Genomic DNA, 72089 nt, shown 5'->3' with positions numbered 1-72089 from the left:
TTAACTAGAGCAGTAACACAAAAGAAAAAAATTAATGGGACACACACAATAATGAAAGTCAAACTATTTATATTTGAAGATGATACGATCCTGCATTTTAAAGACTCTTAGAGCTTTTGATCCTGTTTGCCAAAGTAGCAGGACACAGCATTTTGAACACATGAAAAAAATATCTTTTATATATGCTGATATATATACTACTATTGATACTTTTACTGAATTTGCTGAGAAATAAAGAAAATATTGTACTCCCAATGATTAAAAATACTGCAGTACTCAGGAGTAAAAATGACAAAGAGAATATTTAGCTTTTTGTTGTAAATGGAGACACTAGACAGAAATTTATGAAGACATTAGAAGATGAAGTGAAATAATGTGCTTATGGATTGGCAAACTGATTAATGAGTATGGTAGTGACAGAAGACTGAAGAGTCAATGCAATAACTACTAAAACTACAATGGAATTGTCACTGACAAAAAATAATCCATTAAATTCATAAGAAAACTTCAATTACCCTGAACAGCCATTAAAAAAAACTAAGCAGATAGGGACAAACTATCTCAAATTGCATTAAAAAACTAATAATAATAAAAGAGGTCATGTTACTAGCTAAAAAAAAGACCAATACATTTAAGAATTATAACCAAGAATCTAGAAATAAATCTACAAAATTATATGGGTACATCCATTTAGCTCTTGTGAATGGCCTCAAAAATTACACTTGTGATACATAAACTCCTCAACAAATGTCGTTCAAACCATTTTCCAAATGAAGAAGAATGACAAAGAATGAAAGTAGTTCCATATCTTTTATCCTGAGTAAAATCAATTTAAAATGCATCAATGGCCTCAATTTAAGTACTAGATCTCTGGAACCATTGCAAAACACACAAACAACAGCAAAGAACCATAGCCTTAGGTGAATCAGATCCTTCAGGTACTTAATGGACTCTAAATCAACACCATTATACACTGGCACATATATGTCTCTACAGTGCTATTAAGGGTAGTAACTCCTGACAACACCCAGCCTACCTCAAAGAAAATGATGATCATCAATGAACCTCCTTAAGGAGATGGCTTCAAATATGGCAAACAACCCACTGGGCAAAATGTCCTTGTTTCTACCACAGATCGAATTCTGCCTAAAAATGGACAAGCTTGAATATAGGCAGAGTTGATGGTCAAACTCTGTCAAGACAGGCTAAGCAAGTCCTCAGTAGTTCCTACCTCACAAATATGTCTGTCAGATATATTGGGCCAGAAGGCTGAAGATGATGCTCCAATGTTATAGAGAGAAGTAGGTGACTGATCATGCATCAAACTGTCCTTGTCATTTTCTCATAGTGGAAGCTGCTCACTTGTACGTCCTGTACTCAGATAATTTTACTCCTTCTCAAGTCTCTGATGGGGTTGAAGACAAGATAGTTTAGTGTTAAAATTAAGCTTAATTATTTTGGGATTAGGATGTGTTTAGGTATAGATATTTTAAGTTGATAAAGATGAGCTGTGATAGATATTGATGTACATGCAGAAAGTTAGATGAACCAAGATAGGAAAGATGTTCTCTTCAAGGTTGCCAAATAAAAATAGCTAAAAGATTATGAATGCAACATTTATATAATTCCTGATTGTTTCATGGTTCTTCTTTCTGTAAGTAGTTTATTGCATATATGTATAATAATATAAATGTATGATAAAACAGAAAAATATAAAATTAAAATTAAAAAAGAGCAGTAAAGTTATAGAATCAGCATGGATATGAACAACACAGAAGATTAAAGACTATAAAGTTTAGTGAGCCATAACTAAGATTGTGATTATGGCATTTTTTGGAAAAATGATATGATGCATATAAAGGTAATTGCATTAAATTTAAAAAGATAGAGAAAAGCACCATATATAATATATGTATTCAACATGTATATGTGGTTATATATTTATCACTATGTCCATCATGAAGATATATGTGTGTGTAATGAACGCATAATCAAGGCCATCTTATGTAATGAATTGTAAAGGCAGGAGGAGTTAAGGGAACAAAAGGAAAGCGTGGGAGTGAAAATAGTCAAGGAAAGTTCAATTTTGAGGAGGAGGTGGAATACTAGTGCAACAGAAACTCCATGGAATCTATGAAAGAAATCCTAGCAAAGACTCCCAGTAATGGGGGAGAAGGAGCCTTAACAGGTCATCTTCTATAACAAAGCAATGCAGTGTGTCCCTGTGCCCTCTAGTTCCCCCTATCTTTTCTCTGTAGAATTCCCCTACCTTTGCATAATGTATGGTGTGGTACTCTACATCTGTGCCCCCTCATTTTCTGGATGAAGTATCTCTGGCCAGTTTGATAAACATTCTGCTAGAATCTGGAATCCTCTACAAACAGGACACCGTAAAATTTACAGGAAAATGAATGAAACTAGAAAAAAAAAAAAAAAAGAAGCACCTTAAGTGAGGTAACTCAGATCCAGGAAGAAAAATACGATATATGCTCACTTATAAGTGCATATTTGCTGTAAAGTAAAATACAATCATGCTGCAATCCACAGACTCAGAGAGGCTAAGCAACAAAGAGCTGAAGAGGTGACACCAGGATCTCCCTGGGTCAGGTGGGGCTGGAAACAAGAGGGATCAGGTGGAACAGAGAGAACACTGGGAGAAAGACTGGACATTGGAAGGAGTTTTGGGCAAGGCCTTAAGTGGAGGGTTTGAGACACCACCCTAGCCACAAAACTTTCTACCAACAGTTTGTCTTGCTTGTAAAGTATAAAAATGTGTTATATTTTATGCACTTTTTGGTTGAAGGCCATCTAGGTTTCTTCTGTTTTCTGACTGTTATGAATAAGGCTGCTATGAACATAGCTGAGCATGTTCTTATATAATAATATATATCATGTGAGGATATATTAAATGAGAAAGAAAATCTATTTTCTACAAAAAAATAAAAAGCTGTTTCAGAGATGGGCCTTTTTTCCCACTCAGCTTGCATTACTGTACACATCTGTTGATGTTTTGATGCAGCAGTGGTAATGTTTCTCCTAAGAAGGACAAATGAAATGAGAAATCTTGTGCTCTTTTCAATCTGTCCCACCTGCCATGCAACAGTGTTCCCTGCAGCATTACCAGTCTATATTTTTGAATGAAGATTACTATCTATCATAGCTCATCTCTATTAACTTAAAACATCTATCTTGATGTAAAAACATCTTAATGCCTAGCCTACTAAGCTTAATTGGATTCTTCATCTTTAGTCAGTGAGTTTGACTCTGTCCAAAGACTAATAAAACAAGAAATGGATTGAAGAACAGCCAGTTTTTCCCCCTTATTTTATAAAGAAGTATAGCCCAGAAAAAATATTAAAGAATTTTTTTTAAAAACTGGGTCAATTTCACCAAAATGAAGTAATTTATGAGAATGTTTCATTAGAATTATAGATATTAAAGATCAATGAAGAAGTATCCACAGCAGGCTGTAGGGACAATGCCCTAACCAAAATAGTTCAATAAAAAAGGCTAATTCTTTAAATTACAGCCTCTGCTGTATGGTATGAAAAAGTCATTATTGTCTTTGTGTGTGTGTGTGTGTGTGTGCTAGCTCCTTCAAACAAAAGCAGTGCTAGCTTCACCTCAGCTGCCACTGGCAACAATATACTGAAACACAAATTTGTCTTCCACTCAGCTTAGAGTTCAAAAACTATTACAGCCTCTCCATTAGGTGTCTCGTCATTGTCTATTTAATTTGCCTTCCATGGCTCAGAAAAGTTAAATCCCCAACATTACATTTTCACTTCTTGGCCTGATTCTGTGATGTGATCAGACTGTTGTAAAACAAATGGAATAGCAAAGAGGTACTTTACGAGGGATCCAAAGAAGGATTTCCAAGCTAAATATATATGGTGTCTTTACTAGAAACCTCTCTAGATACTTCATTCTCAACTCCTACTTCTTTTTCCCCTACAAAAATTCCAAAATAGACAGGTTTTCTTTTCATTTCTTTTCACCATGTCTTGTTTTTCTACATGAATTCAGCTAGTCTTTAATACATGAAAGGGTTCCTCTGCCACCTACAGAAGATTCCAAGAGCTGAGTCACTATGGCCCAGTCAAAATCAAAATTAACTTATCTCAAGACAAATGCCTTGCTTTCCATATTTGGATGGGGAACTCACATCATGAAGCTTTTATACTAAGTGTTTCACCTGCATGTCGCATAATTTTATTTCTGAAAATTAACTACATGTTATACTATGTACTTCTTGGAATTCCTTTTGTTACATATTTTTTCACACAGTTGAGCAAAACATTAAAGTATTTTAAACATTTTCCTATTTCTCTGTTAACAGTACAACTAGCCACCCATCTATAAAGTCTTACCTCCTGGGTACTGTCACTGTCCACCACAAGATGGGCTTCTTGCATGAACCATCTGTTCTCTTTATCCCTCACTATCCATCAATAGCACTTCCTGAGTGAACGTAAAATATCTTTGAGAGGTCGAAAAGATGGCTTAGTGGATAAAGGTGTTTTCTGTACAGGCCTGATCTGCAAAAAACATTTAGAAGTAGATCTAAGCTGTTTTCTGATCCCAGCCCGTTCTCTATGACATGTAAGCCCTCCACATGAGCATACAAATAAATAAATATCTTTGAAACTCTAAAATAAAAGTTCGCATTTTTATTTATTTAATTAATTAAGTTTATTTGTTTTCAGATGTAATTACATGACTCATTTTAATGATGTTTAGTACAATTATTTATAGATTCATGATTCAGGAATCTGTTTAATAAACATATATTAGCCTTTAAAAAGTAAATCAGGCAGGATAATATTTTAAAAAAGACTTCTTAAAAGCACTCTCAAAAAACAAATTTAGAACTTGACAAAGGTATCAAAACCACTGTTGAGTGCACTGAAATTGAACCAAAAAACAAAATATACCGAGCATCATTTTTCAGGAAAAATAGTGATCTTCAGATAACAATAGCAAAGGTCCTTTATTGGCTTGAGTTGTTCTCACTGCTCTTTTAGACCTTTAAAAATGGTAAGTCAATGGGAACCACAGGGCAGGTCAGTCAGCTTTGCTCTCTTTGGTGGAGAGACATACTCAATAAACATCATTAGTAAGCCTGGAAATCTCAGTAGTAAACAGTTAGGTAGGGCTACCAACCCTGCTATCTTACTTATATCTCTCTTTGAGAAAACAAGGGGTCTTTGTAGCAGCTGGGTTTCAGAAAGAGTTGCAAGAGATGAGATAAAATTATGACTGATAAATTCTCCAACATTGTCAGGGTGACAAGAAATTATACAGAAATGTGACAGATTACTTCAAAATGAGTTAAGTTACTAAACTATGTGTTCACTCAAAATAGCAGAGGATTTATTACTCTTTAATTTTGTGAAACCTAATAACAATAAGGAACTAATAAAAAGAAGAATAGTAGACCATGAAGCAGTGAACATTTTAAAAAGAAAATGCAATATCATGGGTGAATCTGGAAGGCAGTGTGTAAAATTAAACATTGGCGGTATCGAATGGCTGATGTCACCTGATTCCATCAGCATGAGTTCTCTGATATGGTCAAACTCACGGGAGCAGATGAAAATGCTTTCCAAAAACTGAGAGAAGGAAGAAATGAGGAATTTTTGTTGGTGTGGGTTGAACATTTCTTACATAACCTGAATGTGCTCTAGAGATCTATTGTACAACACAGGGCTTATCGTTAGACAGGCTGCATTGTTTATTGTGTACCTAAAGTTTTCGGTAGATAGATCTCATGCTAAGTTTCAAAATCAGAATAAAAACAAACCTTTGTTTTCCATGAATATTTAAAATTATGTTTATGTGTTAATATATTTGTATGTTTTGTCATTTTCCTAAATAACTTGAAAATTCCTAGGGTTGTGACAGCCACAGTTCATCAATAAGTTTTAGAAAAATCTTTAAGGGCTACTATGATGTGTGATTTCTTTCTTTCTTTTTTTCTTTTAAGCCTTACAATCCCTGTGCAATATCAACCCCTTCAGTCCTGCTTTGCCCTCCTTTGCTGCTCCGTTCACTCCGAGAACTGATTGGATCATCCCCAAGGATGGGCACTCTTACTCTAGGACAAACGTGGGCTTTGTTTGTTGGCATTCCCTCTGTGCTGCTCATTTAAAGATCTTGGATGAGCAGGAAACTCACTGCACCAGCATATTTCCTTTCAGTAGTTTAGGCTTCATACTCCCAGATTCCTTCTCATTTATATCTTAATGAAAATATGTTAGATATCTCTACATCTCATTCATCAATGGTATATGGTTTACATTTTATTTTATATTGGTCTTTTTGCAGTTATTTATTTATTTACTCACAAAGTCACAATTTTTAGCCCAGACTAGCCTGAAACTCACTATGAAGCCTAGCTTAAACTCATTTCAGTCTGCCAGGCTCATAGATAAAAGAACTGGGATCACAGGTATCATTGCAGGCTTAATGCTGGAACCATGAGAACATTTATCATGTTCCATATTTTCTCATACCTACTCACTTTAGGTGAAACCTTAGTGATGTCTGGGCAGATTACTATCTTGATTGTATCAAATGCTAAAACACACACACACACACACACACACACACACATATATATATATATAAGCATATCAATATTAATAGTTGACTGAGAAAAATAGGCTGAGTTATAGGAAGTAAAAGAACAGAAAAACTTTAAATTTATTAGGAGCCAAAAATAAATATGAACCTAGTTATATTTCAATAGGTCATAAAATGCTATCAATAGTAACAGTAAGAAAACAACATCATCCCACATAGAATCTGAAAAATAATGACAATATTTGGGAATATTGTGAGCAAAACAATAATACATTGGGTTCAAATATAAATAAAAATTACTGACATTTAAATACCTGACAAATACACACTTATTTAATGGATTTGCACTTTCAATAGAGTTAAAACCTACCTTCACTTCCTTCCCTATTTGATATGCCTTCCTACGCTCAAGTTTGGTGTACTGCACCTTACTTTCCTTCCTCTAGCTCCATCTTTAAGTTTTTTCTTATCTTATACAATAATAATATTCTTTCTTTTCCTTACCTGGAGGCAGGCACACACACACACACACACACACACACACACACACACACACACACGTACACACGTACACACACACACACATACACACAAACACAAACACATACACACAAACACACACAAAAACTTTTAAGTGTAGTTTTCTCATACAGGAAATAAATGAGTTATTTGTTTTTCCATAGTTTTACTTATTTCAGTTAGCATTGTCATTTTCAATTGTATTCATTTTCCTGCAAATAAAAAATATGGATATGTTCTACATTTTATTGTTTCTTTTTAAATCAATTCATATGATAATATATACTGAGGGTGAGCAAAACTATTTGATCTAAATTCTTGCAATGATACACTCAGCCACTTACTCATCCCAGAAAAATGAAATGTATGTTTATATTGAAACTTAAACTCAGATATTAATGATAATATTATCTGTAATTCCTCTAAACTGAAACACACACACACACACACACACACACACACACACACACACACACCACATACCACACACACACACACACCTTTAAATGGAGGGATTAAAACAGCTTGCACTATGGAATAAGACTCAGCTATAAAATGGAATAAAGTCAGACATATAACTTTGAGAAACTTCAAATAAATCATTTGTAATAAAAAGTTGTTAGCCTTTGTGACAAGAGAGATAGCTTAGCAGTTAAGAATAATGTTGCATTTGCAGAAAATCTGTGTTCACTTTCCAGCAAGCACTTGGTGATTACAAAACCTTTTGGGACCCTCAAGAAAAGCTTATTCCTTTTACACATGCATAGATGCTGTCAAAATACCTATACACATTAAAAAATAAATCTATAAAAAAGCTTCTAAAGGACATATGTTATTAAATTATATTTTGAAAACATTTTAAAATAATTTAAGTCAAGATGTTAATGATGATTTGTAGTTACAAAGTAATAAGAACAAAATTTTGCATCACTAAAATAGGATAATAAAAATTAATTTATGATACTGGCTATGGCAGAGATATGAATTGTGATGGTGATTGTAATTACAGAGGTTTGAATAAAGTCTGTGTACATAGATTTACGCATAGACACACATGCATGTGTTAATAGTGAAGTCTGAAGAATCATGGGAGCAGATACAAAGTCAGTTATAGAGTACTGATATTATCAGCCTTCAACATGTTAATGTGATGACGGTTGAAGATAAAAAGTATTCATAGTACAGCCATTTGCAACATTTTTGGAGGTTTCCCCCATGAACAAATTTAAAATGAAAAAATAAATAAAAAGCATGTATAGCTTATTTGAGTTTCAAATGATGATGTACTATATAAATTCTCATTTGTTTTCATTAATTCTTTTGGAATTTCATATGTTTTGATCTTATTTCCTTTTTGTAATCTCCACCACCCGTCACATTCCGTTTATGCTGCCCACGCACTCTTGGATGTCTGCTCTTCCCCCAAAGCATAGTTTACTCACCAGCAGCTACAGACTCCTAGAAACCCAACTCCACCATTTCATCTATCAATTACCAATAGCTCATTAGCTAGGGGGTGGGGCTTCGTGCCTACTTGCCCTCTCCATGCTAGAATATTTTCGGGTGTGAGCTTGCCGAAGTTTTGTGCAGACTATCACAACTTTGTAGTCCAATTTCTACAGCTGCCTTGTTGTGGGATGCACATCTCTAAGTGGGACATTTCTATCACACTCCTTTCTAATACAGCTGAGGAGTAAATGTAGAAAAAGGAGCAGAAAGATTATAAGATCCAGAGGAGTTAGTTAGATGACGACATGGGATAAGGTTTTCCGAACACGACAGGGAAATTGTTCATATAGGTAGACAAAACTATAGTATGGAGAGGCACAGTGACCAAAAAGTCTTTTAGCTAGATGAAGAGCAATGAGCAACTTACAGCTTCGGTGAGGAGGGGAGCCTGTGTTCTTTCAGGTTACAGCCTCTAGTAGGTAGACCTTGCTCTAGAGGTTGGTCCCAATAGGCAGCACAAGCTGGCATCAATAAGTTTTAAATTTAAACAAGAACAAAATCGGGGCAGATAGGGACTGTTGGTTGGATCTTGGAAGGTTTGGGGAAGGGGATAAATATGAGCAAAGTTCATCATATATTATAATTATAATTCTCACAAATTAATAAAAACAAAGAGACAGATAGATACACATACACAAGTGATAAAATACAGTACCTGAGTCATTACACTAGCTTGCATTTTCATCTGGCAAGAGTAACTGAATGTTATCATCAAAATGTATGTTATAGGTACAATATCTAGTGATCTATGTAAATACATATGTTGGCTTAATTTCAATGTATATAATCCTACAATGTTTAAAACATCAGTAACATTTTCTCTTCATGCTTTTATTAGAAGTTTACTCTTCCAGAACTTATACATAATATTCCTTAGCTACTTTGTGTTTTCCAAACAACATATTTTCTTTTCTTCTCCCAGACAGAACCAAATATAACTTAGAGTGGCTTGGAATTCACTTCATAACCAAAGCTGGTCTTGACCTTTCTTTACTTGTGGTGGTATTAGTACATGCAGCATGTCATACCTAGTATCACTAAGAAAAATTTGACCAAATTAGTTCACAATATTCATGATTATAATTAATAAAGGCAAGTCAGTAACACAAATAATAAACTTAATGTCTTGAAAATAGTGTGTTTCAAAAGTGTGGAAATCTATAAAATCTGTTTCTCTTGGTTCTAGGTTTAGAAAATATCCAATAACAGTGGATTTTACTATAGTAATTTGCAGAGTATTGGAGGAAACAATTATTATTTTCTACATACTGGTACCAAATAAATTGGAGTCAGTTTACAAATAGCAAGTGAATTGATTAAGTGTAAAATAAATATTCAATGCAGCTATTATCATTAAATATGTGATTGACATTATTCCTTGACTTAATTTTTCTGGGAATATCATAATAAAGACTATAAGTCATTTCAATAAAAATGAAGGCAAATAAAGTAGTACTTTTAGTTTTGTGATTGCCATTCTACCATTAATATCTCAGTGAGTGTAAACATAGAGGATTTTTGTATCTGCCGTCAGTAATGGAGACTTCATGTGAAAAGTATTTACCATCTCAGTGCTATGGCTTTACTATCTGTGAAATGTGTTTATTAGGACCATTGTATGATTAGAGAGGTAATTAATATTTCAGTAGTCTACAGTCTCTAAATAAAAAGTTTCTCAAATTGCAAAATCTATGAAATAATAAATAGGTGATTTCTCTTTCTTCTTTATGAATATTGTTTATTTTTACATTGACATGTATATTACTATACATATATACAATAAACTACCTACAGCAAGAACCATGAAAAAAAATCAGGAAATTTATTTAGTATCATTGATATCAGCAAACAAATATCAGTGTTTGAAAACTTGATCACATTTTCATTTGCATATAATTGAATCCAAATGTGGTGACCATCCAAAAAGTAACTTCCCGCAATGTCACTTATTAAATATTATTCATATCTCTTATTCATTTCAGATATGTAAACATCAGTTCTCAAGAACTGTAGGTTGAAAAATGGGTTACTATTATTTTTTGTTGTTTTTAAATATTTTATTAATTTATTCATAGTACATCTCAATGGTTATCCCCTCCCTTGTATCCTCCCATTCCTCCTTCCCTCCCATTTTCTCCTTACTCCCCTCCCCTATGACTGTGACTGAGCGGGACCTCCTCCCCCTGTATATGGTCATAGGGTATCAAGTCTCTTCTTGGTAGCCTGCTATCCTTCCTCTGAGTGCCACCTGGCCTCCCCATTAAGGAGATATGGTAAAAAAAAAATGGGGCACCAGAATTCGTGTGACAATCAGATCCCCCTCTCCACTCAATGGTGGAGAAGTCCTGTCCATCTGCTAGATCTGGGTAGGGGTTCAAAGTTTAGTGCCTATATTGTCCTTAGCTGCTGCCATATTAACCCATTTCGAGGTTATTGTGTGAATTTTCTTCATAGCATCATACAAGAAGACTTCTAAAGGTAAATTAAAATTGTTTCACAATACTGTTTTCTGGTTTTGTGTGTTGTGTTATGGGGGAAGTCATGATAAACTGGGAAAACGCAGAATTATAAGAAGCATCACTGCCTCCTCCTTTACTTTTGAACATTGACCCGATCAGAACGATTCATCTCGGTCTTTGAGTTAGTCCTTTGTTCTGCTAACTCAACTGTTTTCTATGTGCTAATTCGTGCTACTGCTTTGTCAGGTTTCTGTGCATCTCATCATAATATTTTTATGGTTTATTAGCTAGGAAATCTAAAATAAAGACACACTTTCAAAAACTAAGAAGTTTGCGTTTTTTTTTTTTTTTGGTACGTGATTTATTACTTTAAAATGATACTACAAATATATGTATAAATTGGTAATAATAGTGGTTTATAACTTATATTTGATGTGTCTTATCTGTAAGGAGATGAATATGCATGTCTTCTTGATCCCATCCTTTGCTTTGAGATTGTAATATAATTATAATATCCTCCCTTTCCTCCTTACTTGCATGTATCCTTCTCAAACTTCCTTTGGATTTACAGTCACTTTTTTTCAATAATAGTTATTGCGTGCACATATGTATATGCATGTAGGTATGTATTCATAAATATCACATTCTGAATCTATATAATGTTATTTGTGTGTTTTCAGTGCTGATCATTTGGCACTGGACAATCAATTGCTGTGTTGTTCCCTCTATTCTCTTTTGATAACCACCAACAGCTTAGCTCATGCATGAAATTAGAAGGATTGTACAGCCATCGTTCCCCCCCTCATACACATGCACGTACACACACACATACATCTTCTTACTTTCTGTGTTAACAAGTTTTTCCTTATATCCTCACTTATTAAGCAACAAATATTTTTATTATCAAACTGTTAACCAAACCTTGCAATATTCTGTATTTTGACACTTGTACATTGTATCCACATTAAAAGGCTAATTACTTACAGATTATAGATTACCATTACCAGGATGCCACACTCAAGACCAGACATAGCTTAGTTTTACAATGAAGCTTAGTTGTTTAGGGGTTAAGATGTTTTTAGGTCTAGATAGATGTTTTAATTTGATAATGACAAGATATGATGGAGATTGATTTACATTCAGAATTTTAGATGCATCAATATAAGAAAGACGTTTTCTTCAAGGCTGTCAAATACAAATAGCCAAAATACTACAAATGTAACATTTATGTAATTCCTGATTGTGTCATGGTTATTCTTGCTATAGTTAGTTTATTGTATATATGTTTAATAATATAAATATATATGTAATTTAAAAAAAATAAAAAATCTATTTGCTTAGGATGAGCAAGAAGTTAAATAAATATACAATTAGACATATAATATTATTACATATAATATACACCAAAATAGATAAGAAGAAAAGATTTGGTTGGAATTCTATATACATATTATTTTATGTATGATACTTTTGTAACTGAGACAAATTAATTAAAAGATAATTATGACCATAATAATTGATGGCCTGTTATCTACTAATTTATTGAATATTTATTACAAATCCTTATATTGATTTGTTGTATCTTGTAAGTTTGAAATTTTTAACTATTAATTGTATAAATTTTCATTTTAGCAAAATCATTGGAATATTACTTGAGACCCATTTTAGAATCAATAAACTCAGAAGCATAATTTCAAAAAAAGTTTTTACTCAGGGTACTCTTGAAGGCTTTACTTGTTTAAAACTATTTATTTTTGGAGTTGGATATGTGGTTCAGTGGTTAAGAGTGCTTGCTGCCTTTGTAGAGCATATGGATTTGGCTCCCAGTACACATATGGTATTTCACTACCAACTGTAACTCCAGTTACAGTGGATCAGGTGCCTTCTTCTGGCATCCTGAGCTCTGCAGGCATGTATACATCCATACATGCAAGCAAACACTTGTGCACATAAAAAATAACTCTAAAAACATTGGTTGCATATGTTTCTGCATATTATTTATTAACAACCTAATGGCAATATAGGTGGTTTATCCTTTCCTCGTAACTGTTTAGCTTGGCTTATGGCAAGTTGGGTCCTTCAGTAAGTATCAATATGCCTTAAAACAAGTGTGGTCAGGTAATCATATGTGTTAAAAATGTACAATAAAAAGGTAGAAAAAATGTAGAAGGAGTAAAATATTACATAATATTTCTCTTTTTTAAAATTTAAACACATTTTTGTTGAAAAATAAAATAATTCTGGTCTCACAATACATCACGCATTCCAAGGCATAGTTTTTATTTATGTTTTGAACTAACTAAATTATATAGTGTGATTTAAAATAGTGGGGTAATTTGCTATTACTCATTCTAATGACAATAAAATATAAGCTAAATTTAATTTTTCTCTCTTTGAAAGTAGGGTTATAAAATATTCTTTTTTTTTTCTGGGACAGGGTTTCCCTGTGTAGCGTTGGCTGTCATAGACTTACTGCATACACCAGGCTGGCCTTGAACTTACAGCCATCCACTTGCCTCTGCCTCCTGAGTGCTGGGATTAAAGGTATGTGCCACCATGCCCGGACCTAGAATAATCTTAATTGTAGTGTTTATAGAAAAGTCTGCCTCTTAAACATTAAGAAACACACATAGAGTCTGTACATCATTATAAATAACTAGTGCATGAAGAATCCCAACATTCATGTTAAATTACTTTGACAGATGCTAGATATTTTGAGTAATCAAATTGTCACTTTTTAAATCTTGCTGGATTATGCTGTCCTTTCTTGTAAAATAAAATAGATGTCTTAACAAGGAACAGATTAAAATATAATGCAAATGAGTCATGCAATTGTACTTTATGTTAATAATATAGTAATTTACTTTAAATAGCATTATACTTTGATATTAATAACCTACAGTTTACAGGTATGCATCCAATACTTTTTATGCTTAAACTACATGAGAATGTTTTTGGAAAAATATTTAAATTTTCATTTTGTAGTCTCCTTTTCTGGAAAAAGAGTCCTACGACTCTTTCAATTAGCACAGGCATCTATAGGGGAAAAAAACAACTACATTAACAAACAAAAATCCTTTACTGTCTGCCTTACTTAGGCTTTATAACTAAACAAGGAAACTCTTGTAAAGAAAAACATTTAATTGGGGCTGGGTTATAGTTTTAGAGTTTTAATCCATTATCATCTTGGTGGAAAGCATAGTGTGAAAGACAGACTTGGTGCTGGAGAAGGAGCTGAGAGTTCTAAATCCTAGTTGGTAGGCAGCGTGAAGGAAATGAAACACACCTACTCCAACAAAGCCAAACTTAATCATGCCTATGTGGGTCTTTTTCTTCAAACCACTGTGTTGCCTCATCTCCAGCCATTTTTACTTTCTTTACCAAGTTCTAATACCAAGAATTGATAACCACTTGATTCCTTTTCTATGAATCAGTGTATTAAGTGACTCATATATAATAACTCACAACGTCTTTATGAAGTACACTCTAATTTTATAGGTGAGGGTCTTGTGTCTACTTGGGTCTACTATTTCCTGATGCTTACCCTTAAACATAGGATGGTGCAAATGGTCTCGGGCCAAAGATTTGGAACTCAAGATATATCTTTAAAGACCTATGATATAATAATTAACATATAATTACCTTTCATATGGTTTATTTTTATGTGCAAAGAATGGATTTAACACCCATTTACAGATCAACTCACATGATATTCAAAATTGTATTATGGCATAAACATATTTATTATCTATACTTTATTAAACAGTAATCCACAGCTTGTCCATGTACGAAATCTAACAATAGTGAATTGATACCATAGGTACCACTGGTACAATTTCATACATGACTGAAAAATGCATATTTCAGGACACAAGAAAACTGTAGAGTGACTGAAATCATCCCTTTTCACCCTATTGACATTATATGCAGAGGAACTACCAAGGTTTGAATGTAAAGATTATTCTATGATCACTTGGAGAAGCTGAGCTAAGTCACAAAGCAGAGGTGAGAAAATGACCAATGTTCTCTTTCTTTGAACAACTGTTTTAATGAAAAGGCTCTGTACAGATAGAAATTAAATTTGGATCTTTTTGCTGTGTATTTTAATTTAGATATCTAACAACATTACTTTTACAAAGCCCTAAAATAAGATATAGATCAACTTCTACTCGCTGAGATGAAATGTATTTTATTTTAAACAATATTTTAGTATTTACCACATCTAGGTAATGTGTTGACTCTCTGTCTGCCCTTCCTTCTATATTTTCCTCCCCACTTCATGTCCTTTCTTTGTAGTTTTTAATATATTATCCTAACTCCAACTAATGATGTTCTTATGAAATGAGGGATGAAATATCCATTGATGCATTGACAATCAATCAGTGGCCCTATTCCCAAAGTAGTGACTTTGCCACCAATGACTTACTTCCTTATCTAGGAGTGTGGTATTGGAGCTCCAGGCCCAAGCTTGTGGGAATTTGTTTAAATCTCTCTCTCTCTCTCTCTCTCTTTTTTTTGACTTGTCCATGCAATTACATCATGTCCTTCTTCCCTTTCTTTCCTCCCAACTGTTTCTACATCTAAAGTCTACCTTTTCCTTCTTTCTTTTTTTTTCAAATCTCCCATTTCCTTTCCACATAAATCCATATTTAGGGGCATTTTTAAAAATAGAATACCATTTCAATTCTAATGTAATCTATGTTGCCAAACTATCGAATAGGATGCTATTCAACACATAACAGGTACCCTTCAAGTCTTACTGAAACCTGGGATTGAACAATGACAGTTATAATAGAGTGGAAGGAACATAGTACTGGAAGCCGACCAGCCTATTTTACTCCGTAGCCAAATTTTTCTGAGTAGCACATAGAAGTATTTCATCATATTTTTTGTAGAAAATGTTGCATGCGTCTATCAGAATTGTGACAGGGTAAATATGATTTTGTAAACTATCACTTAGCCTAATTTAAAGAGTGATTATCAGGAAAGTATTTTTAGAGCTTGAGGTTATCTACACAAGTTCTGAAGAAGACGGGGCTGCATAAAATTTCAGTATTGACAAGAGAAGGGCTTCTGATTTGCTAATTGATGCTCAGGGAGGGAGAGTCACTTTCTTGGGGGATATGGCCACTGTTAGGTTGCCCATCCTCCATAATGGTCCCACACCCATCTTCACATGGAATGTTCCAATGGACTCAGTGTGTTATATAGAGTAAAAGCAATAAAGACATGAAGTAGGGAGGAAGGTGCGTTCAAGTTGGCTGGTATAGTCAAAGATTAGCAAGTAGTGTCTGGTAGATAAAAATCATGAAACCATATTTATATCCACATTGTACACCTCTACTGTACAAGTTTTAGAATAAGTAGATTTCCTTTATTTTTCTCTTCCTGAAAATAGATCTTGTTTTACATTTCAACTAATAACATTTTGTATAGGGAAGAAAGTGTAAGAAGAATACAAATGGAAGTCAGAATTAATTCAATACATTAAAAATATGCATTGAAGCCTGAGTAAAATCTTTGAAAATTTTATTTCCAAGTGACAATATCTAGAAAGAGGACAAAAGGTATTTAAATGTTTTACTAATTTCCATGATCATTTATCTACATTATTACATTTCTAAGAAGTGTGATCACTGAATGTTCCAAGTACAGAAAAAATTCTCTCTCAGATTTTTTTCAGGGAGAATATTTTGTTTAAATAAATGAAAAAAAAACCGGCATTGAGCAATTTTTTTTTAACTATTTACAATGGTTCTTATCTTATGCTTCACCCATCTGAGGTCAATTCCGTGAAGAGAAGTTCATCAGGGACCAACATTTTATGACCAGCTCTGTGTCTCTCTAAGATCTGCTTTTATTTGTGGAATCTTAAAGATTCCACAAATAGATATGCCATTTTAGGAAAGCTTGTGTTTTGACAGATAGCCAAGCAGTGGTTTCCTGATACAGTCCATAGCGTAGCCAGAGTGCAGACACCATTTTTATAATGGAATAAAGTTTTGTAATTTTCTAGGCAGTTCTATTCCCGGGGGTGAGGATCTGCTTTCTCCAGACAGGCAGTCTGCACTCTCAGGGCAAGTGCATTTACAGTGCTGGAAAGATCCCTGAGTAACTGGAGCAAAGCAAAAGACTTAAACTACAGAAAGCAAAGGAGGAAGGAGGAAGCCCAGGAGCAGGGGAGAAGGCCAGGCTTTTATATAGAGATGGAATCAGATGGACAAAAACAATAGCAAAACAAACAAAAACCCATACTAATTCATAGTCGTTCTATGAATGAATCTGAGCCATTCGCCATATAGTTCTCACTAAGGAATGGAATGTGAACTATTATTATTTTTGTTGTTGTTGTGTTATTTAGTACCCTTTGTGTGTCTGGTTGTGTTCTGTGTGATACCTAAGGTAGGAGGCAGAATAGACACAAATAAAGGAGGTTTTAACCCTGGAAAAATGATTCAGATGCACCTTTGTTTTTTTTTTTTTCCTTTAAAAAAATTTTTAAGGCTGCCAGATCTAGCCAATGGTCAGAACAGTCTCCACACTTGAGTGGAGAGTGGGATATGACTTTCTCACATACTCTGGTGCCTCACCTTTGACCATGTCCCCTGGAGGGGGAGACCTGGTGGCACTCAGAGGAAGGACAGCAGGTTACCAAGAAGAGACTTGATACCCTATGCGCATATACAGGGTGAGGAAATCCCCCTCAGGAACAGTCATAAGGGAGGGGAATAAGGGGAAAATGGGAGGGAGGGAAGAATGGGAGGATACAAGGGATGGGATAACCATTGAAATGTAACAAGAATAAATTAATTAAAAAAAATAAAATGTTAAAAAAAATTTTTAAAGGTACTTTGTATTTCTTAACTTAAGTAGTTATGTTTACTTAAATCCAACATTTCTTCCACTTTGGTGCATATATTTAATACAATAGACTGAAATTAGGTAATACGGCAACTTCTTTTTATGAGACAAACAGTTAATACCATCTAACCTAATAAATGTTAGAATCCTGTCAGACACCACACTTTCCTAGCAGTGGGACTATAGAGATGTGTGGCACGTGCTGCTGGGAGTTAAACAACATGGAAATGTGAAAGGTCAAGCTTGTGTGTTGTTCACACATCCAAAGATATGGGCCTAGGCCTTGTCAGAGATTTGCGGGAAAATCATGAACTAACTGAGAGCAAGTTTTGTGAGGCCTTCCCCCTAAGATTTTAAGGGAACAGACAAAAACAGCCTTGTAGTTGTTTTTATTAGCTTTTATTCTGATTTTTTTTTTAAGTCAAATCATGTTGCTTGGAGATTTTCAGAGCAAGTTGAGACATTCCCAGGATTTTACAGGCTGCTTCTAGAAGAAGACCCATGAGCTGACTGGACTTCAGAACCACGGTTATCTGTTGCCTCATTTTATGCCCTCATGCACACCAGTGTAGTCTTCCATGCCTGAGACTGAGGTAAGGACCTTCACAGAGGAAAGGAACATAATTCTTACTTAGAAAAGGAACATGTAGGTTCAGAATTTACAAAATTGCATCAAATAACTGTGAGTGGCATTTACGATGGTTGATGTATTAAAAATGATATTGTGTGTACATTGATAACTACTCTATAATCTCAAACACACTTTCAGCTTTCCATTTCCATGGTTATTTAACTGGTGAAGAAAGAAAAGCATCTATTTTTAACTCTCTCATTTAAAAACACAGCAAAAAAGAAAAAAAAACCACAGCACTACAAACATTTCCAGTTTGTCATCCAACCATAGAAGGACTCACTCTTATTTTCATATTTTCATGGGAGATCTGTGTTATTTTCAGTACTCTACACATTAGGGTAAATGACAACTGGTCCCTTATTTATCAAATCTTCATTTTGAGAGGTTGGCACTGCCAGCCATGCTTTCAGCTGCTCTTAGCCTCTAGAGCGTGCTCATAATAAATAATACAATCTGCTGGATGCTCCTAACAGCTCTAAATGTTGCTGCTAATGTGCCTATGGCATTTCAGAGGAGGCTTTTAAAACATCCCTAAAAATCTGGGAATTACAAACCCTCTCTGGATTTAAAAGGGCATCAGTTGATGAACTTTTTGACTTTCCTTTGCAATAAGCCTTCCATTCTCAACCCCAGTCACTCAGTTCCGACAGCTGCCTGACACAGCTAGACAGCCACTTTACTACGGAAATGAGTCTGAGCCCTTATCATGTTAGCATTAAACCAGATCTACTTGATTGTGGATTTGAGAAGCAAGATATGAGCAAAGGAAACCCCATATGAAAAACTCTGGAAGAAAAGAAAATCCTTTGGCTGTCCATGCACGTCTGTAAATACGGGCTTCTCATTTTCAAATTATATTCCATCTAGGCAGGTCGCTCAAACATTTGTGGAAATATTAAAGCTTCCATAGTATGTCAAATGCAGATATAGACGGCATAATCAAAATATAGTTTTAAAAAGCCACCTCTATGCCCATACCACCATATTCTCTTGGACAGTTCGTGTTATATGCGTGAGTACTGCCTTAACAATGATTTTAAGACTTTTGAAATAAAACTCGCTTCACTCTGAGAGCTGAATCTTCTGCGGAAGGGATCATTCTATCTGCTATTATTTGAATATATAAAACATAAAACTAGTCCTTACAATTTGGAACACATCTATTTTAAGTGGCTGAGTTTTTCCCCTGGTGCTAAAAACTTAAACCACGTGGAATATTTTTTTAAAAGAAAAAAAATCTCCCAACTCCTCTATTTTAGAGTGGCCAATGATAGCTAACACTCCACATTGCTTTTCATTATAATTTAGGTATTTCTACTGTCCCTGGATTTGTTTTGTTTTGTTTTGTTTTGTTTTTTCATGACTTTAAACTTATAGCATCCTGCAGAATTTGCTAGGGGTTGAAAAGAGGTTCAGAAGAGATCAGTGACATCATTACAGGGAAACCGTCTATTAAAGATAATGAACCCATTCAATGAAGATAAGTTAAATCAGTGCGTGGAAGAGCACCTCTAAAAAGTGCCAGTGACATGTTGAATCCTCTGTGTAGAGTGGCTTGGACTGATTGATGCTGTTCTTGTGTTTTCACAGGAGTCTTTCATGATCCTGTGTTGGCCTGGCCTTCCTGGCATTCCTCTTCTCTAGTATCTGTCTCAATAACTGCAAGACTTGATATATGAAATTGTTTCTCACTCTGTTTCCTTGGACAATTCAGCTCCACTCACAGATGCATGGGACAATCTAGGAAATTCTGTTCTTGATTACAATTTCTGTATTGATGTCTACCCTCTTCATTCAAATTATTCAATATTTACTCCTGCTTCCCTGTGATTTTGTTCAAAAGTGAAGATCTTATAAAATTCTAATTGACCTGGCAACAACTCTGTGTAAGATATTCTAATAATCCTAAAGTTTTTAGTCTTCTCCTTTGAAACTTGTCTTCATTGGGGCTTCTACTGTTGTAAAAGAAAAAAGAAAGAAAGAAACAAAAAAGAAGACACTTGATCAGAGCTAAAGTCCACTGTCATGGCAGAAAAGATGGTGGCAGCAGTCAGAGATGGTGCTAGAGAATTCTACTTCCAAATCAGCAGTTAAAAGGAAGAGTGTGAGACACTGGGCCTGGCTTAAGCATCTGAGAACTCAAAACCCACCACTAGTGACACAGTTCCTCCAACAAAGTCACACCTCCTAATAGTGCCAATCCCTATGAGCTATAGGGCATTGCCATTCAAACCACCACAATGCTCAACTTGAGTTAGTACTCACATTAACAATATTTTTTAATTTTACTGAGGTTTTGAATAAATCTTCTATCCTAAGAAAGTCAGTGATATTTGTTATGTAATTCACTGTTAGTTAAACACTGTCTGTGCTTTTATTATGCTGTTTTGAATCAAACTATTGAATAAGTTATGAAAATTTGTATTTGAGCTGAGCGTGGTGAAGCATGCCTTTAATCCCAGCACTCAGGAGGCAGAGGAATGTGGATCACTGTGAGTTTGAGTCCAGCCTGGTCTACAAAGCAAGGGCAGGACAATCAAGACTACACAGAGAAACTCTTGTCTCAAAAAACAAACAAACAAACAAAAAACAAAAGAAGAAGAAGAAGGAGGAGGAGGAGGAGGAGGAGGAGAAAAGAAAAATTTGTTGATTGATTATGTGAATATTGTGGGGCAGAAATTTTTTGAAGAAAAAAGTAAACCTAAAGTATAATAAACAAAAGAAAAGACATTTTAATATCAAAATATGTTCTGAGATAAAGACCGCTTATATTGTAAAGTGCTTATTGCACAACACAAGCATGAGGATATGCACTCAGATTTTTGCCACCCACATGAAAATCTAGGGTTCTGTGGTGTGTAGGTGTGCACGGTGTTGCCTCGAAGAATGGAGACAGGGCATGACGGGTGGGCAGATCTACGGAATTTGCTGACCTTCCTGTCCAGCAAAAACAACCAGCTCTAGGTTCTGTATGAGTGCCTGTCTCAAAAAAATAAGGTGGGGAATGATTGAGCAAGGCACTCCTCATTAATATCAGTACTCTAAATATACTCATACATGTGTGTGCTTGCATGCAGACACATGAGTGCATGTGTGCACACACACCAGGCACACACATGAGTGCATGTGTGCACACATACCCACACACACAGAGAATATCAACAAATGTCACTTGTGAGTGAGCAAAGAGAAAAGAGGTTGTTATTTGGGGAGATGTAGCATAAATCCACACATACATAATGTTATGTGTCATATATGTTTACATATATATAATATATATATATATAACACATATATATGTACACACACATACATGATATTCCATTAAAGATTAAAAATAAAGTTCTTTGCAAGTTGGAGGGTTAAACAGATGGACTTACAAAGTTACAAAGTTTAAGCTTTGACTGAAATATTTAAAGTCACCAAGGAATGACTTCTGCCTGGTGGTGGTAAGTAAGCACCAAGCTATGTGTCCTATCGAAGTGATCCTTCTGTGTGAAGAGCAGTAAGTGCTGCTCTTAGGATGGACTCCTCCTCCACTAAGTCTTTCCTGAAAGTAACATTTGGGAGCACTGTTGTGGGGTTGTCCTCTCTCAGGTAGAAGTGACAGGCTGCAAAGAACCAGCTGTTGATCAGGCCAATATTTAATAGGGAATTTTCCCAAAAGCCAGATGTTCAGGCAGAAAGAGATGGGAAATGAATAAAGGAATTGAGGAAAAGAGGGAGGGAGGGAAGATCTAATGTACTGTTGTTGCTTCAGGTGATTTACCTATGTTATAAGGGCCCTCCTTGGACCTACAACGCATAAAATTCTTCAGAATGTTGACAGCGTACATACATGACCATAGCTCTGGTCACCAATATTGCACTAGTTCATGGTGGGAACCACATATCACAGGGAAATTTACTAGGCCGAGATTAATCATGGAGTTTCTTTTAAGGCTCTGAAGTCAGCAAGAAGCTGTGTTTTGAAAAGGCAATACTTGTTATTTTGCATTCACAGTCGAATGGTGATCAAACACGGCCTGGTCTGTGCTGTGGTTTACCTATGCAGGCCTCCAACGGTGACATGTAGCATCCTTCACTTCCAATGCCATTGATCCTGAATGGTTGTCTGGCTTAAGGTACATAACAGCTGGGGAAGGGTCATTGTAAGGCAGAGTTGTCCTCACTCAAAACCATCCACTTTCTGTGTTATTAGAAAGTTTATTTACATTTTTAAGTGATAGAAAAATTGAGAATTCTTCAGTAAGTTAAAAAATAAGAAATGTTAGCATTATTTCGATCAAACACCTTAAGATGCAATTATATACTTAAAGACTACTTAAATGTTTATAGTATATATAGAATGAACTCATACAAATAGAATAGAAATAGGAAACAGAACAAGGTTATATGCTTTTTGCATAAAGAATTAGCAATTAATTGTAGACTGTAAGTTGTATATATTTATTTTAACACCTAGAGCCATACTATCTAATATTTCATTCACATTGGCCAGAAACACATGCCTACAGCTGATGACCACTTGAAAATAACATTAATCTTATTACTTTTATTTATTTTAAATATTTTGTGAAACTTATAAAATAAAGCAATGAGAAATATTTTCCATTGTGTTCAGCTGTAAGGCTTTGTTATGAATGACACTGTCTAGCTTTGGGGTATGTGAGTCATATATGTCAACCTCCATTGACATGATTACAGCCCCAGTACAGTTCATCAGGAATAGACTGCATGAATTTCTCTTATATAGTTTACTAAATATCATTTTACTCTAGAATATGTTTTGTTTTAGTCTAAATCTGCCATAAAGGTAACAGTTTATTTATTAAAAAAAGAAAAACACAAAATAATAAATTCAATAATAGAATATATGTTATAGATTCAAACCCCCAAATATTAATAATGCCACTAAAGTAAAATGTTTGAAATTCCCCTTTAGGTGTCATATATTTGTACCTTGGGAAATCACATAAAATATGACTATGCAATACTTCTACAAATATATATGTTTAATTTTCATGATTTATTGTGTGTGTTTTGGTGTGTGTGTGTGTGCGTGCGTGTGTGTGTGTGCGCATGTGCACACTACTCAAATAGAAGTTGAAGGACAGCTTGCATCAATAAATTCACTCATCTCTTCAAATTCCAGAGATGGAATTCAGAACTTCAGGCTTGCAAAAAAATACCTTTACCCACCCAGCCACCTTTAGGGCTCAAATGTACATAGAGACACAAAAGACATACCTTGATAATACTAGTCAGCTTAAATCAGGAGCAACAGCACCCCTGTCACACAATCTTCATACCCATATTAATCATGAAGATAAGAGATACTTTGATGTTTTAAAATTGTGACATCATACTCATAAAATTAAAAAATTTACAGACAAATCATAATGTGTAGCTAGACATTTCATTACTGATTTTTTTTCCAAGATGGGGTTTCTCTGTGCAGCCTTGACTATCCTTGACTGGACAGTCTGGATTAGAATTCACACAGATCTACCTGCCTTTGCATCCATGAGTGCTGGGATTATAGGTGTGTGCCCCTACACCCTACTCAAAATTTCTTTTTAATTAATCATATAATATACAGGCAGAGACAGAAACTAACAAAAGAATAGGTAAGCTGAGGAAAAACAATCAAATTGACTGAATTTGTTTCTAATAACACATCATTCCAAGTTAGTAAAGTACCTACCTAAATAAACTATATCAGAAATCATAAAAGACTACTAAATAGGGGTACACACATGCTAAGTATTGAACTCCATCCTAATACAATGTAGGATGGGGGTTGTTTTTTTCCAAGTAACATAGTGCTAAAGTCTATCATTAAATGGTATGTTCTAGGTATAAAGAGAGAAGAATTCAATATAAAATATATAGGAGCATAGTTTTATAAACAATAAAACTTGGTAATAAAGAAAAGACATAGGATTTTTAAAAACCATCAATAGTTATCAACAATATCCTCCACATGAAAAATACAAAAATTATGTGTAATAACCTGAAACAGATGGCTTAATTTTAATCTGCTTCATTAAATTGTGATTTTCATATATTGTATTAATTAGCTTTAAGGGCATATTTCATTTTTAGATAATTTCTGGAGTCATGCCTCTATCAGCACAATCTAATTTTAGAATGATTTTATACTGCAGATGCAGAAGAGAGGTTCACTTGTAATTCTAATGTAATTCTTCTTCCTACTTCTAGACCCTGACATACAAAACCACATTATTTATCTTTGCAAATTTGTTGTTATGTATAACCTGAAATTATAATCTAATATGTGGTATAGAGCCTGTGCTGTTTCATTTAGTGTGATGATTTTGAGGGTATCTGCTCTAGATGTATGAATACATTACTGTCCCCTTGCTCTTTATCTGTTATATATGATACTGCCATCAATGCCAGTGTATGGAACTTAGACAAACATATACATTCTTTCTTTCCATTATGTACATGGTTTGAGATATTTATCATATATTCAACTTTATAATAAATAGGCAGTTTTACAAAATATACTATTTTATAGGCAGGAACATTTTATGATGTCTTTCATTTCCCCAAATTATATAGCAGTGCTCTATACTTCCTGTGTTTTAAATAATAATTTTATGAATAGAAGTGATATTTTATTTTATATTGTAAAAGACAAAAGCTGTTTATTTGAGCATCTTTCCATGTTACCGTTAGCTCTTAATTTTCTTTATAGCGTTAAATTCTCATTAGTGTGTTCATTGGATTAAATTGAAAATAATTTTAGATAATATATTCTAATCATGATTTCCTCTACCTCCCTCATCTATTATGGTGATTCTGTCATTTGTGTCTCTGTATACACTTATATGATTTATTACATTTGTTCACTTACACATGTTGAAAGTCCATGCATGTCCAGAATATTTGATCATAGTGGATGGTTTTGATATGTGCTTGTTAATAAAGTTTGCAGACATATGATTATTTCATTATTTCTTATTTTTTAAATATACATTTATATTATTTCACATATATACAAAAATTACCTATAGCAAGAAGAACCATGAAACAATATAAATATTACAGTCTTAGTGTTTTGGCTATTTGTATTTGACAGCTTTGAAGATAATATCTTTCCTATCTTGCACATCTAAAATTCTGAGTGTAAATCAATCTCCCTCACATCTTGTCTTTATCAGCTTACAACATCTATCTACACCTAAAAACATCTTAACCCACAAATAACTAAGTTTCACTGTAAAACTAAACTACCTGGTCTTCAACTCCATCAGATACTAGAAGGAATAAACCTGATTTCCTGAGTATGCTGGGAGTGCAGGTTGCTGAATAGTCATCCAAAACTCTATTATGTTGGAGCATCTTCTTCAGCCTTCTGGCCCAATACAATTGACAGACATATTTGTGAGGCAGGAATATTGAGGACTTGCTTACCCTGTCTTGGCAGAGTTTGGCCATCAACTCAGCCTGCATGCAAGCTTACCCTTTTTTTAAAGCAGAATTCTGTCTGTGGTAAAAATGAGGACATTTTCCCCAGTGGCTTGTTTGCCATATTTCAAGCCATCTCCATAAGGTGGTTCTTTGATGGTCATCATCCTCTTTGAGGTAGGCTGGATGTTGCCAGCAGTTAACCTATCTCATTATCAATGAATCTTTAAAATAATAAAAAACATTTTAAATGCCATATTCTGTATGTCTCTGAAGTTTATGAAGACCTTATCTAACTATCCTACCTTATCTTTCTATAGAGCCATATCTTCTGCTGCACCTAAGATGTATATTCTTGTGATAAAAGTAGACTAGTGATCGACATGACCATAATTTGATCAGCTAACAATTAACTCACATAACTTATTTATACAGCCTGCATTAGCACTTTCAAAGTATTATAAATAACCTTGTATTATAATTGAGTTATATGGGTACAATACCTCATATTACAGTAAAAATATTTATATATAATGTGCAAGAAGTATAAACCTAACATTTGAATTCACTACTACTATATCTAGAATTAAACTTATTTTGCATCTATATAAAAAATTCTATACTAGTGAATTAAAAATAACCTTTTGAGTTACAATTGAGGCATTAAGTTGAGAAGTAGATTCACTAATTTACTTTTTGTTCTATCTTCCCCATGTATTCTTATATCCTCCCTTGTTTCTTCTCAATCCCTATCTCCAAATGCAAGAATTTAAGATAAGGAAAAAGAGAGACATCACTGTATCTAACCTTGTTTTCTCTCTATATAATAACTTGTAACCAACTCCCATTGATAATAACCCTCTATATCCCAAGAAAGCAACCAAAAACCTACCCACCTCACTAAAAGGAAATAGAGTGTCATTCTCTTAAGGTTTCTTCTGGATGATTTGGGATCAAAACTACCTAGTAGGTGCACGAATAAAATTGGGGAAATGGTTAAACAAGCTAGGAATACCATTTGTGGTCCATTCATTAAATGTTGAGAAGTTCCAGGCTTAGAGTCCTGTGTGAGACAGTTTGAAATGCTGGACTAATTGGGGTTGGAAGCTTTCTTTGAAAGTGTCCTGGGAGCTGTCTCGTTCTGATGAAGAACAGCAACTGAAGCCCTTGGTACTGGAACATGAAGGATACAGGATGTCAGTGTCCAGCATGCTGAGAGGAATGCATCCTGTCAGGTCTGATCCAAGGTCAGTGTCCAGTTCTTTTGTTCTTAAAGCATATAATTTCTCACAAGCATTATACAGTCCTAAAATTATAAAGTATAAGGTGTATGTCATGTACAGAACAATTAATGCTGGTTTTCTGCTCTTTGTATGAGCAGGAAAAAAAAGACATCTGTAAATCTTCATTCATGCCATATGAAGAATGCCATCTAACAGTAATTCATAGGGGTTCTGTAGCCAACAAGAAGCACTGTCTATGTCTAGACATTCATGTTTCAGCCAGTCTCGGAGCTATTCCCATATAGTGGGATTAGCAATTTAAGTTACCTGCTTGTTCTGAAATTTAAATTCTTCAAATCCTGATTGTATCCCCCTCACTCATTCCCTCCTGATCCACCTTCCCTCCCTCATCCCCTTTCCCTCCCTCACATAGTACTCAGAAAGAGGAGCCCTCTTCCCTTAACATCTAAGCTCAGCCTATCAAGTCTCATCTGTACTATCCCTGCAACCTTTCTCTGCAGCCTAGCAAGGTCATCTTGCCAGGAGGAAGTGATCTAAGTTCAATGGCGAGAGTGCATGTCCAAAGTAGTCCCTATTCTCCACAAGTGGGATCCACAAGGAGACTAATCGAAGTTACCGATACATCAGTCAACGTAAACATTAAAACTAAAATGTTCTTGACACAAAACACCCAAGAAATCTGGGACACTATTAAAAGGCCAAATCTAAGAATAATAGTAGTAGAGGAAGAAGACTTCAAGCTCCAAGGCCCAGAAAACATTTTCAACAAAATCAGAGAAGAAAACTTCCTCATCCTAAAGAAAGAAATGTCTATAAACATACAAGAAGCCTACAGAACTCCAAATAGATTCAACCAGAAAAGAAAATTCATTATTTTCTTTTTTAAATTTTATTATTCCTTACTAACTTTTAAACTGGGTTTTGTTTATTCTTGTTTTTTATGTTTTATTCTTTTCTCTGATGTACTTTTTTCTTGTTACATAGTAGAATTTCCTTAAACGTTTAAATGTGAGTCCTTTGTAGTCTTATATCTTCTCCCTTTTAAAGTTGACTCATATTTTCAATGCTGATGATTACCACATTCATACCAGGCATATACTCTGCCATTTACCTATAATCAGAGGCCCTGAATGATGTATTTGAATTCATGGACAACTTTGTATATTCATAAGTTACCTGTCCTTAGACACTATTGTCTGCTTCAAGGTCTTCAGAACACTGCACTACGTTCTGCATGGTTTATTGTCTCTGGAAAGATTTTTAGCCTACTCCACAATCTTCATAGTGTTTTATTGTTCCTTTCCACCTTCAAATCTATACGTATAGTTAATATACTTCTGTTTTCTATTTAAAGTTCTCCAGTTAGGCTCAATTATTTCCAGTTTCATTTACTTACAGTGTTTCCATACAATTGTTCTACATTAAATGTTAAACTATATGGTTCTTATTCACAGCCTGGAGTAGATCCTTGTGAACAGAAAAATGTGAGAATCCAATTGATATTTTTACTTTATGGATGTTGAGTATCCTTAACTAAATCTGCAAATACTGCTGTGATTCATGGAGCAGAGCTCTCTTTTGCTAAGTAACAATAAGAAACTCACAGACTGTTTATACTGTGGTTTGGTCTTCCTGTCTGTACAAAATATAATGTCTCATTAATTACAATTAATTAGTACATTTGCAAAACACTGAGTGCATTTTGACAGTATGAATTTTCTTCTTATTTCCAATAATATCTTAAATATTTTTGCCCTAATACACTTTGATATAAAATGGAAATTTAGCCTTCTGATTTCCACAGAAGCTAAGATGAAATAGTTCTTTAATTTCTTTGAATAAATACATCAATTAGCAAAAATTTCATTATCATAGCATTGACTCTTCTAAGTCATGAATATAGTTTAGTCTTCTACTCTCTGTGTAAAATTTATCTTCTCCAATGAACTTTTATTGGATATATACTACTTTAAATCTATAGTACTTTATATAGTACTAATATATAGTACTTTAAAGTTAGTTTTTAAATTCTTATTTTAATTTTTTCATTTGTTAATTATCCTTAATATTACATTTTGGTGACTAGGCAAGGTGGATCAACAGGAAAACATCTTAGCAATAAGTCTGATGATCTCACTTTAATCCTGATAACAAACACAGTGCTGGAAATTAAGTCCTACAAGTTGTCCACCATCCTTCCTTTGCATGCTGTAACACATATATGTGAAGAAACATGCAAAAAACATCCTTACCAGCATGTGCTGTCACTTGAGTTTATAATTAATTAATTTTTAAATTTTTTACATATATAGTTATATTATTATACATATATACAATAAACTTCCTATAGCAAGAAGAATCATGACAAAAACAGGAATTATATAAGAGTTACATTCATAGTGTTTTCATTATTTATATTTGACAGCCTTGAAGAAAACACCTTTCTTATCTTAGTGCATGTAAAATTCTTAATGTAAATCAGTCTCCCTCACATCTTGTCATTATCAACTTAAAACATCTATCTAGACCTAAAAAAAAAATTAATCCAAAAGCAACTAAGCTTCATTGTAAGTCTAAGCTATTTGGTTTTCAACCCCATCAGAGACTTGAGAAGGAATAAACTTGATTACCTGAGTATGCCAGGAGTGCAGATTAGTAGTTTTCCAAATGAGAATATAGAGAAAGTTTTCTACCTGAATAGGCATTCCTTGGTAGAATTCTAGGGGTCATTTATGTATACGATCATATCATTTGTAAATAGTGATATTTTGATTTTTCCTTTTGAATTTATACTCCTTTGATCTCCTTTTGTTGCCTTATAGCTCCAGGTAGGATATCAAGTACAATACTGAGATATGGAGAGAGTGGCAGCCTTGTCATGTCACTGATTTCAGTGGAAATGATTTTAGTATCTCTCCATTTAGTTTGATGTTGGCTATAAGCTTGCTGTATATTTCCTTTACTATGTTTATGTACTTGCTTATATCCCTGATCTCTGCAAAACTTTTTAACAAGAATGGGTAGTAGATTTTTATAAATATTTTTTCTGCATCTAGGGAGATGGTCATGAGGGTTTTTTTTTCTTTCAGTTTTATTATGTGATGGATTACATTGATGGGTTTCTGAATATTGAACCACCCTTGCATACCCAGGATGAAGCCCACTTAGTCATGGGGGAGGAATTTTTATGTGTTTTTGGATGTGATTTGATAGAACTTTACTGAGTATTTTTCACCAACGTTCTTAAAGGAAATTGATCTGACTGTCTCTTTTTTTGTTGGGTCTTAGTGTGGTTTAGGATGAATTTGGTAATATTCCTTCCTGTTCTATTTTGTGAAATAGTTTGAAGGACATTGGTATTAGTTCTTCTATGCACATCAAGAGGAACTCTGTGTGGAATCCATCAGGCCCTGACCTTTTTTTTTGGTTGGGAGACTTTTGATGACTGCTTATTTTTCCTTAGGAGATATAAGACTATTTAATTTGTTTACCTGATCTTGATTCAATTTTGGTAATTGCTACCTATCAAGAAAAATGTCCATTTTACTTGGCGGTTCAAATTTTGTGGCATATAGGCTTTTGAAGTAGGAGCTAAAGAGTCTTTGGATTTCCTCAGTATCTATCATTATGTCTCCTTTTTCATTTCTGATTTTGTTGAGTTGAGTACTCTCCCTCTGCCTTTTAGTCAGATTGGTTCAGGGCTTGTCTATTTTGTTGAATTTTCTTATAGAACCAACCAGCTTGTAGTTTCATATTTTTGAACTTGTAGGGAGCCATGATAAATTCAGCCATGTTAGAAATCCCATGGTTAGGCTGCATGTTGTGATTTTCAAGTTGTTGACCCTTGCTGAGGGAGTCTTGTGTTCTAGGCTAACTTTGGATTGTCTACCCAGAGAAATGAGGAAGTTCTTACAGGGGACTGTTCTGAGATTAAGGAAGTTCTTACAGGGACCGATTCAGAGGATTGTATTCTTGTCTGGGAGCTAGGGGAACTGAGATTACAATAGAACTTCTGGTGACCTTGCTATAAAAAGTCTACTCACCTGTATTAAAGTGAGTCTTGATCAGAAATCTCCAGACATGGCTCAGTTTTTCTCATGTCTCTGTGCCCCACTTTCAATCCCCACTCTCTCCTCCAGGGAACCCTGTTTGATTTGTCCCGCAAGCCAGACATGAATTGTTCTCCTTGTTTCTAACTTATTTATTTCATACATGAGTTTGATGATTTCCAGCCATCTACACTTCCTGAGTATATCTGCTTCTTTCTGTACTAGAGCTTTGAGGTGTTATGTTAAGTTGCTAGCCTGGGATTTCTTTAAATCCTCTATGAAGGCACTTAGTGCTACAAACTTTCTTCATCACACTGCTTTCATTGTGTCCCATTAGTTTTGGTAAATTGTGCCTTTATTTTCATTGAATTCTGTGAAGTCTTTACTTTTTTAAAAATTTTATTCCTGACCAAGAAGTCATTGAGCAGAGAGTTGTTCAATTTCTATAAGTTTGTAGGCTTTCTGTTGTTTCTTTTGTTGTTGAGTGCCAGTTTTAACCCATGATACTATGATAAAATGCAAGAGATTATATCTATGTTCTTGTAACTATAGAGGTATGTTTTGTGGCCTAATTTGTCATAATTTTGGAGAAGGTTCCATGAGGTACTTAGAAGAAGATATATGCTTTTGCATTTGGGTGAAATTTTCTGTAAATATCAAATGTTTATTTGATTCAAACATCTATTAGTTCCATTATTTCTCCATTGAGTTTCTTTCTTGGTGATTTATCTATAAGTGAGAGTTGGATGTTGATGCTTCCCACTTTTATAGTGTGGGTTGAATGTGTGATTTAAGCTTTAGTAATGTTTCTTTGATGAATGTGAGTACATCTGCATTTAGGGCATAAATATTAAGGATTGAGATGTCCTCTTGGTGTATCTTTTCTTTGAAGAATATGAGGTGTCCTTCCCCACCTCTTTTGATTAGTTTTGGTTGAAAGTCTATTTTATTAGATAGTAGAATGGCTATTCCAGCTTGCTTCTTGGGTCCATATGCTTGGAATACCTTTTTCCAGCCTTTCACTCTGAGGTAAATTTTTCTATCTTTATTACTGAGGTGTATTTCTTGTATGCAGCAGAATGATGGGTCCTGTGTTCATATTCATCTTGTTAGCCTGTGTCTTTTTATTGAGGAGCTGAGGCCATTGATGTTGAGAGATATTAATCACCAGTGGTTGTTTTTATTTTTAATGTTGTTGGTTATGGAGTATGTTAGTGTGTGTGTGTGTGTGTGTGTGTGTGTGTGTGTGTGTGTGTGTGTGTGTGTGTTTCCTTTGCTTTGTTTTCTTAGGTGTGAGGTTATTAATTTTCTGTGTTTCCTGTGTGTAGTGACCCTCTTAGGTTGTAGTTTTCCTTCTAGTATCTAGTAAGGCTGGATTTGTGCCTAGGTAATGATTATACTTGGTTTTGCGTTGGAATATCTTTTTTTCTCCATCTATTTTGATTGAAATTTTTTTTTTTTTTTTTTTTTTTTTGGTTTTTTGAGACAGGGTTTCTCTGTGTAGCCTTGGCTGTCCTGGACTCGCTTTGTAGACCAGGCTGGCCTCGAACTCACAGCGATCCGCCTGCCTCTGCCTCCCGAGTGCTGGGATTAAAGGCGTGCGCCACCACGCCCGGCTTTTGATTGAAATTTTTGCTGGGTGTGGTACTCTGGGTTTGCATCTGTAGTATCCTAGTGTCTTTATGACATCTGTGTAGGCCCTTCTGGCTTTCACAGTCTCTGTTGAGAAGTCAAGTGATATTCTGATGTGTTTACATTTATATTTGACCTGATTTTTTCTCTTTAATCTTTTAATATTCTTTCTTTGTTCTGTAAATTTAATGTCTTGATTATTATGCAGCAAGAGGATATTCTTTTCTTGTCTAATCTATTTAGAATTCTGTAGGATTCTTGTATGTTTATGGGCATTTCTTTCTTTACATTGGGGAAGTTTTCTTCTATATTCTTGTTGAAAATATTTTTGTGCAGTAGAACTTAGAGTCTTCTCATTCCTCTATTCTAATTATTCTTAGGTTTAGTCTTTTTTATAGTCTCACAGATTTCTTGGGTGTTTTGTGTTAGGAAGTTTTTAGTGTTAAAGTTTTCTTTAAGTTATGTATCAGTAATTTCAAACATATCTTCTATATTTGAGATTCTCTCTTCCATCTCTTGTATTCTATGATTATGACTTATGTCTGAAGTTCCTGTCCTCTTCCCTAGGTTTTCCATCTCTAAGATTGCCTCAGATTTTGTTTTCTTTGTTGTTTCTAATTCCCTCTTTAGGTCTTAAATAGTTTTATTCATTTCTTTCTCCACTTTAATTATATATTATTGTAACTCTTTATAAGATTTATTCAATTCCTTTATCTGTTTGAATGTATTTTCCCATGTTTGTTTGAGTGATTTATTTTCCTTCTTCAAGGCTTCTATCATTTTATGAAACTCAGATTTAAAATCTTCTTCTTATGCTTCATGAACATTCATATCTCCGGGATTTTCTGTGGTAGGATCACTGGTTTCTGGTGGTATCATATGGCTCTGAGTTTTGTTGCTTTTGTTCTTGTGCTGCCTCTAAGTCATCTGGCTGTCTCTGGTGTTAGCAAACATAGCAGTACCTCCAATGGGGTCGCTCTGTGCGTGTGTCCCATGTATGCCAGGTAGGTAGGGAGCCTGCAGAGAGAGAGAGCTAAAAGCTGAAGACTATTGGCTAGAGCTTCCCTAAGGCCTTCTCTGGATGATAGACAATGGATGTGGGAGCTGGCACCTGGCTCAACTCTACTGAGTTCTTTGTCCCAGTTGTGTCAGGTAGGAGAGAAGCAGACTGAAAGACCTTCAAGCCAGAAGCTTCTCAAGTGCCCCTCAGTACTCCTGGGTTGGTAGATAATGTGTGTTGTGGCCAAAGCCCAACTCACCTCTGTTGGTTCATTTTCTGTGACCCAGTTGGGATAGGCTGGTAAGTAGCGGTTGGGCAGAGAGAGGTTCAAGCCCAAAGCTGCTCTGGAGACCCACAGGCCTTCTCAAGTTAGTAGCTACTGTGTTTTCTGGACAGTGCCTGACTGACCTTTGCTCCTTAGTTCTCTATGTCCCATATAGGCCAGGTCAGTAAGCACTGGGCAGGCAAAGAGACACTCAGTCCCAAAGCTGCTCGAGTGTTACACAGGCTTTATCCAGATAGCAGCTAATGTGGGTTGTGGCCTCAGGTCAACTCAGCTCTGCCTGTTTGCTCTCTGTGGTGCCGATGGGCCGGGCTAGTAAAGAGCTGGCAAGAGAGATCCAAGCCCAGAGCCCCTTGTTCAGGGATTCCACAGGCCTCTTCGGGATATCAGCTGATATGGAGTTGGCAAGCACCCAACTCAATTTTGCTTGTTAGTGCTGTGACCCAGATGGGTCAGGCCAGTAAGTAATGGGGGGGGGGCAGAGAGAAAGAGACAAAGTCCAAAGCTGCCTGGATGTAGCACAGATTTCTAATGTGGATTGTGGCCGGTGCTAGACTCAGCTCTCCAGACTGGTTTTCTTTGTGCCAATCCCTCTGTTCCCCAGGGATCCTGCTGTCCGCTGGGGTATTCAGAGGGTTGTGGGGTACTTGAAGCTTGTGACTGGAAGACATCTGGCCACGATGGAAGGTGAGGAGGGAGCTGGTTAAGATCTTCCCCAACTCCTACCCTTCAGCCAGGTTCACAACATCCAATCCTCTGCTTCCTAGACATGGTACACACTGGCGCTGCCATTTTGGAATCCTCAAGAAATGGAAATCATGCTGTGACTTGGGAGTTTATCGGAGTTCTCCCTAACAGCACCCAGCAGCAGTGCTCACAGCACATCAAAGGAATGATTCATGCATGCTCAGCAACGTAGCTGAACCTTGTAATGTCTATATTTGTAACAGGCTATATTGTAAATTCCCTAATTGCTGTATTAATGTTTTCTACTTTCTGTGGATTCTGTTTGTTGATCCTTTGTACCTTCTTGCAAAACCCACCTAGGTTATTTGTTGCCTTTTCACCCTTCTGTCATATGAATAAATCTTTATCTCTCTCCATGCAATGTTTTGTATCACAAGCCTTAATGCCAGTCACTTTAGTTATAGTTCAGACAAAAATATTTCCCACTGATCAACTTTCCCTGACAGTCCCCAAGTTATTAAAAGTTAGATATTCTATTTTCTAAAAATGGAGCAAATTTTTTTTCATGAGACTTAGATTTCAGTTATTTTAGCAATGTGGTCAGAGCACAGACACTACCCTCTAAAATGTCTTCAGATTTCTTTATATCTCAGCATATGGCTTATTTTGGTTAAAGTACTAAATGTACATGAAAATGTGAAAATGCATTCATAGTTTAAGTGTTGTGTTCCATATCTGCCCAGCTTAATTTAGTTAAACATAATGCTTCTTATTTTTAAAAGCATTTCATGGGAAAAAATCAGTTAAGAAAACCTTAGTTATTCCCAAATTATTTTTTATCTCTAACTGTTCGTTCTCTCAGCTCTCATGCATCTGAACTCTGGTCTTCACAGGTATATCACAAATGCTGTGCTTTTTATTTTCCCTGGTGAAAGAACGTTTTTCATTTTCTGATATGAGTATCACCTATCTATGTCTTTAACTAGTGGAGTAGACATGCGTGTGTATGTAATTCAGCTATTGGATTACAGTTTCCAGGAGCTCTGAAGTGGGAAGAATTTGTGTTTAATTCCCAGAAATCCTTTCTGAGCATGCTTCAAAAAGCTTTTTATGGTTGAATGGATGAACATAATTGCAAGGACTCAAGGTCTAAAATGGAAATCAATAATTCTACTTACAACTTTTAGTCCATTTTTGTAGAATATTCTTTCCTTCTCCTTCTTGTCTGTAGGAGATGAAACAAATTAACACATTCCTACAGTTGAGTTTTGTGAATGCAATACAGATCAGTGAAGAAGAGAAATGACATTTTCCCATAATTAGAAGGGATCTAAGAAAATCTTTTTGATCGAAAGTGTCCCCATCTACATTTAGATAAAGTTGATGCTTGAAGAATAGAATATATTACTAAAAGTGCTAACATTAATACCTACCCTTTTCAAATATGCTGACTCATTAGGGAATACAAAATGAACATGGCTTTCTATGTGCATAAAGTTCACATTCGCTCAGCAATTCACTTCATACATAACTCGCTGAAATGGTTTGGGTTATTTAAGTCCTTAATTTAGTTCATTATCCACTTGTATTGTCCATAATTTGAATAGGAACCATGAGATTTTTAAGTTTCATTGAATCAGAATGGAAAGGCCTCAGTATATTGCTTCACACTGCCTATTTTCACAAATTATGTAGCAAAAAAAAATTACGAATTGGTGTGCTTTTTAATATTAAAAAGCAATTATGAGCAGCGTTGTAACAGATCTTTTTATCTTAGTCTTAACCAAAATTCAGTTGAATTTCAGTGGAACAGAGGAAAATTTCAGTCATGGTAGAAATTTCAATGTCTCAAGCCTAATAATCCACATCAGAAAATATGTATACTGAAGTTAACAAAACAAAAAATCAAAATGAGAGGAAGGAGCTCAAGAACCCATATAAAGACATGGGGACAGACTGCCTTGCAAAGACCAAATCAAAGGCATTTCATAGGTATTACTGCTACCAAAGGAAGCAAGAAAGGAAGGAATATAATGTCAGGTAGTCAATGATGCAATTACTGGGGAAAAAAGTGAAAATAAAACATAATATGAGTAGTAGCATGTTTGCAAAGTTTGAGACCATATGCATAAGATTATCTGCTGCAAACGGGCTGATACCCATAAGAAATCTCAGAGGTTGTAAAAGCATAAACAAGACTTGCAGACGTTCAAGCCTGATAAAAGCACAGTACAAAGAAGTGGGCGTCGACACAGAGTGCTATCTCTAACCAAGAATATTTGTAACTGCCATCTGCTGGAAAAAGAAACATAAGTTTTCTCTCATGGAGTGATGCTGGGTGTATCAACCACACTCTAGGGAGGGCCCCACACCAGGAGTAGTTGGCCAGCACAATACAGATTCCATGTCTTTGTATATGCATTTTGTTTTGTTTTGGTTCCCTAATTTTTGCATTATTGATTTTTGTTTGCTTTGATTTTCCTTTTCCTTTTATGAGAGAGAAAGGGGAGCAGAGAAAGGATAAAATGGATTGGTTGAGAGGTGAGGATGATCTGCGAGAGTTGAGAGAGGGGAAAATATAACAAAATATACTTCATGAAAAAACTAAATTATTAAAATAAAAAAATAGATCATATGTTAATATGGGCAAGTCAAAGAGGGCCTGTTTTCTTATGAAGCTTTTATGTACACTTCATCCTTACAGAATACAGTGTTTTGTAACCACATCTGGAAATGGCTCAAAAAATCAAAATAAATTTATATATTTTTGCTGGGCAGAATTTAAATCTTTAAAAAGTTAGCCTTATACATTCATCTCAGTGTAAAATCCTATAAAATCCCATACTACATTTGATCTGTGAGTTTTTAAAAATAGACTGCATAGAACAAATGATTCATTGTAATTATTATGTCTTATTTCAAAATTCTTCAAAGCTATTGTTGACATTACTACCTATATAATCATTTTTTGTGCTTATATTCTCATTATTTTCATGTAAGTGGAAACTGAGCTCAGAGACATCCTTCAGTTCCTCTGATGGGATTTAATTTTTTAGGGTATCTTTCTTTCATCAGTTATAATTACTTCATGTCTTCTAAGTAGACATGGTTACATTTAGGAAACATCCACTGTGCTGTACAGGTGCCGTAACTGCATGTGAACAGAGTACTTTGAGAGCCAGTGGTTAAGAATGATTCCTGTTTCCCCCTGGACCACTGGGAAGATGCCGCAGGAGGTAGTTTCAGCACGGTCATATACATTTAAAAATATGAATATTCTTTAAAACAAGGTAAGCAATAGAGTGGGTGATTTCTTCAAATATGTGGCTCAACAAAATAGAGATTTGCCACCTGCTCAGCTAAGGTCTGGGGGATTGTTAATGATCAGTGTCTGACTTTTTCCAAAACAAGACCAATGGACTCAGACTCTGTCCATTTTATGATTATGCCATTGTCCTAGTTTGTTTTCTGTTGCTGTGCTTAGACACTGACCAAAATCCATGTGAGGAGGAACCTTACAGGTTAAGTCTTTCATCCAGGGAAGCAAGCACAGGATCTTAGGCAGGAACTGAAGCAGACATCATGGAGAAATGATGCAGACAGGCTCACTATCTTTGGTTTATTCAGCTTGCTTTCTTAGACAGTCCAGGACCATCTTTCAGGAGCAACACCATCCACAGTCGTTAAGCATTCACCAAGAATGTGTGCACACAGAGCCTACAGGCCAAGCTGATAGAAGCAATCTCTCAATTAACACTCTTGTCCCAGTTCCTTCTACTTTGTGTCAAGATCACAAAGACAAGCCAGCACCAACTGAGGCATTTTGAAAGAAAAAGATACCATATTCAGAAGACCATAAAACTGGGTGCTTTAGTTCATCCCTTGAATAGAAAAAAAAACCCATAATCTCATTTCAAACTCAATGAAATCCAAAAACTAAAGGAATTAATGCAGTACATATCAAAAGTAAAATGAGCTTCTCTGTCCTCTCTCTCTCTCTCTCTCTCTCTCTCTCTCTCTCTCTTTCTCTCTCTCTCTCTCTCTCTTCCTTTCCCCTCAGCCTGCAACCTCCACTTAATATGCACACATATAATTACCTAAAATATGTGCTTATATTGCTACCTGTTGTTCACAATTCAGAAATAAGAGAAGATAAATCTATTCCACATTAGAGGTAGAATTGTTTAGGAAGTATACCAAACATGATAGTTTTCACCAATATCAACTTATTGATGTATAGAATTTGTTCAAGAGCACCTGAAAAGGAATCCACTGTAAAAGGAACTATTGATTTGTGTTCATAGGTAATATCTTTATAACTAGATAAATAGCTAGAGGGCATTTCAGGCATTTATTGATTGAAAATTATAGTGCTTTTAGAGCCTAACTTTAGAACTAAAGTCATACCAACTTTCCCAAGATAATAACAATGCCTAAAGAGTGAGGGACATCAAAATGTAAACAACAGTCCACATGCCATGAGAGAGGAGGGAAATCTCACGCAGACACATCACTATCACTAGAGTTTAGTTATAGTTAATTAATTGCTGCTAAGAGAAGGAGAACTAACCTTTTATAGGGACAGGCCATCAAATAGATTATCAAATCCTCACTGCTCAGCCACTAACACAAGCATTCTAACTGGCATTTATAAGCTATACTAATAACACCCAGGAGTGAGTAATCACTAATGAAAAAAGAGTTGAGGAAATTAAAATGGCAGGAAGTTGGGGTAAAAGGAATGAAGAGGGAGCTGGAGGGAGAAAAATGAGAGATGGGTATGGTCAAAATTCACTACATAAATGCACAAAATCGTAAAACAATTTTTAAAAAATGAAATAGAAAAAATAAAAGAGTTTATGCTTACTATGGCTATGTGACTGAGTATACTTTATCATATGTATAACAGAGATGAATTTTAGAGAATGGCACATATGAACACAAAGGAAGGCATACAAAGTTGTCATCACCAGAGTTTACTCTCACTACATCCTAAAACTGTGTGGCTGACAGTGGGACTAAGTCAGAGGGAGAATCCTCGTGTCAGGAAACTGTTAAAATCAACTTACTTTTGTTAGAATAAAAAACTCTCACATACAATTAGCATTTGACCATATTAGATAATTGGATAAAGGTACTATTTATATATAAAAATATTTCATTTTGAATATTGTCAAATCTTTTCAAGTCACTAAAAGAAAAAAAGAAATAAAAGTAACACACAGTTTATGTGTGGTTGAAATGAAGGACAGTATCCTGTTATCAGGTTGTGGTTTGCTGGTGTCAGTTTATTCTATGACTTTACTAATCAGGTTGAAATCCACAAAAGGCCCTTAGGAAAAGGCAGATATGTAGAGCCAGGCTCCAGGTTGTGAGGGCAACAGGACCAGACATGAGCTAGGTCCTTAAAGGAGTTTCTATAAAACCTCTAGTTTATATAAAATTGTCTGAGAGTTTTTAAACAGGTGTCTGAAGGAGAAATTCAGAGAACTCTTTTTAAAATTTAAAGTATGCATTGTTTATCCAGTTGTTCCTGGGCATTACATCTTCACTTCTCTCTTTTTTGTTTATGTATATGATATTTATGCACAAAATGAGTTTGTTTAATTATGAATTGTCCTTGAGGGTTATGGAGAATGTCATGAAAGACATGGATTTTTCAAACTTTCAGAAAGAGATACATAGGCAGACCCAACCATTGTCTGTTTTTATTTTTGTTGAGATCTCATAACAAAGAGAATAGTGTAATAAGTATCTGTAAACAGCTTAAGAAAACTCATGAATTTGATCAATAGCAAAAATAAAGCCTGAAAGTTATCAAGTTACCAGCACAGACACACACACAATTAAGACTAAGAAGGGTTTGGTGTTCTCTAACACTATTGCATCTATGTTTTTGATTGCTGTTCTTCTGATCACCTGGAGAAAGCATCCCAGAAAATAAAATTGCTTTATGATTTATGAAAGTAAAAGAATACAACTGCAATACTAAGCTATACCTATCCATGGCCATGCCTTTTATAAATGAAACTGTCACTGGGTCTTTACTCAGAGTTTCCCCAAACTTAAAATACTTTGGAGACATGGTAATTATTATGATACTCCACACTGACAATTTACATAGTTTAATTCAAAGCACCTGTGTGAGTGATCTTAGTAGCAGACTTGATCATGGAAACTCATAGGCGTCTGCCAAGTGTTCCTCACTTTGACAGTAGTCCCTTGCCTCAACACTCAAGCATCCATTCATCAACAAGTAAAGATTTATATCCTTAGCTCTGTTCTGTCTTGTCTGTTCCATTTCACGAAAAGTATCTTCAGATTTAATACATTTGTTTTAACCTACGACCTCTATTTCTGGTTTGGTTTTCTCCTACTGTGCATTGTTAATACCACATCCCACACTAGGCTCCCTTATTAGTTTTCTGGATAGTAAATACAATTCTCGAAAGCACTGAGTAAACTTTGTGAATATCAAGCATGACTTTGTTCTATTTTATTCTTGATTAGCAGAAACCAATCTGAATGCTGAGGAAGAGAAAAATACACTTTCTATCACATCATAGCTCTGGGAGCTATTAATATTCAAGGATAAGATATTCCTTTCTTTGGTTTCTGGGATATTTTAGAAAGTGCTAATTCTTCACAAGAGGACTATTATGCTTTGCATATTGTGAAAATGCTAAGAATCTCAGCATCCTAAAAAGGACCGAAGCTGGGAATAAATAGACATTTTAAAATGAGAATGCTTATTATACTGCCATGTAGCCACTGGGCACTCATTAAATATTAGCTGGCATTCAAATAATTAAGTGGAATGTAATTAATTTCATGCAAAGATACCGCAGAGTAGAAGATTTGTCATGTCTGAAACTAAAATAGATCACAAAATTGAAAAATAAGTGACCATCCACATAATATTAAAACTTTACCATGAACAACATAAATTGCAATAGAGTGTCACTGTAACTTTGACACAAAACAAACTGAAATATTACCTATGGAAAATTTTGACAAATTTTTATCTTTACATAATACAAGATACTTTTCTTGGCTGAAAAGAGCACTCTGTAGTTAAAGCACTGAATGTACAAGAATGGCAAGTAGGATCTGTATCCTGAGGACACAGGAGAAAGCTAGTTGGTGTTGGGGCACAGATGTAGTCCCCATATGGGAGAAGGATATGAGAAACCCTGAATAAGAAGGGTAACTTGTAACCTGACTTGCCAAAACAGTGATCTCAAGAGTCCATTAAGTACCCAGCTTTCATACACACACACACACACACACACACACACACACACACACACACTTTTTATGATATTTGATATCTTTATTTTTATTTGTTTGAAGTTAGAGAAAATTATTTCAATAATTGTCTATTTTTAGAACTATAGAATCATCTTAGCAAGTTTTGTTTTAATTGAGACTTAACTACAAAGAGTAGAAAGGTTCATATTACAAGGATTTATTGAAATTATAGATTAAAACCCTAAGTTATCTTCTTTTTTCTTTTGCCATGGTAAATCACTTACAAAAGCAAGTTATGTGAGGAAAAAGTTTATTGTGATTATACACACACACACACATATATATATGGAGAGAGAGAATGTATGATGCACATATGCTCACTAATACACACAAAATTTATTAGGTTGGCTTAAAGGATGTAGTCTAACTAGTTGAACAATGACTGTCTTCTGATGGAAAGTCCAAAATTCCAATAATTGTTCAGACCACAAAACTGTTTCAGTTGGTCTTCACTGTATACCAGAATCCACTAGAAGAAAAAGAAAAAGGAGAAGAAGAAGAAGAAGAAGAAGAAGAAGAAGAAGAAGAAGAAGAAGAAGAAGAAGAAGAAGAAGAAGAAGAAGAAGAAGAAGAAGAAGAAGAAGAAGAAGAAGAAGAAGAAGAAGAAGAAGAAGAAGAAGAAGAAGAAGGTTCTATGAGAGCAGAAAATGAGGTGGCATTTGAATGAGGCTCAGCACAGAATCTTGTTGAAGAATTGGGAGCAGAATAGAAGACCCAAAGAGTACAGGAGCTCCACAAGAAGTTCAATAATGCCAACTAACCTGGGCCAGAGTGACTTGTGGAGCCAGAAGTGCCCACCAAGAACCATGCATGTACTTGACCTAGGCTCTCTACAAATTCATAGGTGATGGGCAGCTATTCTTCATGTATGTCCCATAGAAAGTGGTGAAGAAACTGTTTCTGACATGGATTCCATTGCCTTTATTTTCATCAATGAACACTTAACCCTGGTGGGGCTGCCTTGCTAGGCCACAGAAGAAAATGCACTCAGTCCTGATGTGACTTGATGAGCTGATGCTGGTTGGTAGGGGGAATTCTCTTTATCTGAGAAATAGAAAAGTAGAGAATGGGGAAGAGGGCCAGAGAGTAAGACTTGGAAGAGAGGAGGGAGGGAGCTAAGATCATGATATAAAGATCATGATATGATCTTTCATAAAGATTCATGAAAAAGATTCATGAATGAATATATAAATAAAATTAAAATATATAAGAAAATAAAGCTAAAACAACAACAAAGAGTCAAAGAATAGTTTGGACTGAGAGTTAAACAAAAACAAAAAATAGTCACTTGGCAGTTTACTCATGGAAAATGGTAATGTCATAGTATATTCCCCCCCTCCATGTAGTCTCAGGAATGAGTTGGGGAGGGGAAACTAAAAGCAAAATATATTATTGGAGAGGCCATGTGTTCTGAGGGTGCAGTTTGACAAAGTTCCAGTGCCCAGACAACCAAGCATCTTCCCCATGAGTCATAGGGGCATTGCTTGACAATGTTGAAGTGCCCTGACAAGCAGATTTCCTGAAGGCACTCTTTGACAAAGTTCTAGTGCCTGGATATCTTGAATTGACTCTTTACCCCACTTGATGGAAATTTCTTACTGTTAAAGGCCTCTCTCCATAAGACAGAGTGGGAATAAAGTGACAAAAGCTGGTGTTAATAAAAATTAATAAAACTAATGGTGGTTGCCTGGAAAAAACTACACAAAAAGATGAATCCATTTTATAGAATCCATTTAATTTTACTCCTAGATTATTAATGATATTAGTAAGCATAAAATGGAGGATCTGAGGAATTGTTTAAAGAGAAAAACTTGGAGAAAATTTGGAAGCTGAGAAGCTGTAACTAAATTACTACTCTTTGGGCACAGCCATATCTAATGGGAACAGCGAAGGTCATAGAGCCAACACAACTCAGCAAAGCTGAGCTGAGTGATGGAATTACGGTGGTTACATACCCTCCTTTTTGGCCTTCATCTCTATATTTGCATGCTTGGAGGACCTTTATTATTTGTATAACTTGGTGATATTGGATTGATGGAAATTTTCTTATGAGTCCTCTATGCCCTCCACTCAGGATACCTCTCCTAAACTTCCCCAGTAATACCCTGACCATAGTAGCCCTCTTACTTTTAAGGAGATATTGTTATCTAGCCCTACTTGAAGGTCTTTCTTATAGCCTGGAGGCTGTGATGCAAATATGTTAATGCCCCGCTGGTGCTCTGGTGAGGGTCCAGGGTAGATTCTCTCTTGGGTTGGATTGCGGGTGCCCTTCTTGTTCACTTTATCTCTTGGGTGGCCAGAGTTGATGGCTCAGGCAACCGATCAGGATTGAAAGAAGAAAAAGGAAGGAAAGGGAAAAAGAGCCTAAGGTTTCTTCTCTAGGGACTGGCTGTATCGCGGCTGAGGAGAACTTAAACTGACCACCTTTTTTCCTATGGCTGAGGCTGTAAAAGCGGCTTCTGGCTAGAAACTGCACGGGGTCGTAAAAGGAGGCTCTTTGATCTGTAGATAGGCCTCTTTGCGGAGATCTCCAATAAGTTGGTGTAAACTTAGGCTTATTAGCTATAGAAGGCTGATGGCCCTGAGTCTGCTAACTTATTTGTGAATCTACAGAGAAATAAGAAGTAAGATAGAGATAGAAAATAAACCACTCACACACATACATTCAAGAGAAGAGGATCAGGAGAAAAGGTGGATGAAGTCAGGCGTCTTAACTTCAACTGAGGTTGAGCTGCTCCATTTTTTCTCCTCAACTTTTTTCTCACTCTCTCCTTTCTCTCTCCTTCTCGTTTATTGTAGAAGACCATACTTATACTTCTGAGAACAGGGAATTACCTCATAGTCAAAACAGTACAATTAATCACAAAACAGATGCATTCTAAAAATACAACAGGTTACATGTTTTAAATCTAAACATTTCTTATCTATGTATCCATTACATAAGTTCATGGCGAGTTCAGAATGACAAAGATTGACAGGATCTAAGGTTAATAGGGTCAGAAACTTACAAGAGTATACAACTTATCAGTTAGGACGGACCTGACTATACATTATCCAGCTATCTCTTAGTTTGTTATGAGCGCAGGACAATAATTTTGTCTGTCTTTCATTCTAAGAAACAGAGTAAATTCGGACATCTCTAGGTAACTTCATTCCACATAGGTTCACATGGAGTTTAAACAAAGTTGGCTATATTTATGGTCAAATACCAGGATTCGTGGTGCCATCTGCGGTAGAGGCTTATCTGAAGCCACAAATCTGCTGGTAGGCTATCATAGTGAGGCATCTGGAGGTCCACAAAGGTATTTATTGCAGCCATAAACTAACTTTAACTTTTAAAACTATTTGAGCCAAATCAGGAATTCCATAATCAGGGATTAATTCATCTGGATAACTAAAAGTACATCTTCAATAAGATCCTCTAGGAAGTTTGCTCAATCAGAGCTGGTCAGTACCCAGAAAATAACAATTCACACCAATGCCAGATGTATTTATTTTTAGTTTTTCAAGACAGGGTTTCTCTGTGTAATCTTGGCTATCCTGGACTTGCTTTGTAGACCGGGCTGGCCATGAATGTAGTCCAAGCTGGCCTTAGACTCACAGTGATTCACCTGCCTCTGCCTCCCTGGGTGCTGGGATTAAAGGCATGCGCCACCATGCCTGGCTATAATGCCAGATTTCAGAGAGATGCAGCAGTGCACAATTGACAGGGTAGTCAGAGGTTGAAAGCAATTCTGGGGCACATCACGATACAGACCTTGCAAATATCGGATCACCTCCAGAGATCTCTCATGCCTCCTGGACTTTCTCAAATCAATGACTCCTGACAGCATGTTAGAAGCTGGAAGCAGTTTTGGGGTACATCATGGTATAAGACCTTGCAAACACCAGATCACCTCCTAGACAGCCCACATGCCTAGTGAGCCCCCTCAACAGGGCGGCTCTTGGCACAAATAATTATGCCAGAGACCTCCTCATAGGGCTTTGACTCAAAGATACTCTTTGGCATTTCTGCCCCAGATGTTCCTTACTCAGGAGGAAGATAATCAAAACAAAGTAAACCTATACAGGTAAACAGTATCCGGTGGTAGGAAAGAAAAGATGGCATCAGATAAAATTAAAAGACTCTTCCTTACAATGATGGACAAAATATGGTATTCATAAATGATAAAAGAATAAAATATTAAGACCTCCTTTTCTTAGAAAAAGTTAACTCATACAGGGCCACTATGGTGTTATGTGACCAAGGACCAAAAATACCAAGTTTAGATATATAAATAAATTCTGCAAATATGAAAAAAGAAATATTGTATTATGGAAGAATTGAACAACAACTGCAGCAACTTTGGCCTGAAGATTTTTCTTGGGCCTAGTGACAATTTGCACTCAAATTATTAAAAATTGATAATACAGTATTTGAAACATAACAATCTGCCCAGGCTAATTTTCTTTCTGTCAGGTGCCCGCCCTTGAAACTACAAGAGTTACCAGCCTGAGACAGGCTGTCATGTACTGAAAAAATATGCCCTTGAAACTTCAATAGCGTTAAAACTTCAGTTATGAGGCTGATGAGGAAAAATGATTGTAAAAGACACTTCTTGTTCTGTCACAGTTTATAAATGCTCACAAAATGTATGACCAAAGTAATTTAAAACATGATTGGGCACAAAAACTATACAATCTATGTTTTGGAACAACATGCATCTATCCCTGCTTACTGAGTTCTGAATAATAAAGAATTACTCTGACTGCAAGTCAGTCTGGCTGTAAACTCATTCTGATGCCCCAGCCTGACTCACTCCTACTTTTCTTCCCTCATTGCTCTGGCATCCACCCTTCTTCAAGCTCTTCCTTCATCCCACGATAGGACCCTGGCATAGTATATGAAAAAAAAAATCTAGGTAGGGGTTCGAAGTTTACTGTGTGCATTGTCCAATGGACAGGACGTTCTCCACAGTTGAGTGGAGAGTGGGGACTGACTTTCCCACAAACTCTGGTGCCTCATATTTGACCTTGTCCCCTGGATGGGGAGGCCTGGTGGCACTCAGAGGAAGGACAGCAGGCTACCAAGAAGAAACTTGATACCCTATGAGCATATACAGGGGGAGGAGGTCCCCCTCAGTCACAGTCATAGGGGAGGGGAGTAGGGGGAAGGAAGGATGGAGGGAGGAATGGTAGGATAAAAGGGATGGGATAATAATTGAGATGTAATATTAATAAATTAATTAAAATATATATGTAAAAGAAAAATATGTTTTCAAAATAAATTAAAGTGGTAAAGGCACAAAGGTTCTTCTAAATTTGAAAATGATCATGATTCTGTAAATTCTTGACTTCATCTAACAAGTTTTATAGAGTTGGCTATTATTATAGCTACTTAATATCATTCCTAGACTGAGCTAACTAAAAAAAAAAATCTATCTGGAATGTTCTTAGCAAAATATGAAAGAATTTGGATTTTTTGTTTTTGTATAATTGGGTTAGAACCATGAGTACATTTTGCTTCTCACTCAGATTTATACAGTCTACTTTTGCTGCCAAGGTACATCTACAATTAAGAAGGGGCTTATCATACCAAACAATATAATTAAGACAATTGTGCATAAATATGTCCCCAAAGCCTATATTCAAGATGGCTTTCAAACTGGCAATATATACTTCCCATCACACTGATTTACTATGAAACCAATTCCTGTTTTACCAGAAGCATAGTAACTACTACACATACATTCATTATACCTACATACACATTACTGATACTTATGAAATTATCAACCTGATATAAATCTCATGGAATGGAGGACTTTCTGATTTTGTTTAGAAAACAGAAGCATGGAAACAACCAGAGTGTTAGCTATACTCCTTGTGCTTATATGTTCAAGGCTGGTTATAATTGTAATAAATGGATCTTACTGCATTATTCACTATAATCTTCAGGAAAGACTCTTCAAAAAGTTATTTTTCTTTTTTTATTGTTTATTTATTTATTTATTTTTTATCTTTTCTTCTCCTTTATTAATTTATTCTTGTTACATCTCAATGGTTATCCCATCCCTTGTACCCTCCCATTCTTCCCTCTCTCCCATTTTCCCGTTATTCCCCTCCCCTATGACTGTTCCCGATGGACAGAACACTCTCCACAGTAGAATGGAGAGTGGGATATTACTTTCTCACATACTCTGGTGCCTCACCTTTGACCATGTCCCCTGGAGGGGGAGACCTGGTGGCACTCAGAGGAAGGACAGCAGGTTACCAAGAAGAGACTTGATACCCTATGAAAAAGTTATTTTTCTTAATTTAAATTTTATGTGCAAGTATGTGTGTCTGCATATATATATATATATATATATATATATATATATATATATATGTGCACATGAATTCTCTGCAAATGATGTCCAGAGGCCTTGGAATCTCTTGTAACTGGAGTTGCGAACTTGTGAGCCACCTGACATTGGTACTAGGAACTGAACACATATTCTGAGGGAGAAATACAAGTGCTCTTAGCTACTGAGTCATCTTCCATAACTTAAAATTAATCTTTCAATTAAATATAAAAAGTAGACATGTAATATCTTTTATATTTTTCCAATTGTTCAAATACCTATGACACTATTTTTGTCATTCTAGAAACTTACTCTCTGATAGTTTCAGTATTTTTGATATCCTAAGGATTGTGCCAATTTCCAAGTCTACTGCTTAGAGAGACCATGAGTTTTCTCTCCTGATTGCTAATGAAATAATTTCTTTTGCTTACAAGAACTCTGTCTGATTCAGTCTTTGTACCCAGGAATGTTGAAGACAAGAGACTCAGTGATGTAAAATGGAGGAATAGCCAATTTGATTATCTGATTTGTCTGCTAAGGACAATGAAAATCCTATTATCATTAGTGAATGGATTTCTGGTTCCCCATGGCACTCGGGTATGAAACAAAATTAAATTATCCCTTACAATAGTGGAGATTAAGTATATGATAGAAAGCAAGTTGGAAAAAAGGTCCTTGCTATTACTTTAGTAGAAGTGCACAATGAGCAACAGTCATTTCAGAAATGCGGTCTGGAGTCTCTCTTCTTAAGCTTTTGGACAAATGAAAGAAAAAAAATGTGATTATATAAGTTATCAAAAATATCTTATGTCCATACCCTGGAATTGGGACAGCCACTGCATGAACTCACAAAACAGTTATTTATAGAAACACCAAAAGTAAGGAACTAATAATCCCACTAAGGTTTGGTCTTTCTGTTGATGTATTATGGTAATAATTGAATTTGTCAGTTCTCCTCATTTTTTTTATATAAAAGTCAGAAAAATTATTTTTAAATGTGTGTGCTTAATACATTAAATGCAGATAAGTTGGGAATTCCAAATCTAGTGGTGGATAGAAACATCAGTCTTCTCATCAGGTGCGCACACCACACTGTCAGTCCTCCTTGCAGTTCCCGACCGTAACCAGTAGGCTTCACTATCTTCAAAATTTTCCTTGTCTTATGCACACTCCAAAATCAACTGAACTCTAATACTCTCCCACTAAAACATGTAGGCCTCCCTTACAGTCCTCTACCTGAAAACGACAGCCTGCTCCTCACCTTCCCACCTGAGTTTTCAGACTCTCTGAAATGCCTCGCGGCATTCTGAAATGAAGCACTCACCTTTCAAGATAAAGCTACTTTCCTACTCAGTGACAAAATTAGGACTGTAAGGGATAGCCCACCTTGTAAAATGCTCTCCATCATAGTAAAGTACAAACATCAAATTTTCATAACAACTTAATGAGGAAAAATGTGTGAGATGTGTGGAAATGGACCCTAAGGGTGATTTTCAGATACTTGAAAAAATATAATTTTGAGTCCCACTGAATAAGTCCATAGTCAGCAAACCAGCCCCCTGGATATATTTTGTGTCCATGATATACTTACTCCTTTGGGTAGTTTAGATCAGCGTGGTGTTTTGATTTATAAAATTAGCATCAGTAAGATTTGCATTAGTCAGTATATCTTATTCTACGTGTCAAATCCTACTTCAATATTGTAAATGCTTTGAAAACTTAAATTCAGGCATGGCTCTGATACAGTATTGCTGACTTGGGTGCCTGAACAAAGCACAGCAGTGTCTCCATAATGGATCCTCATGGCTGTTCAGTTCAGGTCAATCATTTTGACTCGAGACATTGAATTTGTATCAAGAGAAGTATATGTTAAGTTAGCCTTTGTGCTTTAAAAGCACAAAAAGAAAATTATCGTAGGTTTGTCTAATACATCAGGGTAAATAGTTCATTTACCAGAAGACTTGGTTCTCATAAATTACTTTTTTTTTACTGAGTATTGTTAGCACAAAACTTTTAGGAGTAAATACACTGTCTTGACTTATCCCACTACTCTAAGACCTGAATTAATTATTAGAGCTACACTCCTTGAACAAAACAGAAACTGGATATACAAAAGGAGAAAACACTGACACATCCATATGTTCTGTGTATATTTGTCTTGCTGTTTATTCAGGTCACTTACAGTCATTGGAAATCGTAAAAATTATACTATGCATCTGAGGACTTACTATTGATTACTTGTGTGCCTGTGAGTTTGGGGGCATCCGTCCCTGAACAGATTCCTGACATAAGTACAGGTACATACAGGTCTAATGTATTTTGAAACACTCTGGGATTATCATTTTTAGCATATTCTGCATTAAAATTGTTTAAATTAACAGGGATTACAAATATTTATTATCTTGCCTCTGGAGTATATAATTTCTATCTTTCCATTGTATCGTATGCTTTTAATATCTTAGCTTCCAAAGTGAGCTAGGTTTTAAGATTCATTCCAGAAAACTGCACCCTTCACATTAGCCACAAGCAATATAAAGTACTTAGGAGTTACTCTCACTAAGCAAGTGAAGGACCTGTTTGAAAAAAATTTCAAAACCCTAAAGAAAGAGATTGAAGATGACATGAGAAGATGGAAGGATCTACCTTGCTCATGGATCGGGAGAATTAACATAATAAAAATGGCCATCCTACCAAAAGCAATCTACAGATTCAATGCAATCCCTATCAAAGTACCTACACAATTTTTTAAAGACATTGAAAGTTCAATTCTGAACTTCATATGGAAAAACAAAAAACCCAGAATAGCTAAAACAATCTTGTACAATAAAAGGTGCTCTGGAGGAGTTTCCATACCAGATCTCAAACTGTACTATAAAGCAATAGTAATTAAAACAGCATGTACTGGCACAGCAACAGGCTGGTTGATCAGTGGAATTGAATCGAAGACCCAGATATGAATCCACACACATATGGTCACTTGCTTTTCAACAAAGAAGCCAAATCCATTCGATGGAAAAGGGATAGCATCTTCAAAAAATGGTGCTGGTCTAACTGGATGTCTATGTGTAAAAAAAAATGCGACTGGACCCATATTTGTCACCTTGTACAAAACTCAAATCCAAGTGGATTAAAGACCTCAACATAAAACCAGAGACACTAAGTCACTTAGAAGAAAAAGTGGGGAAGAGCCTGGAATATATTGGCACAGGAGACAACTTCCTGAACAGAACACCAACAGCCCAGGCATTAATGTCAACAATTAATAAATGGGACCTCATGAGGCTGAGAAGCTTCTGTAAGGCAGGAGACACTGTCAAGAGAACAAAGCGACAGCCTATAGACTGGGAAAAGATCTTCACCAACCCCACATCTGACAAAGGTCTAATATCCAAAATATATAAAGAGCTCAAGAAATTAAACACCACAAAACCAAATAACCCAATTGAGAAGTGGGGCTTGGAACTAAACAGAGAATTCTCAACAGAGGAATATCAAATGGCTGAGAAACACTTAAAGAAATGCTCAACCTCCTTAATCATCAGGGAAATGCAAATCAAAACAACTCTGAGATTCCATCTTACACCCATCAGAATGGCTAAGATCAAAAACTCAAGCGACACCACATGCTGGTGAGTGTGTGGGGAGAGAGGAACACTCCTTCATTGTTGGTGGGAATGCAAACTAGTACAACCACTTTGGAAATCTATCTGGTGCTATCTCAGAAAAATGGGAATAGGGCTTCCTCAAGACCCAGCTATTCCACTCCTTGGAATATACCCAGAAGATGCTCCAGCACACAGCAAGAAAATTTGCTCAACCATGTTCATAGCAGCCTTATTCATAATAGCCAGAACATGGAAACAGCCTAAGTGTCCCTCAATAGAAGAATGGATAAAGAAACTATGGTACATATACACTATGGAATACTATTCAGCTATAAAAAACAAGAAATTCCCGAAATTTGTGGATAAATGGATTGAGCTAGAAATGATCATAATGAGTGAGTTAACCCAGAAGCAGAAAGACTCAAATGGTATATACTCACTTATATCTGCATAGTAGCCCAAGGGGCATGTCCCACGAAAGCCTTCACTTACCAGGAAACTGAGACAGAGGAGAGGACATTCTAGTGGGACTCTAGATGAGAGAATCATGGGAGAAAGGCAAAGTAGAAGGACCCAGAGGGTCCTAGAAGCCTACAAGTAGAACATTATGATAGGCAGATTTGGGCACAGGGGTCCTGCTCAAACTAAGGCACCAGCCAAGGACAATACAGGCGGTAAACCTTAAGCCCCTATCCAGATCTAGCCAATGGACAGAACATTCTCCACAGTAGAGTGGAGAGTGGGATGTTACTTTCTCACATACTCTGGTGCCTCACCTTTGACCATGTCCCCTGGACGGGGAGACCTGGTGGCACTCAGAGGAAGGACAGCAGGTTACCAAGAAGAGACTTGATACCCTATGATCATATAAAGGGGGAGGAAATCCCCCTCAGGAACAGTCATAGAGGAGGGGAATAAGGGGAAATTGGGAGGAAGGGAAGAATGGGAGGATACAAGGGATGGGATAACCATTGAGATGTAACAAGAATAAATTAATAAAGGAGGAAAATAAAATAAAATAAAATGATCAGGAAAAAAAAAAGATTCATTCCAACAGGACTTCAAAACACTACCTGCCTTTGTGACATACGTGTATAGTGAAGATTGGAAGAGGAAAAGAAAAGCAGTGATGTATGTGAGGAAGAAAGGAGAGCAGCAGATTATAAGTATTCCAACAAACACAAATCCACTTTCAGGGAGATATACAGAGAGAGGAACAGGGAAACTTATTCCCTACTCCAAACCAGAAATTTTGGGAGAAATAATGAATTTAGAAAATTAACAGTGAACATCCACTTTACAATAAATAATTTATGACCTAAAATATTAATCAAAGATACAAAGAGGAACAAATTTATATGACATTCTTATATGATACTAAATTTTACCACCAAAAATATAAAGCTGATCCTGTTATAATAAAATTAGTAAGAATTAATATCAATTACCAGATGCAATGAATTCGACAAAAGTCTAAGTATCTTATATAATCATATATATACTCATCACCATACATAAGCAGAAAACGTGTTAAGAAATCTGAAAAATTAAAATCCAGAATAAAAATGACAAGAGAAATAAAGATATAAGAATAGTTGTATTATTATGTAGCAATTGACAAATGTAATTTTAATAATATTAATGTATCAAGTTAGTATTTCTCTATTGATACTTTTGTTTTGATTACATAATAATGTATACTTGTTTATGTTCATATTAGGTAAATACTAAGCAAAAAAGTATCACATAAATACATTTCTTTAAACTTTTAAATGAAATATTTAAATACATATATTTATAAATTGGTTTCATATACACATGCATTCATGTAAGTATAAGAATGAGTGCATAGAATATCTATAAATATACTATGTAGACTACAGAAGGAATATCTTGTGTATTATATGTATACAACACGTGTCACTTATAAACACCAGGCCTATGGCTGAGGCAGGAAATAGGTGGGACATCCAGCAGGCAGAAGGAATTCTGGGATAAAACAAGGTGCATGAGATTTAGCCTACAAAATGTGAGGAGGATGGAAGTATGGCACCTCAGCCCATGTCACCAGCCACATGACAGAAGGTAGATTAACAGAATGGGTTACACTTAGTTGTGAGACAGTCAGAGAAGACCCTAGCTATATGGCCTAGGTATCGATATAATAATTAGGCTCATGAGTTGTTATTCCAGGAGCTTAGGGATGGGAGGAAGAAACCTTTATACAAGAATAGACATATGCACAAAGAGAAAAATAAAAATAAATAATACGTCAAAAGTGTTAATGTTTAGTTAAGGTGAAGGCTCAGTGAATGAAGCAGAGCCAGACAAGTATGAGGACCAGTAATTCTCTAGTAAGATGGGAGGTGGAGATGGAAGAATTTCCAAAAGCTCACAAGCCAGCAGGGGTGGCCTACACAGCATAACACAAAAGAAATGTTGCCTCAAACAAGGCTGAAGGAAATGGCCAGTGCCAGAATTTGATTACTATCTCAACAGAAGTGTCATGGCAAACATGCATATGAATGAATTCACAATCATAAATGTAAACATACGCATCATACAGCAAATAAATTAACTACTTAAAATTAAAATGGAAAATTGACTATAAATTAAAGAGGACTCACGTGTTAACTTTTCACCTTTTATAATGACCAAAATCACTTCAGGACAAAATGTTGATAAAAAGCCAGAAGAGCTTCAGGTCTGAGGAAAGTTGCAGAATGTGATGCTCAATTTAACAGAGTTTATTCTTAAGAGAAAGACAATTTGCTGCACACAATCACTCACATAGAAAAGAGCCCTTGTTTCTGATTGTTGCAAATTAAGAATAGCAAGTGATACATTCATCTACAGGGAACAACAAAAGAACAGATGAAACCAGAAAAAAATAAATAATGAAGGAAAACAGGCTGTAATATCCAAACAAAAGTGTGTTCTCCTGAATACTTCCTCTCTGTTAGCTTACAAAATGTCCAAAAATGGCAATTATTTACAGCCCATCAAATCTCAAAATTATTTACCACCCTTCACACAACAGTGAAATATTTCTTTCATTTGTAATTCTTTACCAATGTTGGCACTATGCCTTGAAATATCCATGAATAATAAAGAAATGCTTTGCTCTAGAAATATATATCTTTATAGAGAATACCAATAAAAAGTAAATATTACAAAAATGACATGCAGATTAGGTAGAGAAAAAAGGATGATCAGAAAGTTCCATTGAGGAAGATGTTACAACAACCACAGATATAGTGCCTGTGGTAAAAGTCAGTTGATTTAATTTGTGATTCATTAAATGAAAGCTACTCCTTATGTAGACTCTTCTCACATTCAATGTTACTCTTTTTCTCCACCCCACAGCCTCTTGATTGTTACAGCTTTATAAACTAATGTAAGCCTTGGTCAATCCTTACAAATTCTTCCACTTTGTTCACCAAGAAAGGATTTAGTGAGTTTGAAATTTCATATATTTAAAAAGAATTAAGATCAGATTTTGAATTCTTTCCCTAAATAGAATTAGTGGAATTTTAAATAGGGTTGCATTTGGATCTCCAGGAAGTCAAACTTGAAAAGTTGGGATGTTCTTCTTCTAGGTTTCTAGGACCCTCTGGATCCTTCTATTTCCCCATTCTCCCATGCTTCTCTCACCTAGAGTCCCAATAGGATGTCCTCCACTCTGTCCCACTTTCCTGGTTAGTGAAGACTTTCATGGGACATATCCCTTGGGCTAATGTCCAGATGTAAGTGAACATATACCATTTGAGTCTTTCTGCATAGATCTGGGCCCAGGGATCCTGCTCAAATTATGGCACTAGCCAAGGACAATACGTGCAGGAAACTTCGAACCCCTACCCAGATCTAGCCAATGGGCAGGACATTTCCACAGTTGAGTGGAGAGTGGGGTCTGACTTTCACATGAACTCTGGTGCCCCATATTTGACCATATCCCCTGGGTGGGGAGACCTGGTAGCATTCAGAGGAAAGATAGCAGGCTACGAAGAAGAGACTTGATACCCTATGAGCATATACAGGGGAGGAGGTCCCCCTCAATCACAGTCATAGGAGAAGGGAGTAAGGGGAAAATGGGAGGGAGAATGGGAGGATAGAAGGGATGGGATAACAATTGAGTTGTAATATGAATAAATTAATAAAATATATTTTTAAAATTTGGGATGTAGGAGCAAAGAAAATAAACATTAACCTTTACAAAGAGATCTGGTACACCTTCTTTTCATATGTGTAACCTTTAGTCTTTAGTTATTCTCAGGAGTATTTCATTATTTGTGATGAAAACATCCTGGTATGGTTAGAAAGGCTCATAAAATGATACATTAAGCTAATATCAGGTTTTGTTTAAAAAAAACAACTTTTATGGATTAGAAGTTCAGAGAAATACAATCTCACTAATTTCAAAGAACACTTATCTGTGTATTATTTAGTCAAAATCTAAAGACTGACAAAATCTGAATGTAGCCAGAGAAATCAGAAATACAACAGAAGAGTGAACAGTGATATTGAATGAAGTTTCTCAAGAACAATACTGAGACCCCAACAAAATTGCCGGACATACTGGAAGCATTTAATGACAACACAGAGAGTTCTCAGATTACAGGGGTTACACATTCTACTAAATCAACAAATTGCTAATGATAGATTAGGAATGCACTCAGATTAATTTAGGTGAGCACAATAGGGACTTTGCAGCATTGTCTAACACTAGGACACCCTGCAAGTTGGTATCAGGTTCATGTGGCTGTAAAGTGAGGAGGCTCTGGAGTGCTACTGCCCTGCAGGGTGAGTATTACATAATATTTTGCTAAACTGAGAAAGGACAAAAATTTAATCTCTCAAATATATGTTCCATTAAATGAGTATTACATAATACTATCATGAAGCCCAGAAATCATATGCATGGATCATCGGTGCATACTTTCAGAATATGTGTAATAATGAAAGTAATCAGGATGTTGTGGCTCACACATTTCCTCCCAGTACTTCTCACAGAGGCAAAGGCAGGCAGATCTCTGAGAGTTCAAAGCCAGACTGGTCTACAAACTGAATCCAGGACAGCAAAGGCTACACAGAGAAACTCAGTCTCAAAAATGCATCCTTTTCCCCGAAAAACCTAACCAACCAAAACAACAAAACCCAAACCAAGTTGTACAACATATCCTGATTACGCTTTGCCCACCATCTACTCCTCTCAGGTCCTCCCAACCTCCCAACATCCCTTTCCATTGGCATCAACTCCATTTCTGTCTATCATATAAAAGAAGAGGCTTCTAATAAATAAAAACAAAGCATAACAAAATAAAATATAATAAGATAAAATAAAACTCATCTCATTGAAGTTGGGCTAGGCAAAAATCACAGAAAAAAAGGGGACCCAACAGCAGGCACAAGAATCAGAGACCCACCCATGCAAAAACACTAAACTGAAAGCCATATCATACTCGGAGGACCTGGGGCAGACCCACGTAGGCCCTGTGTATGCTGCTTCCCTCTCTGTGCACTCATAGGAACTTTGCAGTTGATTAGAGAACCTTGTTCTTCTCTTGTTCTTCATACCCTCTTATCCCATTTCCACTTCAGTTCACTGAGCTCCGTGGGAAAGGATTTGATGGAAGCATCCTATTTTGACCTAAGTGTTCCAAGATCTTTCTGTGTGCATAGCATCTAGATGTGCATCTGTATTTACTCTCGGATCCACAAGAGGACTCTTCTTTTGATGATGGCTGAACAATAGACTGACTATGATTATAGCAGGATAGCATTAGGAGTCATTTTTTAAAAAGACTATTAGTATTTCATTTTACTCTAGGTGTCTGAGATATCTGGTTTCGGGTTATTTGTCACCTAACCAGTGTCAGGTATGGGTTTCATTCCATGGAGTGTGCTTTAAGGCAAGTAAGATATTGGTTGGTTCCTCCCATAAGCTTTGTGTTACCATATTCCTAACATATTTTTAATAACAGAAAATAAGATAAAATAAAAATTCCAGCACCTTAGATTTCAAAATTGTTGGAGGGTGTGAGGATAGACTTGTAGGGTAATTGGGCACTGTTCTTTGTGGCTCACAGTCTCTTTGTCCTTTGACAGTAGTTCTCAGCCTATGGGTCATGACCCCTTTGGTGGGCTAATCTATTTACTGAGGTCACCTCAGACCACAGAAAAGCACAGGTATTTGCATTACAATTCACAATAGTACAATTAGAGTTATGAAGTAACAATGAAAATAAACAAAATATATCACCAGTTGTTTGGGCTGCACTAGTAAATTATTGACATAGTTAAATAACAAATCTCCTTCTTGACATATTCACCGTTTCCCACCATCACCTACTTCGGAAATTCTGGAACAGAAATTTCATTACTGGAACTTAACAATTTTCTTCTGAGACATTAGAAGTTCCGTAAATAACTCAGTTTTTAAAATATGCAATGAATGTTAATTTGGAAACTTGACTTACACTTTAAAGGTTACTTGAAGTTTTACAGTTGGTTTGCAAACTGTGGAGAGAAACAGATGTGTTTGCTATTTAAAATCTGGGTATAGCAACACAGGAAGCCATGCTATCTGATGCTCAATTGGAGGCCTGATTCAATCCACTGACCTCTCTACTAACAAGTCATGCCTCTAAAGGAATTTCATATTTAAAAATGTTTGGCATTTCAGATTATTTTAAAGAAGTATTTACAACATTTAAGTTAATTGTGTTCATAAAAGTAAATGATAATATGCTATTCGTTCTCTTTTTAGTTTTAAGCAACTGTCCAAAAATTACCTCTTTTAAAGTCTTACTGTGAAATATGACCAAACTTAGAGATGATAGTTTATATTTGATTACCAGGGAGAAAAACAAGTCCCATTAGCTCTATTATACATGGTACTGAAGAAACAAATATTGAGGTACCCTGTTGTTTCCTGTTATTGGCAGTATTCTATGTATTTTAGGGTGCTTTTCAAATTCCTCCCATAGAAACATATCTATATGAATTTTAATTTTATTGTTTCTCTGAATCATCCATGAAATTTTGTGATCATGTCATTTAATAAGACTTAAAAAAATTTAAGGAATATATCACCATTTTTATTCCTTACTATTTAATCTATTTGAATTTTATGATTTAAAATAATCTCACAGACCATATAGTTATTGTTTGCAACTCAACATGCTTTACGTAGATGTTCTCTTTGATGTGCTTTCACTTCTTCATTTTTGTTATTAGAACATTAGTTATCAAATAGTAGTGCACAGAGGAGGAAAATGGACCCAGTTTGTCTTATTCAACAAAGTTCCTCCATATCTGTCCTATAGTTTACCTCCCCATGGATCCTATATCTTACAAGGCTTCAGGCACACTCAGCTAGAATTAGCTGAGCCTTGGTTCAGCCTGTGCTTTATATACCACAACTCTATCTTACTTTGACACCTCTGTCAGTGTTCTATCCTGGCCCTGTCGAAGAAAACCAGTCTATCTAGTCAACACCATGATGAAAATATATTACTGAGTCCACAGTACCCAAGTGTTCCTGTTCTTAAGGCAACTTGAAGAATAACATAAAAACTATTTCATACTTTATAAAACTCTATCTCACTCCAACCTAAGGGATTGAAAACATAGACAAAGCATTTTTAAAACATATTGCACCAAGAAAATGAAAAGTAGATTAGATGTGGCAATGACAGATGAATTATCTGTCTGTCTGTCTGTCTGTCTGTCTCTATCTATCTATCTATATAGCTAGATAGATCAATAGTTACAAATACGGACGTATAGATATATGTGTATATATAAATATAGAGATATAAGATATATGTGGTAAAATTATATACCATTTATATTAAAATACAACTAAATATATTTAAGTAACTATTAAGCTTAAAAAAGAAAAAGATAACTGAGTATCTATCAACTTAGGTGTTTCTAGAAGAATATATATACAATAAGTAAGGAAAAATTAATGAGGGAAATTAATGGACAAATATAAAAATGAGAAGAGAAGGGAGAAGCAGAAAGTGGCAAGGAGAGGAGAAGAATAGGCAAAAGGAGAGGGGAGGGAGCAGGGAAAAAAGAAAAGAAAACAGGGCTGAAAGGGGTAAGTAAGGGAAGGGAAAGGAAAGGGATGGAAGGGAAGGGAAAAGAAGGCAAATGAAAGGGAAGGGAAGCGAAAGGAAGCGAAGGGAAAGACGGGAAAGGAAAGGAAAGAAGGAAAGGAAGGGAAGGAAAGTGAATGGAAAGGGAATTGAAAAGAAAGGAAAAGAAGGGAAAGGAAAGGAATGGAAAGACAGATAAAGGAGAGCATATGAGCTCTTTTTGGGAAACAAAATCATAAGCTTCTATGTTCAACCAAAAATGGCTAAAATATTATCAATTTTATCTGATGATACAATTCATTGACTAAATTCTCTGAGCCTTCAATCATAAGAACATTTTTAAATCTCATGAAAAGAAAACACCAAAATTCTCAGAGAAAATAACTTTTATCTATTTTCCAGAATTTTTTTCTGTGGTCAAAATTGTCTCAGATACATTCACTAAAAAGGTTCTTGCATGAGTTGAATCACACAGTACTTCATCACCAAAGATCCTTGAGTGACATATATCCAGAAAGGTGAATAAAAATGAGAAAATCAGGGAAAGGGTCGTGGACTAGAATGAATATCCCCCTCATATGTGTAAAGATAAGCTGTAAATAATGGTAATAAGTATATTATATGGCAAACAAGGATGATATATATATTCATACAATATCATATAAAAAGTATATATAGAAAGAGAAATGACAGATATGAATGAGGTCAAATTATATATCATTTATGACATTTAATATATATTTATCTATATATGTATATAAACAGTATATATACATATATATATATATATTCGATTGTATATATATATGTGTGTGTGTGTATATATATATATATATGTGTGTGTGTATATATATATATATATATATATATATATATATATATATATATATATATTCAAGTTGTCATTTTCTGAGAAGATGTGAGCTATTCTAAATAGGAAGAATACACTGAGAATAGAGCAGATGTGTTCTCACCAACAAGCTAAGCCTCAATAATCACCCAAAGTCCAGTCTGAACATGTGAGGGGTGTAAATGATTCCTCTCCCTGACTCCCATTGTTGGTAATGATCCTTCTATGTCATTGATTACTACATGATAAAGTCCCAAAACCCAAGAGAATGTCATCTAATTGTGTCCATTTCTTTGTGTGTGTGTGTGTTTTAAATGTATATTTAATTTATTAGAATTTATTTGCATTATATCTTGATTGTTAGCCCCTCCCTTTTATCTTCCCATTCTCATCCTCCTTCCCTCTTTTGCCTATTCCCCTCCAGTTGGGGTAGAAGTCCCCCACACACACGTATTAAGTCCATTTCTAATTCCCAACCCTACAGAAATTTGCTAACTCGAATGACAGTCCATGGCTTAGGAGAGTTAGATTTAGGGATTTGTAGTAGAGTCATAGCAACATTTTCCTGTCAGTCTCTCTACCTCATCTTCAAGTGCTTGTGTTTCTGCACATCTAGCACCACCAGGGAGAGTAAGATCTGGAGCAATTTTGCTACTGCTGCTATTAGTACTAGTGGTGATAGCACATGTGGTATCTGCCTTTCACTAAGCGCTACTTTGTTATCTGTTTCTTATATACTATTTCCTTTAATCCTTATTACAAATCTTCAAGGTACATCACATAAAACATACTTTATATATCAGAAACTGCTGCTTAGTTAATCATTATTTTTAAGAACTCCAAATTTACAAAATAACTTCAAAAGATAACAAGTGCTATGAAAGCCTATATAGGTAATGTGTTAGACTGAGGGAATCAGAAAGAAATGTGGGGCTTAACAATAACAAAAGACAAGATGTCTGACATTCTTAAGAGAAAGTGATTTTTGATCTGAGAACCGAGTAGGAAAAGGACCTAGCCATGTGCACAGCAATGAAAAGGGTGAAGTAGAAGATTCACTGAAGCACGGAACTCAGCATGTCTAGATAGAGAAATCGGGCTTTGGGATTAGAGTTTAGTGGCCGTAGGAACAGACACCAAGTGCAATGGCAGCCAAGAGGGCAGCGCATGTAAAATCTTGTACTAAGTGGTTTAGATTTCATCCCAAATGAACTGAGTCATTTTGCTTTTCTTTAGGCCAGGGCTTCCGTAGCCGTGATTGACATGTCACATTCAATCAGCCTCTTGTTTATTAATATGACTTGATCACAGCACTGCTGCACACAGTAAGTTGCATATGATCTGTGTCTCTTTTCCAGTACAATGACTGATGAGATGTTATGAAAATCATATGATCTGCATATCTAACTAAACAGTTTCTTACATGAAATCCCCTAAGTGTCTGATATGTGGCCTGCTGAACCCAAGGAGTCAACTTTACCCTGGACTTCCTCTGTGACAACAATGAATTTTTACTAAAAGGATCTCACATGAAAGCCTCAGGCAACCTACCACATTTCCCCCAAACACTTTATACCTCTGAGTTCTCTTATTTTATATACATTTTCTTAGGAAAAAATGGTTCACTAATAACTCATAGACTTTTATTAATAGTCACCTCAAACACTCTGCATTACCCAAAAGCTTAGATCAATGACTCTTAACATTCCTAATACTGTGGGCATTTAAGACAGTTCCTGTTGTTGGGGTAACCACAATCATTATTTTCATTTCTTCCTCATGACTGTGATTTTGATACTGTTATAAACTGTAATGTAAATATGAGCCTCCCTTTTCCTACAGTATTTGGTGACCTCTATGAAAGCACCATTCTAGATTCAAAGGGGCTGTGACGCACATACATTGACAACCTCTGCCTTAAAGGATTAGGCAAATACTAAAATATTTGCCTTGTATATTGTCCATTGGTACATATCATATGTATAAAATCATAAAATATGCATTATTTGAAACTACCTTCTTGTCCCATAGTGTAATATTCTCATCTCGCTTTCTTTGTTTGTAGAGCTCCATTCATAGATTAGGAAATACTTTTGCTGTTTTATTTACTTAGGTATTATAAATGATGTAGCTACGAGATTGTGTACAAGCTTTTATGTGAACATATTTTTTTATTTCTCTTTGGCATATACCTAAAAATGGATATTTAACATTTTAGATACTCCCAGGTTTTTCTCTAGGTTTTATGGTATGTTACATTATTTCTATAATGTAGACAGGTTCCAGTCCCTTTCTATCTTTAGAATGCTTTGGCTTCTTATTGTTTTTATCCAAGTCCCTCTAGTGGTGCAAGATACCATTTCACTGTGTTTTAATTGCATCTCCTTAAGGACTGTTAGTATTCCACATCTTTCCTGCTATGTTGTTGGTCAAATGTTTATTAACTGTGCTATTTTTGTTTGACGTATACATACTGAAATATTCCATCCTTTTTAGTAGGGTTATTTGCTTCTAATATAATCTTACAAGGGAGGTTTTTCATGTTATAAATATAAATACCCTCTATGGTCTAGAACTCATTATAGCATTTTCCACAGCCCCATACCTGTACATCCCCACTCTGGGAATTAGCACATCATTGGTATCTTTCCAGGATCTCTCATGGGTATTCTTTCTTCTTTAATCACCTTGGTACCTGCATTTTAGAGTTCACATCCTCAAACAGCTGCATACTGGGCACCTTCCAGAGCCCTGTAAGTACAAGTTCCTTGCCTTTCTTTAACTTCATACTCTTATGCTTATTTATAGTTTCTCTCAACCATGCCAGCTTCTCTCCTGGAAAAGGCTGAACAGGAAAAGATTACAATTATTTTTCTTATTCTTTTACTGTTCATAGAAATTTTGTTCTATGGCCTGATCTCTCATTGAATATGATCATCCTGAGTGAGTTAACGCAGACCCAGAAAGAGGCACCTGGCACATACTCACATATAATTAGACACTAGGCCAACAGAGCTGTTCCATGAAAGTCTTCACTTAGCCAGAGATTAAGATAGATACTGGGACTTCCTATTGGGACTCTAGGTAAGAGAAGTAAGGAAGAATGGGGAAATAGAAGGCTCCACATGGTCCTAGAAACTTGCAAGAAGACCATTAAGGCTGACGGATCTGGACCCAGGCAGGTCAGCCCAAACTACAGTACCATCCAAGGACAATGCATGCAGTAAACCTAGAACCCCTATCCAGATCTAGCCAATGAACAGCACATTCTCCACAATTGTGTGGAGAGAATGGACTGACTCGGACATGAACTCCTGTGCCCCATATTAGACCATTTCCCCTTGGTGGGGAGACCTGGTGACACTCAGAGGAAGAGTAGTCCAGCTACCAGGATGAGATCTGATAGTCTGTAATCTGATAGTGGTGGACAAGGTCCCCTTATATCACAGACCTAGGGGAGGAGAATAGGATGAAAGAGGGAGGACAGCAGAATGGGAAGATAGAAGTGAGAAGATATCAAATAAAATGTAATCTGAATAAGTTACTGAAATAAAAGAAAAGAAAATGGCAATAAGTTGGTCCTCTATCTTGAGAATGTGGCTTAGGGTAATCCTTTCCACAGAGAACATAGGCAGAGTCCCTTCTAGTGGCTACTTCAGTCCTAAAGGGATTAGACCCTGAGTTAGTTCCTGCCCTCTATACCACCTGATGGAAACACTAGCCCAGAAATTAGCCTTGGTAGCTGCCGTCATGAGGGTAGCTCAAACTTCCCTTTATCTGTGTATCTGATAAATCCCATCAAAGTCACATTTGCCACAAATCATGAGATGTTTGACTGACTATTTCACTTCTATTTCTTTGCACACACACAAAAATACATGTATATAAAGTGAGATTCAGTTTTCTAGAAATGGCAAAGAAGGCACATCCATGATATCTTAACAATATGGCTGCCCAACCAAGACCACTACACAGAAAACGCCAATAGACATGCCAATGTAGAAGGGTGCAATGCCACTGAAGTTGTAATCATAGACAAGGAACTGCTGACATCTAAGGAATTCTAAGAGCAAAGAATTAGCATTTATTTGGGATGTGCCTTTTAACTGATTATCCACTTCCAAGTGGTCAGCCCTGAAATCATATCCATTCAAGCTATATACTTGGCTTGTTGTATTACATATAGAGAGATGTAATAATAGCAGTTATAGAAACAGAGGCCATGAGTTTGAGAGGGAGCAGGGTGGAAGGCCATGAGGGGATTTGCAGGGAGTAAAACAGAAATATGAAAGGATGTGATTATGTTTTCCTCTTATAAAACCATAGTGGTCAAATTAGCAAATTGTTTCACAAATATATTCCCAACATTAAAATTGAATGTCACTCTTTACTTCTTTGCATGACTTTTGTTTCTACAGATGAATTCTCCCTTATCTATATATGCTTAGGTTGTGATAGCAAATCCATTCTTCTATGACAGAAAGAATAGGACAAGTCACATATTTTTCTCATCTTGACCCTCGTGTAGACTTTTTAAAATGTCCATTGAAACTTCTTTTCTCATAGGGTACAGAAGAGCACTGCTATAATTCTCACCTACAGGGTATGGGATAGCTCACTTGTTCCCAGTGTACAGGGAGAGCACAAACTATAACCCAAGTCTCCCAGAGGCTGAAGAAGGAGGTTCTCAAGTTCCAGGATATGTTGGACAATGCTCCCAAGGCTATGTATCACAAATATGACAAAAGATAACAATTGGTATTGCTCTTAGCATAGGCAAGTGAATATTTGTGAGCTCAGAGTTCAGGACCAATCAGAACTATATATTGAGACTAATGCTCAAAAATGTAAATAAATAAATATATGAATAAAACAGAAGAGCTAGAGAGGTCTCTATAGTCACCTGCCACTCTGGCACTGAATTCCAGGCATCAACCCCACTGATAAACTTCACATCCATTTGATTTACAAGTGAGCACTGCATATAAGTTCAACTTAGAGAGGCAGGGTGTGTAATTTTCATGGGTGGAAAAAAATCAATACTCTAAACTCAGGATGAAAAGGAGAAGACTTTGTAGTTGTGTTTTCCCTATCATGGCTCCAGGGTTAAGAACATTCAGAGAAAGGAAGCACTGTTCTTTCTACAAAATTACATCTCTGTGGACATTTTCAATAATTTTCAATTACCAGTTCTACCTGTTGACTGTTTTCTTCCTTTTAAGCAAAATTTTGACAGATATCATTTGGAAATTTTTTCACAGTAAAGTATAAAATTGACAATTTGAAAGTGACTTCTAAAAGTTTTTTTGAAGAAAATAAAGTTTTGTTTCTTTGTCTGCTCTTGTTTTTCCTTTGTTGTTTATACTGCAAATCAAACTTCTCAATTGCTAGACAACCACTCTACCACCATACCACACTTAATGAGAATCCATGAAGAAAAATCTCTGTACACAAGTTGCTGTCTTTTTCTCAGTCCTTGTTCTTCCTCTCAAGGCCATGCTGGCTGACATAGCTCATTCCTGATCAACACCTCATCACAGCCACATCTGTGCAAATGGCCAGGAAGGGATGTCGGAGTTGTAGGATTTCTTAGTTCCCAACAAGCCTTGTCCCCCCTCACACATTCTAGAATATCTTGAATTATCCTTATAGGAGACAGTAAGATTCTCATACATAAAAGATGTAATGAACAACAAAAAAAAGAATCAAAATATTATCAAGGAAAAAAGAATGAGTGAAAAAGAGATAGAACAACTTCAGAAGGATGAAGGGCATGAACACACTACCAGAAAGTGATACCATCATGGGGAAGCTACATGGCCAAAATAGTAAGTGACCTGCCCTGGATACAAGTTGGAAATAGTCTCTTCTGATGCTTTAGGCAGCAGTGGGTAGTGTATCCCAGTGTGCCTAGTCCTGAAAGAGTCTCATGTTGGTTGCTGTTCATCAGTGACTTTTCATGTGCACCTCATCCCATCTACTAATGGCCATATTTCTCAGTGTATACTGTTGAGGAGGAGAACCATGGGCTCTTAGTAACCCTAACTTTCTTCCAGTAAACTGTCTGAAAACTTGGCCTTGGAATAGGCTTCTAAGATACTGGTAGAATTCCTATTTGTTCAATTAGTTTAATTATAAAAAGTATGCACTGATAGTCTTATTTAGCACAGCATGTAAATAATCATGTCTGTTACATATTAGGCTTTGTGGTGGCTATTCTTGTTTGTTAATGACTGCATCTGGAATGAACTACACTCAAGAAACGGAGAGCATTTCTGTGAGATATTTTTTACCAGTCTTAAATAGGTGGATCCATTTCTAGTTTGGACTTTTGAGGAAGAAAGACACATGTCTTTGATTTGTATCTTTAGGCAGGAATATTAACTTTTAATCTGGGCCACACCTTCTTCTAGAAACCTATATAAAACATAGAGAGTGGATACTTTTTCTCTTTGCCTGCCTACTTTCGCCCTGCTACCAACTCAAATGCTTCTGTGTCATTACAGTGGACTTCTTTGAGATTCTAGCATTCCTCAAGACTAGCTGAGTCTTCCAGCCTCGTAGACTGAGCAACTTCTAGATTCTTTGACTTTCCATTCATTGACCAGAGCCTGTAAGTCATTCTTATGAATCAGGTGTGTGTTTGTGTGTGTGTGTGTGTGTGTGTGTGTGTGTGTGTGTGTGTGTGTGTGTGTGTAATGAATCTCTCTCAGATTCATTATTATATAATTCTGTACCCCCAGAGAACCTAACTGATACAAGTTTCAATATTTCATTTCTTTTTTTTCTGTTTCTTTCTTTCTTTATTTATTTTAATATATTTTATTAATTTATTCATATTACTTCTCAATTCTTATCCCATTCCTTGTATCCTCCCATTCCTCTCTTCCTCTTATTTTCTTCTTACTCCCTTCCCCTATGACTGTGACTGAGGGGGACCTCTTCCCCCTGTATATGCTCTTAATTTTCAATACACAAATATATTCATGGAAATATTTATGACTTTCATATTTTGGCCACACATAGGAATCCCTTTATAATCTTTCCAGAGTTTATATTCTATTATGAGGAATAATGAAAATAATATTAGCTGTATCTCTTGAGCACATGCTGAGTGCTAGACACTCTCAGGAGTTTAGAAAGTGGTATGTCATTCAATCTAAAAAGCAGCTATATAAAAATGATAATAGAGTTTATAAACTAAAAAATTAAACTAAATCTTAATATTTTCAATAATCAACATCAGAAAATATGGAATTTTTCTCAGATGTTTTCTACTCATATACTTGTTACCTTCTTAAATATCAGTTTCCTAACCTTATATTTTGTTTTTATAGAATGTTCAAGCTATGAGATAAATTTAAGTGTATTTTCCAAATATTAAAGCTTTAATGGGTATGTTGGTGTTCTCCCTCCACTAGGAATCTTGTTTAGTTAAGAGAGTGTCCTCTGCAGGCTCCATGGTCCCTGTTTCTAGAAGCCTCCAATATAGTTCCCCTCATATGCTCCCATAAGCCTATTCTGACTTAGGTCTCCAGCTGATCCCAGAGATACCCCCACTCACAGTTTCTTCTCTTTGCAGGTCTTCTGTCCTCCCACTTTATCTCTCCACAGTATAGATCTACCCTCATTTTTTTCTGTGCTCCCTCTCCTGTCTTGTTACCTCTCTTTAACCACTGCATCTGTCTATTTTATTCCCCTTCTGAGGGAGATTTAAGCATCTTCCCTTGGGTCCTCCTTGTTGCTTATCTTCTGTGGGTCTGTGCATTGCGCTATGTTTATTGAACACTAAATGGCTAAAGTCCATCTATGAGTACATACCATTTGTGTCTAGGTTACCTCACTCAGGATGATCTTTTCTAGTTCCATCAATTTACCTGAAATTTTCCACAATTTCCTTGTTTCAATAACTGAGAAGTATCCCATGTGTGAATGTTCACATTTTATCCATTCTTCAGTTGAGGGACATCTAGGTTGTTTTTGTTTCCATATTCTGGCTATTAGGAATAAGTCTGCTATCAACCTACTTGAGCAAACATCCTTGTATGGTGGAGCATCATTTGAGTGTATGCCCAGGAGTAGTATAGCTGGCTCTGGAGGTAGGGCTGCTCCCAGTTTTCTGAGAAAGACTCAGTCAGATTGATTTTCAAAGTGGTTGTTCAAGTTTGCACTCCCACCAACAGTAAAGGATATTAGCCCTTTGTCAGATAGAGGATTAGTGAGGGTATTTTCCCAATCTGTAGACCTTTATTTCATTCTGTAGATAATGTCCTTAGTCTTACAAAAGCTTTTCAGGTTCAAGAGGTCCAATTTATTAATTATTGATGTTAGGCCCTGAACTATTAGTATTCAGGAAGTTGTCTCCTGTCCCAATGAGTTCAAGGCTCTTCCCCACTTTCTCTTCTAATAGATTTAGAGTCTCTGGTTTTATATTGAGTTCTTTGTCCACTTGGACTTGATTTTTGTGTAGAATGATAAGTGTGTATCTTTTTAAATTATTTCTACATATAGACATCCAGTTACACCAGTACTATTTGTTGATGCTATCTTTTCTTATTGTATTATTTGACTTCTTAGGCAAAAATCAAGTGTCCACGGCTGTATGGGTTTACTTCTGGGTCTTCAATTCTATTCCATTTAATGTTATATAACTCACATAAATTTTCACAGAAGCATATTTATTTCAAATGCAAAACTCTTAAGCTTAAATAGAAGTCTTTCAGGAACAGTCACAGGGGAGGGGAATAAGGGGAAAATGGGAGGGAGGGAAGAATGGGAGGATACAAGGGATGGGATAACCATTGAGATGTAACAAGAATAAATTAATAAAGGAGAAAAAATTAAAAAAATAAAAAAGAAATAGAAGTCTTTAAAATATATATAAATAAAATAAATAACTAATTTCTCTTCATAGTTTCACCCATGCTGTGAGTCCGCTGAAATGGCACATGCAAGTTTCTGACTTTATCAGTCAATAATATAGATAATCTGAATTTCCTAGAGATACAATTCAAATAAATCAATCATGTTTTTACAATTTTCTTTTATTGAACTTATTTTTTTTTCTCACTCAATACAACATGGCACTCTGAAATGAATTGGAATGTAGTAATATATTGTCTTTTTCTTTCTTTTTTTTTTTTTTTTGCTCCCCTTCTCTGAGGTCTCTTTCAAGTAGACCTCATTTCCAGGGCTGAGGAGTGGACCTTGCAAGTGGCTGGGGTGCTCTTCTTAACTGATGGATCTGTATGTCTTCAAAGTACACTGTGGATAAATTCTCTGGCTTCCAAATCTGAAGTGTTGTCCCTCATTCCACAATGTATTTAAGATACCTAGTATTTTAATTATTATTGATATTTACTTAAAGAGCTTGAATTTTAAATGCTTAATCATTTGTCCACTGTCCTCAAAAACCTTTTAATAGGCAAAACCTTGTCCATGATAGAATGCTTTAGCATGGATCCAGTAATATTATGGAGAAAATCAAGGGACTGAATAAAGTACCTCAGAAAAGGATCTGGAAGCCAGGGGTACCACAGAAAGGCACTTTCCCCAACTCTCTGAGCACCTCTCCACCAGCACAGAGGTCAATTTCTCCTCTTACACCTTCCACATGAGTCACTCCTCATAAAAAAAATTATTGACAATCATTGGAAAATTGAAGATCCGAATAGGGAGTTAAGTCATTGAAACATCTTATACATTATCAGAGTAATTCTAAAATAAAACAAACAAAAATACTAAAAAATAGTTGAAAAGTCATTGCTATTGTGATGCTTGCTCAAAAGCTACACCCCATAGTTAGTATATGGTAATATATTATGCTTCTCCAGCATAGCCCATTTTGAAATAGCCTATACCCATGAGGCTTCTGTAAAGATTTGAAGACTACTTTCTCTTCTCTGGTATTTTATACCAAATATACTTCACATTCAATACATCCTTGGGGCAAATATAGCTATCTGGAACCAATAAAAGAATCCAAGCATTTATGTGTCCTGGTGTAAAATTACACTTGGTTTTATTCAAATCAAGGAGATCTCCTGGACATCTGGCCCTCTACAGCTCTCCAGAGAAATAGCATAGTGTGAGGCAGAAAACTATTGAGAAAGAGGCACATGCCCTTGCCACATTCTTTAATTTGTTCTCATTTTTTTTAGAATCATTGTATGGAATGACCAATAGCTACGAACATATCTTAATTTTTTTAAATATAAATATATGATGCCACATTCTTCATACAAAAAATTCCATAAAATTCTCCAACAAAACTTCCCAGGTTTTCATTTTGTATGAATTTATCATTTGATATGATATACTTTCTAAAATTCCTTCTGGTTTCTTTCCTTTTGAGGCTATTTATAAATATTTTGTGTATTTTTACTAGAACTTGGGTATTACAGTATCCAAACATGAATATAAAACAACTATTTGCTATTCTTTAGATAAATAGCAGTACAAAAACTGAATAATCATCTCAGTTATGATGACATCAAAGAATGATGTGTTTATGAATAAATTTACCTAAGGATATGGAAGGTGTGTTCATTGAAATCTATAAAGCACTGATGAATGAATTTCAAAAGATGCAAACAACTTAGGAATATCTATTATTGTTGTTAGGATGCCCACATTATCTAAACTAGTAGGTACTTCATGTACCTTCCTATCAAAATCCAAACCACATTTTCAAAAAACACACACACAACAATTCTGATATTACAATGCAACCAACCACAAAAGAGTCTAGAACTCAAAAAAAAAATGATAAGGAAAACAGGATGCAACCATCGTCCTGTCTGATATTAAATTAAAGCACAAAGTTGTCATAATAAAAATGACATCACACTGGCATTGAGAGAAACATGGTGAAAACACAATACCAGATATAATATAAACGTGAAAACATAGACTTTAGCTACATTTCAATAGACATGAAAAAAGATGAAAATAGAGAAACACAACATCGTCAGTTAATGGTGTGTTTGTA

The sequence above is a fragment of the Acomys minous genome (assembly GCF_964271855.1).
Source record: "Acomys minous genome assembly, chromosome: 1".
Classification (NCBI taxonomy): Eukaryota; Metazoa; Chordata; class Mammalia; order Rodentia; family Muridae; genus Acomys; species Acomys minous.
The sequence above is the reverse complement of the archived record's forward strand: the minus strand, read 5'-3'. Positions refer to the sequence as shown.